Source organism: Hevea brasiliensis, chromosome 14 (genome assembly GCF_030052815.1).
Source record: "Hevea brasiliensis isolate MT/VB/25A 57/8 chromosome 14, ASM3005281v1, whole genome shotgun sequence".
NCBI classification, from domain to species: Eukaryota; Viridiplantae; Streptophyta; class Magnoliopsida; order Malpighiales; family Euphorbiaceae; genus Hevea; species Hevea brasiliensis.
In genome coordinates this window covers 5,988,690-6,058,962 of record NC_079506.1, presented here as the reverse complement: position 1 = coordinate 6,058,962, position 70,273 = coordinate 5,988,690, and the positions used below count along the sequence as shown (strand labels likewise).

General features: G+C 32.9%; 7 protein-coding genes across 36 annotated transcripts; 4 read left to right on the top strand and 3 right to left on the bottom strand.

Annotated features, from left to right (window-relative positions):
• Window positions 1-6,203: 6,203 nt before the first annotated feature.
• LOC110656814 (putative disease resistance protein RGA4) lies at window positions 6,204-10,810 on the bottom strand. The gene is made up of 5 exons (XM_021813781.2): window positions 7,173-10,810; window positions 7,000-7,087; window positions 6,744-6,821; window positions 6,592-6,660; window positions 6,204-6,488 (listed from the first exon to the last, which is right to left on the bottom strand). Exon 1 carries the CDS (start codon window positions 10,269-10,271, stop codon window positions 7,173-7,175), a length of 3,099 nt encoding a protein of 1,032 aa, XP_021669473.2. The 5' UTR covers window positions 10,272-10,810; the 3' UTR covers window positions 6,204-6,488; window positions 6,592-6,660; window positions 6,744-6,821; window positions 7,000-7,087.
• Window positions 10,811-11,454: 644 nt separating this feature from the next.
• Window positions 11,455-15,063, bottom strand: LOC110656815 (cation/H(+) antiporter 28). The gene is made up of 4 exons (XM_021813782.2): window positions 14,623-15,063; window positions 13,387-14,382; window positions 12,335-12,925; window positions 11,455-12,207 (listed from the first exon to the last, which is right to left on the bottom strand). Exons 1-4 carry the CDS (start codon window positions 14,821-14,823, stop codon window positions 11,596-11,598), a joined length of 2,400 nt encoding a protein of 799 aa, XP_021669474.2. The 5' UTR covers window positions 14,824-15,063; the 3' UTR covers window positions 11,455-11,595.
• A 2,658-nt stretch (window positions 15,064-17,721) lies between these two features.
• Window positions 17,722-30,420, top strand: LOC110659996 (protein SEMI-ROLLED LEAF 2). Of its 2 annotated transcripts, XM_058135086.1 has the most exons (20): window positions 17,722-17,891; window positions 18,126-18,509; window positions 19,654-19,728; window positions 20,742-20,857; window positions 21,366-21,480; window positions 21,621-21,749; window positions 22,966-23,013; window positions 23,514-23,680; window positions 23,813-24,009; window positions 24,153-24,445; window positions 24,797-24,946; window positions 25,071-25,622; window positions 25,745-25,891; window positions 26,320-26,392; window positions 27,392-27,519; window positions 27,963-28,163; window positions 28,253-28,387; window positions 28,472-28,600; window positions 28,788-29,027; window positions 29,664-30,420. In XM_058135086.1, exons 2-20 carry the CDS (start codon window positions 18,381-18,383, stop codon window positions 29,823-29,825), a joined length of 3,186 nt encoding a protein of 1,061 aa, XP_057991069.1. In that variant the 5' UTR covers window positions 17,722-17,891; window positions 18,126-18,380; the 3' UTR covers window positions 29,826-30,420. The 2 variants fall into 2 exon arrangements, with proteins under 2 accessions (XP_057991069.1, XP_057991068.1); XM_058135085.1 differs by having other exon boundaries at window positions 17,722-18,509.
• Window positions 30,421-33,896: 3,476 nt separating this feature from the next.
• On the top strand, window positions 33,897-38,891 carry LOC110659998 (peptidyl-prolyl cis-trans isomerase FKBP42). 3 transcript variants are annotated; one of them, XM_021818128.2, is made up of 8 exons: window positions 33,897-34,041; window positions 34,430-34,493; window positions 35,269-35,451; window positions 36,378-36,467; window positions 36,957-37,141; window positions 37,268-37,390; window positions 37,500-37,652; window positions 38,320-38,891. In XM_021818128.2, exons 2-8 carry the CDS (start codon window positions 34,457-34,459, stop codon window positions 38,644-38,646), a joined length of 1,098 nt encoding a protein of 365 aa, XP_021673820.2. In that variant the 5' UTR covers window positions 33,897-34,041; window positions 34,430-34,456; the 3' UTR covers window positions 38,647-38,891. The 3 variants fall into 3 exon arrangements, with proteins under 3 accessions (XP_021673820.2, XP_057990845.1, XP_021673819.2); XM_058134862.1 differs by having other exon boundaries at window positions 35,266-35,451; XM_021818127.2 differs by lacking the exon at window positions 33,897-34,041 and adding an exon at window positions 34,161-34,220.
• Window positions 38,892-43,594: 4,703 nt separating this feature from the next.
• LOC131173183 (protein OBERON 4-like) lies at window positions 43,595-47,773 on the top strand. Its single transcript, XM_058135126.1, has one exon. It carries the CDS (start codon window positions 44,296-44,298, stop codon window positions 47,431-47,433), a length of 3,138 nt encoding a protein of 1,045 aa, XP_057991109.1. The 5' UTR covers window positions 43,595-44,295; the 3' UTR covers window positions 47,434-47,773.
• On the bottom strand, window positions 47,750-53,665 carry LOC110656821 (DNA topoisomerase 2). Its single transcript, XM_058133522.1, has 17 exons — window positions 52,824-53,665; window positions 52,090-52,379; window positions 51,935-52,001; window positions 51,575-51,845; window positions 51,297-51,493; window positions 51,006-51,224; window positions 50,808-50,921; window positions 50,614-50,721; window positions 50,340-50,504; window positions 49,873-50,214; window positions 49,624-49,757; window positions 49,151-49,523; window positions 48,888-49,074; window positions 48,755-48,804; window positions 48,225-48,656; window positions 47,949-48,126; window positions 47,750-47,862 (listed from the first exon to the last, which is right to left on the bottom strand). Exons 1-17 carry the CDS (start codon window positions 53,376-53,378, stop codon window positions 47,750-47,752), a joined length of 3,795 nt encoding a protein of 1,264 aa, XP_057989505.1. The 5' UTR covers window positions 53,379-53,665.
• A 1,440-nt stretch (window positions 53,666-55,105) lies between these two features.
• On the top strand, window positions 55,106-61,859 carry LOC110656822 (uncharacterized). 27 transcript variants are annotated; one of them, XR_009143419.1, is made up of 9 exons: window positions 55,106-55,978; window positions 56,062-56,169; window positions 56,411-56,508; window positions 57,372-57,526; window positions 58,882-58,979; window positions 59,095-60,277; window positions 60,850-60,880; window positions 60,993-61,332; window positions 61,424-61,859. XR_009143419.1 is itself a non-coding variant. In XM_058135123.1 (8 exons), exons 4-8 carry the CDS (start codon window positions 60,221-60,223, stop codon window positions 61,523-61,525), a joined length of 447 nt encoding a protein of 148 aa, XP_057991106.1. In that variant the 5' UTR covers window positions 55,111-55,978; window positions 56,062-56,169; window positions 56,411-56,508; window positions 60,117-60,220; the 3' UTR covers window positions 61,526-61,859. The 27 variants fall into 27 exon arrangements, 4 of the variants coding, with proteins under 4 accessions (XP_057991106.1, XP_057991107.1, XP_057991105.1 ...); XR_009143415.1 differs by having other exon boundaries at window positions 55,107-55,978; window positions 58,882-58,982; XR_009143412.1 differs by having other exon boundaries at window positions 55,112-55,978; window positions 57,372-58,800.
• The last annotated feature ends 8,414 nt before the right edge of the window (window positions 61,860-70,273 follow it).

Here is a 70,273-nt window from a genome sequence, read left to right as displayed (position 1 = left end):
TATTTAAAACTATAATTATATTAGAATTATAACTATAATTATAGTTATGAAATTATAATTTTTTAATATAATTTTTAATTGCAAATCAATTTGAGCAAACAAACATAATAATAATTATTATGAATAATTAATATTAAATAACATATAAATAAAATAATAATCATTATGAATAATCAAATAAATTTTATAATAATTAACAATATAAAGAATTTTAATTAGAGTTTGTTAAAATGCTAATTTATAAAACAATCATTTGTTAGTAAAAAGAAAATGATATATAGTAAATTAGAGTTTAATATTTTATATGTTTATTTATATGCCTGTTGTAAATAGAATTTGAATACTCAATTTTTTAATTATAATTATATATATATTTATTATAATTTAAAATTATAATTGTATTAGAATTAGAATTATTGAAAAATATTAATAAAAAATTATAATAAACAATTAAATTTGATCATTCATTGCAATAATATTAAATTGTTAGGGGTATTTTAGCCAATTCCAATGTTCTCCTACATCATACATTTATATATTATATAGATTAATTGATACAAAAAACTTAACAAGACATGCAAAAGCACCATGTTAAATTTAGTTTAATCAGTTCAACTTTTTGACCCATTCGGTTTAGTTCAGTTTTAAATTTTAATTAATTTCGATTTTTTGTTCAATTCAACTTTTTTAATAAAAAAAAAAATTAAACTGACTAATCTCTATATCTATCTATATATATAAAGCAAGCAGGTATTTCCAAGAAAATACTATATAACACTTTATTTAAAAGGTTTATCATGTGTCACTTTTCATTAGTAATTATTTTTTATATTATTTTATAATAATAATTATTTAATTCTTTTTATTTCTCTTTTAACTATTAATATTATTTACTATTTTACTTTAATATTTATTATTTAAATAATTATTTTCTTTAAAATTTGATTTTTAAAAATTAAAATATTTTATGATTAAATGTAATATTTAAAAATTATTTATATTATTTTTTTATAAATTTATTTATGTAAAAATATTATTTATCACATGTCACCCATCATCATCATCATCATCATAATAACAATGGTTTAAAATTAAAAATAATTTAACAATAATAATAATAATAATAATAATAATAATAATAATAATAAAAATAAAAAGTCAGTGACGGTCATTAATTTATGATCTCGTAATCAATTGTCATATAATTTAATTAATATTAAATTATTTCATATTTTTAATAAATATTTTTATTATTTTATTATATTTTATATTATTTTTATTATGAAATATTTGTTAAAAAATTTAAGAGACAAAAAGTATAGTCTATATAAAAAATTATAAAAATAAAATATAGATATTTGACTTATTTATAATTAGTATATATTAATTTTTATATTAATAATTTAATATTCTTTTAATTTCAATTTTTTAAAATTAATTAATACTTATTATTATTATTATCATTATGGCTAATTTATGACTATTGAATTGAAATGACCAAATAAATGAGAAATATTTTACTACTATAAAAATTGAATTTAAATGATTTTATTACCGTTTTTCAATTAAATAATATTTAATTATAAAATTAAACTTTTATTTAAGTATTTTTCATTTATTTGTCCATATATAATATATTATAAGAGATATTTAATGCATATTAATCACTCTCCTTTCAGCAAATATTTTCATTTCACTTAGCCGCTCTCAAATCTTTTTTTAATTTACTCTTTTTTTTATTTCTTTTAAAAGTTATTAGTTATTATTTTCAAAATTTATTTATTTAATTATATTTAATTACTTTTTTTATAAATTTTTTTACCTAATAATTTTTAAACTTTTTAATATTTTATTTCATTATATTATGTATCGAATACAATTATAACTAATATTTTAATTATCTATATTTTATTATTATTGTTAATTTTCAATAGAAATATTTTTAAATTTTAATTAAATATCTAAATTTTTATATATAAATAATTTCTCAACTATATTTTTATATAAAAATAAAATTTAAAAAATAAAATGCAAATCTGATTATATCGAAGATTTAACTATAAGTAAGATGATTAAAAAAATAAAGTTATAATATTAAAATTATAAAATATATCTTTTAAAAAATGATATGTATTTTTAATATTTATTTTATTAATAAAAAAATAATGATATTTTAAAATTTTGATTTTTATGAACTATATTTATCTTATATAATAAATTTATATAGAACGAAAATATTTTTTAAAAGAATTATTTTATAAAAATATAGTAAATTAATAAAAAAATTTAAACTTTATAAAAATTTTAAAAGTATAATATTTTTTAAAAAATATAATAAAATGTTTTTTTATTTAATAATAATGTTATATATTTTTATTATTATTAAAATTAAATAATTTAATTTATTATTAATAATTTAATATATTTTTTTATTTTATTAATAATAAAAAATTATATTTATATATTTTTAAATAATATTATTTTTTTATTAATCTAATATATTTTTTGAAATCTAAAAAAATTAATTCAAATAAATTATGAAATAAAATATAAAAATTTTATGAAATTTAAATTATGTTTTGAATAAAGTAATTTTATTATATTTTAATAAAATAATTATAAAAATTACTATTAATATATATATAATTAAATAAATATTTTAATTATTTATATTATAAATTAATTAAAAATTTATTATTATAATAAATAAAAATTTATTTAAATTAAATGAAATAAATAAATTTTAATTAAAAGTTAATTTAATAATAATAATTTATTTTATTTAAAATATAATTAAAAATTAAACTAAAAAATAAAAATTATAAATTTTCCATGTATTGCATAATGCATTATGTTAATATGTACATAAATGGCTAAATTAGACCAGTGAATCCGCCACCTTTCTTCTTTCTCAAAACGTGACCTAGACGCTTCTTCGTTCTTCCTCAGCGCTCCTTTCTCTTCCTCTCAGTGCCACTCATCAATCGTCCCTTTGGCCTTCTCTCCATCCCTTCTCTTGAATCCTTCTCCCTCTCGACACTTACCTCTTGTCTCGAATCTCACCTCCCTTCCCATTGTGCACTCCGGTATATCATGGGTCCCCATCCCTCATTGTTCCGAACTCGATTCCTTCTCTCGATCTCTGGCTGTGGTGGTTTACTTCAGGTCATGGGTCTCCATCCCTCGATGCTTAATGTCTGGTTATGGCAGAACGCTTGCGTGTTGTCTTAGATGCATGTTGAATCTGTGGTGGTTTTTGTTTGCCGAAGACTAGCGACTCCATTCCTAGCAATCGATGGGTCAGTAACTGTAAATACTCTTTATTTCATTGTGGATTTTGTCATTTTGTGTATATTTTTTGGTTTTTAGTTGTTGAAATTTCTTGGGTTCAATTGTTACTTGATGACTGTATAATTTGTAATCCCTATTGGAGATATCAATTTGATAAAATTAACTGAAATTTTTTTGCTTATGGTTACTGATTTCTGGTAATCTTGTTTGTATGTTTGGGTATTGCATTTGGGTATTGTTATTGATCTTGCATGCTGAAGCTTTGCACTCTTGAATGCTGGGTATTGGGCATTGTTTACATATGTTCCAAATATATTGAATTATTTTGGTTTGATTCAGTTATTTTTATAATTTAGTTTGATTCGATTTTAATTTTTATCGAAATTTAGTTTTCAATACGATTTGATTCAGAATCGAACTGACTTTTTGCACACTCCTAATTCCAATAGCTTCCCTTGTATTATTGCATAAAGCATAAGTATCGGTTAAATTTGAGTAAAATATGAAATTAGAAAAATTAAGAGGAGAAGATGATAACAAGTATAATAATGAGTTAACTCATCCAACTCAAAAGCCATAAATTAAAAGTGGTTGAATGGAAATATGGAATTCTAATACTGAGTTAACAATTCAATTTCCTATTATTGATTTATGTGGTAGAATGGAAATATGGAATTCATCTAATGGGAACCAAAAAAAAGCCTTTAAAGAAGAAGAAAATAATTTATGTGGCTGCAAGAGATTTAACAGATTTTGCTTTGTGAGGTACTGATATTGTTAATGAAATCAATGAATATGTTTTCCTTGAATATATATTTCACTCCTGAGCTCCAAAATTGTTCTTCTGATAATCGACCTCTTCAAGTCGGTTAAAGCTGAACCTCTCTCTCTAGAGTCAAGTCAGTTGTGATGGGTGAAGCATTCTCCCAACTTGAGTTCAAAGAATACCAAATTGCATTCTTTTTATACAAATAATTAAGTCACTCGGCTTATTTGTGTTTTTCTTGATCAAATGAGGCATGATTTCTTTATCAAGTGGTTAGTTTTAATTTGTCAATGTTTTTATATCATTTAAATATTTTTTTTTGGTACAATTGGCTTCAACGGAACTCAAATTTGAGGCATCAAATGCTAAAGATGACTCTAGAATCATTGAATTAAAGTTTGCTGATTATATTATTTAAATATTAGTTGAATGGTTTTATCTTTCATCATTTAATAAATATTGAAATGTAATTAACTTCCTTTAATATATTAATGAAATCTTAAATTTTAGATTTTAATATATCAAGTTTCAATTTTGCCGCGGCCAACCTTACCTATGTTTATACATGAACCAATGGATTAATTCACTAGCTATATATTCCATAATTACAAGAAATTATCCATTTACCTCCAACTTTCTTGTAAAAGACTATAGTACTTATATTAACTAATTGATGCTAAAACCCTAACAAGACAACTAATGAGCTTTAGCAGTCGTACTGGAGTCATCTTGTGAAGTTCCGAGTTCGAGTTCCAATCATAGCCAATTGTTTAAAAAAAAAATCCAAAATCACTAATGTTTATTGAAGCCACATTTTCCTCAGCTTTCTTTTTTTTTTTTTTTAATTATATACAATTGTTAGGTTTTCTCTAGAGGACTCTAACTAATTTAAAATTAAGGTTTAGTTAAATTATAAACAATTGTTGCCTTCCAGGAAGCTCCATGAACACCCAACAAACCCAGTAGCACTCCCAAGGAGCCAGGCTAGAAATAGACTCCATTTTCTTGACAATTGAAGGTCCCATTTCAAAATTGACAGAGAGAGAGAACGTATAGGGATAAAACAACAAACACATGAAGGGATTAATAGTTGCAAAGAATCAACTCCTTGAGAAAGTCCCCGGAGATGAGTAGGAGCAGGGACCAATAAAACAGCAGTAGCTTAGGAGTGTTTTAAGGATGTATGATTCTTGGGAGAATAAATACAGTCACCGCTCTCAGTCTGCTAGCAAAGCTGTCGTTTCTAACACTTGGAATGAGATAATAGAGGTTCTGAGTTTTAAGAAAAAAGAAAATTGTTAAAAGCAAGGGATTAAGTATAAATACCCAATGAGCTGAGTTTTGAAATTTTGAGGATGAATTATTTTTAAGAAGAGAAAATATAATATTTCAAAATTTTTATAAGAATTTCATGAAAATGAAGTTTGAAATTCTCTGTATTTGAATAGCTTTAACACATACATAGTAACTAAATTACTTGTCTTAAAACACTTACTTTTTAAAGATGAAAACATTTTAGTGATGGAATTTGCAACGGATTAAATTTCGTCACTAATAATATTGTTAACAATGAATTGGTGACGAATATGTATGGACGGTAGCTAATACTTTTGCGACGGTTTTTTAGCGATGTATTAAATGCTATCGCTGAAAGTCATTTTTTTAGTTAGTTATGGAATAGTGATGGAATACTTACGTTGCTAAAAAGTTTTGCCCACTAATTGGCACGGATCCATCGCTAATTTGTATTATAGCAACCGATTTAGTGACAAATCTGTGAATCCCTTGCTAAAGGCCTATTTTATTGCAAAAAAGTTCAGAAAATATTTTAAAAAATCACATATTAGAATGAATATATAGTATCTATGATGCTTAAGGATTTTATTCTCAACTTGGAGATGGGCGTTTTAGAAAAGTTACAAATGAATTTCTGCTTGGTGCTTAAAAGGAATCATATCAGGATGTTTGCTTTATTTTGATTTTGGATTGTCCTGTTTTGTTATGCTACTTTCTGTTGTAACCTTTGGTTGTTGGGATTATTCTTCTTCCTCCCTGCCAGGCTTTTTATGGTTTTTTCTAACAATTTTTTATTGCTTATCAGAAAAAAAAATCACAAGAAAATGAAATCAACCACAAGAACACCAAATTTACGTGGAAAACCCTCTTATGTAGAGGGAAAAACCACGGGCCAGTCTCTGAAAAATAATCCACTATATCAAGAGATCATACACAATATTTCTTACATTTCAATCCACAATTTAGATCCTAAAAAATTGGAGAAAATAAAAAGAAATACCTTTCTAGTAAATACTAAAATGTCTTGAGTCACCTTGCAGCACCCAACACCATTAGAACTCTCCTTCAGCACTCAAATCAGCAGAGGAAAAAATCTCCGTCCCCTTCGTTCTCACTCTCAAAGAATTGCTGAGACCTGTTGCCAGCTCAAACAAATTTGGTACTTACAAAAATTTCAAGATGCTGTCAATAGTTGAAAGTTTTGCTCTAGAACTTATAAACGTTTTTCCAAGAAGTACCTTTATATGAATCTTTTTATAAAAATAATCCAATCTTGTTTTGGTTTCTGAATAGTTCTCTAATAACTTCTGCAGAAGGAATAAAAAATAATCCTTTATATCCATGAATAGAAAGTGAAGACGGAATTACGTAAGATAGATAAAAGAATGACCTGCCCATGCATTCCGAGTACCCTTTGCACTTGTTGTTAATGGTGATGTAAACAACTGTAATCCTATGATCCTTCATTCTTGATGAGCCAGTGTATGTATGCAGAAAGTGAAAGACCAGTCAAAATTATTCAGAATTCATATCCATTATAATATCTAGAAATGAAACTGCCTTTCAGGTTTCCTTAGCATTATTGCCAGATATCAATTTATTAATTAGAATTTTCAGAAATGTACACAAGTGAAATTGGTACTTACAACTTAATTGTATTGCTTGTTGTTGAAGAGGGATTTGAAGTAGAGTGCATACACTATGTCTAATCTTCATAACTTGTCATTTGATTTCCTGAGCGTAAAGAATCATAGTATAAAATTTCTGATAAAAAAAAATAAATAGAATTTGACAATTGAAGAAAAAAGCACCAACTTACTCAAGAGGTAGAAGATTTTTCTTGGTTCTGTAGTAGATAGCGGCCCTCCCATTGAACTCTTCTCCAATCAACTTCAATATTCGGGATGTGAGAAATGAAATGCCAATTTTCACCTTTTTTATTTGCACATCTTTCGTTTAACAGGGGACAACCAACAATTTTCAATTCTTGTAGAGAGGTGAGGGAACGCATCTCCTGAGGAAAAGACGTTAATCTTGGGCAATCAAACATCTGTAATTGCTGAAGGGAAGTGAGATTCTGCAGACCATCTGGCGGTAGAGATTCAAGTTCCTCAACGGTGTTAATGGAGAGATTCTTCAATTTAGACAGAGGAGGAACGATTGACGAAGAAGAAGAAGAGATTGATGTTGTGAATATTTGTTGCACAAGTTGCGCACTTACATAAAACAATTCTAATTCTTCATCGAGAGATGGAAGCTGAGGGATCCAACTCAAATTAGGGCAATCATGACAATGAAACTGGGAAAGACAAGGAAATTGAAGTAGCTCTTGTGATGATACGGCGGTAGGGTCATCTCTATAATCTTCAAAACTCTTCCGCCATCCTTTTAGCTCACGACAGTGCGTGAGCTGGAGATGCTTGAGAGATGGAAAGAATGTAGTTCCTTGTCCCTCAGTTTCTATGTATTCTAAATTACTTAAACTATTAATCTCTAAATATTGAAGAGAAGGGAGTTGATGCAATGGTGGGAGATGCTGACATTTGCTGCAATGAAATATCCTGATAATGACAGCATTTGTGAGGGAAGAGACCCAACTTGGGAAACTGAAGCCTCTGTATGCCCACACTTCTAACTCTTTAAGATTAGAATGAGGTTGGAGGCAAGATGCCATTTCTTCCCTATGAACATATAAATTATCATCAAAATGTAAAATCAATGATTGAAGAAGAGGCTTCTCTTTCAAATTGGGATTTATTGTCCCATGTCCCAGTTTTCTGATTTCAAGACTTCCTCTCAAATTATTCAGTGTATCCATTTCATCTAATCCTCCAGCATACTTTGACACTGAATCATCTGTGGCTGCCATAAACATTGACAGAGTTTGAAGTGAAGTCAATTGCCCAATCCCGCGTGGCATATAGTGCAAACGGAGACAGCCAGCACAATACAGATGCCTAAGACTGATCAATTTTTTAATATCTTTAGGAAGTTTCTGTAGCCTATGACACTCAGAGACATTTAACACTTGCAAATTCAGCAGGTTTGTAATAAAATTGGGAAGTTCTTTAATTTTCTTATTGCGAGAAACATTAAGATACCTTAGATGTCTTAGGCTTTTTATGAAACTGGGCACTTTTTCAATTCCACAACTATCCATATCAAAGACACGCAACTTCTTGAAGTTTGGCAAAATAACCTTGTCTAGTGATATTGTACCATCATCATCATCATCATCATCATCATCATCATCATAAAGTTCTTGATGAGGCAAAAGAAACGTCCTTAACTTTTTTGCAGCACACAATCCAGCAGGAATTTGGTGGGACTTACGTAAATACCAGATGTCAAAAGAAACATGACGAGCTCTTTCATCTACATGAGTATCATTAGAATTTATCTTGCTAATCTGTTTCCCAGCAACTAAAGTTGCCAGGTCATGCATTAAATCATGCATTTTGCAACTTTCTACATTGCCAAATATATCCCTCTCCGCTTCATGAAAAAATGACCTCCAAAATAAATCCATAAAATACTCTCGCCCTCTGTCTTCAACAGATAGACTTGAATTTGGAGACTCAATGAACCCTTGCGCAGCCCAAAGATGAATCAATGTTGTCACATTGATCAAATGATCTTTAGGAAATAATGCACAATATGTAAAACAATGCTTCAAATGTGACGAGAGATTATCATAACTCAACTTGAGGGTTGGCAATATATCATTCTCATTTTGTTCTACCTTTGAGAGTTCATTATCTAAGAAAGTTGCCCATTCATTTTTTGGATCTTTAAAGCATAAAAGACTTGCAATTGTCTTTATTGCAAGAGGAACTCCAACACATTTGTTTACAATCTTCTCTCCAATTACTTTTATATTTGAATCTTTTGGTTCTTGTCCCTTAAGCGCTACTTGAAGGAACAAAGACCAAGATTCAGAGGGGGATAAGGCTTTCAGAACATATGGTTTCACAGTGCTAGATATTTGTGCTACTCTTTCAGAGCGAGTAGTTACTAGTATCTTAGTTCCACTAGAGCCACCCTCTAATAATTTCTTTAGATTATCCCATTTCTCCCTATTTTCATTCCACACATCATCCAACACTAATAGATACCTTTTAGAATACATAATATTTCCTAGTTGAGATTTCAATGCCTCTAGCTCAAGATCTTCTGACTTAGCACCTGTTGCAGACTCCAAGATTTTTCTAACAATCATTTTCACATCAAAAGGATCTGAAACACACACCCATATTTTTAACTCAAAATAATTCTTAATGCGTTCATCATTGAAGATGAGTTGTGCAAGTGAAGTCTTCCCTAATCCCCCAATTCCAACAATTGAGAGAACTGAAACATTCTCTTCACTGTTGGAAGCCACTAGAAGTTCTACAATTGCCTTTTTGTCGCTGTCTCTCCCAATGACAACTCTAGGTACAGAGGACTCAGTTTGATCCCTGACCATAGTTGTATAACCCCTCACCCCAGTTTGAACCTCTAATGTAAATTGTTTATCAGCTTCAATATCAGCTAGTCTCTCCCTAATAGCCTTTATTTTATGGCCCATCTTAAAACCATAAACAAGCCGATTCGAAGACGAAAAGAACAGGCTTACCTCCTTTGTCAGTCTATTTCCAGTCATCACTTGGTGCTGCAAAGCTTCAGTGGCGAAGTCATCTAGCAAGTCATCAGCATCATAAACAACTTCTTGAAGCTTTCCAAGCCAATCTTTGACTTGCTCGTCTAGCGCCTGCTTCTTCTCAGCATCAAGGAGCACAGCCTGAATTCTGGAGACTGTGCGTTTGAGTTTCTGAAGCTCATCGTTGACACCCCAACACACTCCAATCTCGTCAAGGGCTAGAGAACCCAGCTTCATAATGATCTCCCCAGCAATATCAAAGAGAATTGCTTCGGCCATTTTGGGTACTTTTGTTTGGTGCTTTTGAGGTTGTAAAAGGATGAAATGTTGTTGTGAAGATGGTGGCAAAGCAATTCTCAATATTTATAGGACCCTCACTCACTGTTATTGCCTTGAAGGTGATGTCTATACCAATATACCACGCGTAAAGAAAGTAATCACGGGGACTACCGTGTACTTTTCAGCTCCAAATTCCTTAATTCTCACGCACTCAAACCCGAAATTCCTTGCTTTGCATGCTCTTAAAAGAAGCCAGAACATTCTAAATCTACTCTGCCAAGTTATGAACATCTTGAAGCAAATATTTGAATTGTACTTAATTTGTACAATCGAATCTTCAAGCAACCCTAAACCCACTAAATGAAGAATGAGATCGGCATCAAGCAATGTATAATTTTGATGTGTTGATTGTTATATGCCTTTCCCTCTATCATGGTGGAGGGTATCAATTATGCCCAAAGAACAAACTTTTACCCTTTATTCTTTATTTTATCATCGAAAGGGCAAAATAACAGTGAAAATAAACCTCCATGGCAAGCTAAAGGGATGTGGCTTCTTACTTTGCTCACGAAGAAGTCACCACTTTAATAAAATTTGTATAAAATTAATTGCATGTATACTCATGTAAATAAATCATTTAAAATATCTTGTAATATATTCGATTTTGATTAGAAAAATGTGAAATTAGGAGAGATGTGAATAGCAAAAATTTTTCTTTTATTTGTATTAACCTATAAACCAGTAATTATAGATAATAAAAAAAAAAACCTTATTAAAGTTGAATGAGTGCGAGTGAAAATTTAGCTCAAGTTAATCCGGAAAACCTGCAATATTTGGTTATGGTTACTTTAACAGTACTCAAATCAAAATTGAATGAGTTTCAAAAAAAAAGAAAATTGAGTGAATTTTATGAAATAACTTATAAAGTTAAATGACCTTGAGTGATAATTAGCCATTTATCGTGTGAGTGTGTTGTATTTGAGCTTCATATTGCTTACATTTGGAATCTATGCATTGAGTAAACAAAGTCGTCAAATGATACCTTTCCCTTTGGCAGGATGGAAGTATTTAATTATGGCAAGAAACAATCTTTTACACTTTATTCTTTATATATCATTGAAAGCAATATAAAGAATTAAAAAAACTAACAAATTCTGCATGACACAAAGGAATAGAGCAAACATATTGAAATCTATCCTTTTTCCTTGTGATTCAATTCAATACATAATTATGGAAATTTTTTGCCCATTCTATCAACTCTATTCTACAAATACTCTCTGGCTCTTTTCTACCTAAAAGTTTTTGAGCTATCTCACTAGAAAATTTACATGATGGAGAATTCATCATCCAAACCATCTAGTTCTCCTTTTAGATGGTGTTGTTGGATGATCAAAACAGAGGTCTTGAGTGAGAAACTAGACCCTGAAAGCACATCCCCTATTGGACCTAATTCTGGACATTGCTGCCAATCATTCATCCCAACTGTTAGTATTGAATTCACCCTCCCTCCTCGCCCTACGATGATTAGTGCATACTGCCCTTCCAATGATGTCAGAGTTGCATAGGTCTCAGCTGAATTGGCCAGGTGCTTCTCCATATAGGAGACATGCCCTCCTGCGACATATCTTTCATAGAAATGAGCAAAACACTCATCGTCCAGCTTCATTTCTGCTTCTTGTTCTGCAAGATTTACTCTGTAATTTCCAGTTCTTCTGTTATTTTCTGAATTATCATCAAGCAGGAATCTTATCACTGTGAGCTTTACTCCTGGATGTCGCGCAACACGTCCTGCATAGGCTAGTGCTTCTCTGTCATCCTTGCCTCCAATGAAGATGACTGCTACATGGAAGGATCTTGGCGTTGTTGATATATTCTCAGCTAATCCAAGACCTCTATCCACTAGAATACCCACTGAGCATGGGGCATTTCTAAGCATCTGTCATAATCCAGAACCATTAGTAAGTTACAAGTTAGATTTGCAGTTATAATGTTGAACTTGTTCATGCATGAGATAGGAAGATGAAGAATTATGAACATGTTATTGTTAAATTTGTAATGTTTACCTTCCGATTCACATATCGGAACCCAGGATGACCCCCATCTAATGTTCCATCTGCACACTGGTTCTTATGAAATGGCAAGATCATCAGGGAGACCATTAAGTCCTCTGCTAAAGTGCAGATGTCTTGAGTCATGCTATTAAAACTTGAAAGAGCAAGCATTCTTCTCAAAGTGATTCCATCTCCATTTTCATCCACGTAAGCTTGTATTGTTTGGGTGATTTGATCTCTCATGTCTGTGACTTGCTTATCAGTTACTGTCATAGTGTCCATTCCATCACTCTGCACCAATGAGGCAGCTATTTGATCTGTGAGTTCAACCATGTCAGTGACATACACCAAGATTCCAGGATCAGCTGTCCCTCGAGAAATCTCCATGAAGTTGATGGTTGAAGGAACATTATGTGTTCCGTGAACACATAACAAGATTGGAAGCTCCTTTGTGGGATCGAGCCCTTGAAGAGCCCTTCGATGGGTTGGTGCACGTTTCCTTGCTCGTTCAATGATTCGCATCACAATCGATGGGGGGTGTACAATTGTGAAGAAGATCACAATAACCATGATAGTACAGGTTGAAGTAGTTGTAATTTCATACTGCAAGCAATTTGACAGCACAAATTAGAACTTTCATTACTAAATCAGCTAGTTTCCTTGAAAGAAGGCAGCGTATGTTTTGCAATATCCTAATTCTGTTATTGTTAAGCTTCCATGTTTTGCATTACACGAGCCTTCCCAAAATCCTCAACGCAAAAAGGATCAAAATGAGAAGATTTAATATTCTGGCCATGGAATCACTTGGTTTTTTTGTCAGTATATGTCCCCTAAAAGCATCATCTATGCTTAATAGAGTGTCTCCAGGACTATAAGGTCTCGAATCTGAGTTCTTAGAGCCAAATGAAGCAAAAAGAAATGAAAAAATGGAGGAGATTATTGCTAGGTTACCTTAACTATCAAGTATCTGCAAGGGAATTGACAATTGAACTCGTTTTGACCTTTAACTTCCATGGTACTAGGAATCAACTTTTATTGTGAAATTTTAAGAGAACAATACTTACTATGTCCAAAAGAATGGCCAAAAATACATGGAAATGACCCTTTGCAGTCAAGAGCAATCCAAGTTCAGCAGATTCACGCCAATGATAACCCAATATTGCCCCGCAGATGACTGTTCCAACCACTTTTCCAAACAGTGCAATTGTCGTAAGGACAAAGAACCTTGCCCACGTTCCCCATTGGCCAGGTTCAAATTTCTGGAAATTAGCATGATACCCCATCCAGAAGAAAAAAATTGGATAATAAATGGTGCTTAGCAGATAGTTGATTTTACCAACTGCCCATTTTGAGACCCTGCCCTCGCTTGGCAGAAAAATTCCAGCCAAAAATGCACTGAGAATGGGACTGTATCCATAAATTGGAGAGGCAGTGCATACCATGACCATGAAGGCAATGGAAAGCACTAAGTGTGAACCTTTCATAGGTTTCCCTTCTGGATTTTCATTGTTCACCCAGTTCATAAAGATTGGTGAAATTGTCGCTGCGAAAATCGTTTGAAGTAGTAATGCAGAACTCATAGTTAAGACATTTGTAAGATGGGCAGGAAGATTAGAAATTTTTGAGGTCGGATATATGAAAATATATCCAACGGAGATGATAAGCATAGATATCATATCGGAGTGCACTCCTGCTGCAATCACAAGCTTTCCTATATCCGACTTGCCTATTTTAAGATTGGTTATGATCCGGGTGAGTATATGCGAGCCACTGCCGGAGAGGGTGATTGAAAGGGTAAGGGTGAAGCCTATGTCTGCATTTTTAGTATAATGCAGAAATGGGGTTATGCTGCAAGCTAAGATAAATGTGGATATCATCCCTGCATAGGCTATTATAGCAGGTTGAGTTGGTGGTTTAAAGATCACATAAGGATCCATTTCCATTCCTAACACAAACATATAGCAAATCATCCCAAATTCAGCTACAAAATTGAGTGTTGTTATAAATTTTTCGTCGAAAGAATCTCGAATCCATGGTATGTTGCCAATAAGAATCCCTATCTGCACAGAAAAAAGATTTGACAGAAATAATATTAATTTGTCTCAGTAAGCAATTTTCAGGACACATAACCATGTCAAATGGGATATGCATGTTTCTATACATGTTAAAATAAACAGGAATCTTTAGTTGAATGATAATGGAGTCGTCGAAGAGGTTGCATGTTCAAGCCTTAGTCGGAATCAAATGAACCAAGGAAAAAAAAGAAAAAAAAAGGAAGAGGAAGTTAGAAAAAGGCTTACAACAATTTCAGAGGTTATGCGAGGTTGAGAGAGAGGCCTTAGCAGATGGTGCAGAAGATGGCTTAGAACAAATGTCAAGATGATTCCAATAATCTTTCCAGGCCCATGTTTAACAGTGTTGGTTATAAAATTCTGACAAGTTTGATCCTGTGTTGATCCCTGAGCGACAGTAGCCTTCTTGACATTGGAATTATCGGCCATTTTCTTTCTCTTTTATTCAGCTTCTGAGCAGCAGAACTTTTCTGGCTATGAAATTTCTCTATTTTTGATTGCAAACAAACCAAGATCACCATTTTTTCCCCCCTTGGGTTGTTTACCAGATGAACTTAGTGGTTGTAATTTGATTGCGTCCCATTAGGAGAAATTGGAGCAGTAAGTTGAGGAGATCAAGCCATGTAAGTGCCTCTAGAGGCTTGTAGGATTATAACAAAAAACAGAATTTATACACTCAAATCAATCAGAATTTAAGAAATTATATTCTTTAATATGAGGCCTATTATATTCTGTGTTAAGATCCATCATAATTTTTAATAATATATCAATTATGAACTACGACGAATATATAACCCAGTTATAGGAAAAAAGTTTCCAAGAAAAAAAGACAAATGAAAATGAGAAATTTCACTTTCAAATTTTACCAGTGGTAATATTTTGACGTAACAAGACTTCCAAACTTTTTTTTTTTATTGCGTTTTGCATTTCAAGGCCTTAAACTGACATTTTATTTGGAAGGGCTCGAACCCGGGGCATTGCTCAGGGTGAGCGATGTCTTGACCACTAGGCGAAGCCTGGGCGGACAAGACTTCCAAACTTGAATAATTATCATCCAGTCGTTATGTATACAATAAATATGTTGTTATAGTATGTGAGATTTATTAATCAGCCTGATTGATCTTTCTTCACCTTTAAAGTAGAGAGAGTGAGAAGGTCTCCAACTCTTATTGTGTAGCAAAGAAATTATTATCCGATCAATCATACCTTCATTGAATAAAAAAAAATATGAAATTCACTATAATTAATAATAATAATAAAATTATTGTACATATACCAATGATTTATGAATAAAAACTAGTAGATTGAATTAAGAAAGAAAATTTTCATATCAACCATATTAATTTTACAGAGTTTATTCATCGAAGTATGTATACTCATTTATCCACAAAATTATATGCATAAGCTATTGAGAGAGTTATTTTCATTGCTTAATCAGCATTGCTTGGTTATGAGGGTGTCTGTTTGTGAGCTCTATTTGTTTTTCTAGCCAGAGTCTTTGCCTTCTCTTTGTTATATCTCTTCTTGATGGGGTTTAGTGGTTTAAACTCTTTTACAGATCATAAGATAGCAAGTTTCTCAACATAAAATTATTGGAAAAAATTTCTTTTATTATCCAAAATGAAAAAGTTACTATTTGTAATATTATTTTTCTCCGCTTAGATTATTTTTGAAAAAAATTGTTAGGCTGGGAAGAGGATGAGAAATGATGAAAAAAAAAAACTATGATTAGAGCATAGCTATGCTGATAACTGCAACTTGGAATTTTGTTTTTTTGGATGTTTCCAAATTATCAAGAAAACTTTCAAAATGTTTAGCTGTTGTTTCATTATTTCATTGCTTGAATTGATTCTTTACAGCTAATGATAATCATTTCAAACTGGTTTGTCTGTCCACACCAATTGCTTATTTTGTTATGCAAATTGAAATTTTAAACTATTTTTTAAAATAAATTGTTGATTTTTTTTAAAAAAAATACTATTATAATATAATTAACTTTGCCAGAATATTAAAAATATGCCCCTTGTTATCGTATTATATTGACTGTGGTGGGTCTCATTAAGATCACTTTTGTTTATTTCAATATTTTGATTTCTAAAATAGGGTAGCTGATCGCGCACTCAACAGGAAATATTATACTTCTTATACCCACATATTTTAGAAAGTACCCTACAACACCTATATTAGGACCAAGCCACACATAAGGCTGAGCAGAATTCGGTTTAAATCGAAAAATTGAATTGAATTGAGTCAATTCAATTCGATCGGTTCAATTTTAAAATTCAATCAGTTCGATTCGATTTTACATTATAAAAATTTTGGTTATTTCGGTTCTATTTTGAAGAGAAAAAAAATGAGTTAAATCGAACCGAACCGAATAGTAATTTATATATTCAAATCAAACCAAATTAAACTGAATCAACTTTTGAATCGATTTATTTTTATGGAAAATTTATGAATTATATTTAATTTTATATATAGTAATTGTTTAATTTTATTGATTAATGGTTATTAGGTTCAAACCAAAGTCAAAATTAGATCAAATAATATGAAAAACAAGTCTAAATTAAAAAATCAATAAAAAATAAAACCGATTGGTTTAAATCGAACCGAACCGAGTTCGATTAGATTCAGTTTTTCACCCATTTTGATTCGGTTAGATTTCTAAAATTTAAAATTTAGTTTTTATAATTTAATTTGGTTCAGTTCTGTTCGATTCGATTCAGTTCGAACCGAATGCTTACCCCTAGCCATACACATCACCAGAGAATCACAATTTCCAATTCAAAAGAACATTAAGGATCATTTGCTGATTTCGATTTTAATATAGATCATTCAATTTCGATTTGATTTATATTCTAACCTATAATAGCTTGAGCGCGGTCCAATTTCAGGCTAAAATTGAAGGTTTTAGTTCCAAGGGCTAAGAATCTGGAGGTTGAAACTAGATTGAAGGGTATCTCTTAGTTTTAGTCTCGAGTTTAATTCGATTTTGATTTAATTTTAGTTCAATTTATTTGATTCAATTAATTTCAATCAATTTGATAAATCTGATAATCAAACTATTTATGTTTTTAAATTTTAAGAAATAAAAAATTTTAGTTTTGACCTAAAATCAGACTAACGATTTAGGTCCAAATCAAGCCAATTCCAGTCTGATTTCGATCCAAACCCCAATCGGGCCGTGTTTATCCCACACAATGGCGGGGTCTAATTCAAAATTTAATTTGGCGTTCAAAAAAAAAAAAAAAAAAAATCCAAATATGGTCCCACAGTTTTGAGCCCACTTCCCTTCCCTCCCGCTGGCTGCTATTTGCTGCTGTTGCTGCTGCATATTTTTTTCTTCTCCATCTATCTCCCTAGCCGACGCCATAGCTGCTAAAAATAGCTGTTGAAAATTGAAATTAAAATTAAAAAAAGGCTCTATCTTAATCCAATCCAATCCGTTTCTTTGGTGCACACAATCGAAGAGTATATAATTAGACAACAAAAATTCAGTGAGAGAGAAGCTATAATTGCCATTTTTCAATTCAATTCAGTTATTGTCAATTGTCATTTGGATTTTTTTTCCTCTCCCTTTTCCCTTGTGGAGAAACCTCGGTGATCAATTCTTCGCCATTTTCCCGAGGCAATCCACAACCCACGTTTTTTTTTCCTGTTCTTTTCAACCTTCCATTTGAGTTTTGTTTATCTTATTTTGGATATCTGAATACACCCATTCATCTATACAGGTTTTCAAGGGAGATTTTGGGTTTTTTTCCCTTTGATTTTCTGGGGAAGTGCATAAATTTTTAAGGGACAAATTCCGAGTATATACGTATTAGTTTTGAAGGGAGATAAATCGATTTTGTTGAAGGAAATGCGAGTTAAAGAATCGATTTTGAGGAAATGCGAGTTAAAGAATCGATTTTGAGGTTATAGAGACAAATTTTTATGTGGGTATTCTTATATTTGAAGGGAAATTCTGAGGGATTACAATAGATGAGATGGTTTCAAGGCAAGTGATGCCTGCTTGTGATACGTTATGTTTCTTTTGTCCTGCATTGCGCACGAGATCGAGGCAGCCCATCAAGCGCTACAAGAAATTGCTGGCCGATATATACCCTCGAGCTCCGGTCAGAGCTTTTTCCTCACTTTTTTATTGAAAAGGAAATAGAATTTTGAGGTTATGTTGCATTCTTATATTTTATACGATGTCCTCTCTGGTTTCCAATGAAATGTAAGAAAAGGAAACGAAAAGGAAATGGAAATTTTACATTATTAAGTTTTGAATAGTATGCATCGTTTTGTTTAGGATAGGTAATAGAATTTTATTTTAAAGTTTTTGGTGTTTTGGATGATTAGTTTTTCATTCAAAGACTTCATTTTGTTTTATCTTTTGTTATGTGCTGTTTGATTGCTGAGTAAATATGTAAAAAAATAAAAACAAAGTAGGAAAAATACACCAAACTACTGTTCACGCATGGGAGATTTAGAATATTGGTTGTTTTCTGGTTGGTTGCTGAGAGAATGTGGTGAAAAGGGAAATGGAATGCAACTTAATAGAGCTAGATAGCTTGGAAGTTTTTGGTGAGCTAGGTTGGGGGTGGTTTTTTCATCTTTTTGGATTTTTAGTAATGACAAAATGATTGCTGTGTGGATTTGTGCATACGAATGCGCGTATGTGTATTATTTTGGCTGCTAATGAAAATTTGGGAAAATTGATTATAGAGGTAGGAATTTTTTGCTTTTATGATGTTTTCTTTCTTGGTTCAGGCTTCCTGTTTGCCTTTTGCACTAAATATTTAAAGAAGGAAAAAATTAATCTGCTTCCAAATGTTTTCCTTCTGTTTTCATGCCCTAGAGATGGAAAAACCAATTCTAAGCAAACTTGGTTGCAGTATGTGAGATAGTTTCAATAGAGGCTTCCAATAAACTTTTGCTTCTCTTTATCATTGTGAGACCATCAAAAAATGTTATTAAACCTCTTAAAATTACTAATAACAATTATACTGAGTTGAATTATTTATCTGGTACCCAATTTGGTAGCCTTGCTAATTTGACGTGTTAGACTCCACTCAAAGTGGGGTTTTAGTTATCTGCCTCCAACATGAAATTTTCCAGTTGTTATTTGATGTTAGTAATTAATTACCCCATATATTAGCATATATTGATTTTGAGGGTTTTTTTTTTTATTTGTTTTATATTTCACTTAGTTCCTCTTAGCTTTTTCCTTTTTATTGGCTTCATCTCTGAAGTTTCTTTCATTTGTTATGGCAGGATGAACAACCAAATGATCGAAAGATTGGTAAACTCTGTGAATATGCTTCTAAAAACCCTCTCCGTATTCCAAAGGTGCAAGCTTCATTCACAGAATATTTGTTTACCTAATTATACACGCATTTTAACTGTGTAATTCTTGGGTGCATTTATTGTGTCAACGGAGCTAAAGGAAGCTGATTGGACCATTCATTACCATTGAAATTATTCTGTTTGATTAATTAGTTAATTTTGTAAATTATGAAGCGTTGTCAGAAAGTATGACTGCAGAAATATTGAAAAAAAAAAACAAAAAATTGATTCCTATATGAGAGTTTTATGTGTTAGAAGATGGAAAGACAACCTCAATCATATGAACGCTTCTGTCCCTGTGTAATCCATTTATTCATAATGTATGCTAAAAGGATTGAATAGGATGGGAAGGGATTTCACGGAAGTTATTGACATACTGTATTTGATCAAATTGATGTTCTAGGCTAACACTAATGATATTGATTCAACTCACTTCATTGTTATTCTTATGAAAATAAATGGGGAGATGCAAGTGGCAAAAGATGTTTTTGGTGGAAGAGTGGCATTGATGGCAGTTCCTATTAAGCATGTCATCAAATTGCTTATAAAAGTCTTCTTCTCATAGAAGTGTGAAGTTAGATAGGATAAGGGTAGAAAGTTAAACTGCACAATTGTTTGATTAATTCAAATTTTACATGAAGAGAGGAAGAGAGGCAGGGATATCAGATGTCTGTGCACTGGAAAGAGGAAAAATGGGACAGAAGAAAACTAGGGAGCATCTATAAAGTAGCATGTGCAAAACAAGAGAGTTAGAAAACATACTGAAGAAGAAAAAGAAGTCTGTGTGTAATGAAATCTAATATGCATGGTATCTGCTGGAGGACTGACTATTGTAATAAGTTGATATAACTAAAGAAGTTTGATCTAGTTTGGCAGCAACTTCTTGATTTGGTAGTAATCATTTTTGAAACAATTGTAGAAATTTGCTCATCTTCTAGCATGCTGCTCAAATTTTAGCATTCATTCTCTTTGGATCCTTTTCATGTGTTGATAAAAGTTTCCAATGTATTAAACAGATCACAAGTTCTCTTGAGCAAAGGTGTTACAAGGATTTGAGGACCGAGCAGTTTCAATCTGTAAAAGTTGTTATGAGCATCTACAGGAAGTTGTTGATTTCTTGTAAGGAGCAAATGTAAGTTATATTCCATAATTTATTGGGAATACATATTGAAGTAATTGCTTCAGGCAATTTTCTTCTTTCACTGTAAAAGTTGCGTGAAAACTGCATCTAGTGGGGTGCTGAGCTGTCAAGTTGCTAATGGATGCTAAAGTCATTAGGTCATTTGAGTTGTCACGCTACAACATTTAAAAACTAGATCCTTCAGAAGACAATCAGTAGCAAGCATGGGTAGCCTAAATGGCATGATTTTGTTCATATAATGAATTCATATATATATATATATATATATATATATATATATATATATATATATATATTCATTTAATAATTTTTTTTTGTTTACTTTTCTTTGAAGAAAATTTGACAATGCTCTCAGTCAAATCAAATGGAGTCTCAGAAAAAGAAAATGATTAACATGCCCAGTTTCTTCCACAGGATTTTTGAGAATTTAAAAAATGTGAACAAATTTCTTTTTGATCTATTTTATGTACAAGTCCTGATTAGTGCTAACGTGTGGCAGGCCATTGTTTGCGAGTAGCTTGCTTAGCATCATACACATTCTACTAGATCAAACACGGCATGATGATGTACGCATATTAGGATGCCAAGCTCTTTTTGATTTTGTGAATAATCAGGTGGGAGCTGTCAGTAGTTTTTTTTTTTTTTTTCCCATGTTTATTTAAAAAAGTTCATTATTGGATATAAGTCATCTCTAAGCTTTCACATAATTCCTACAGAAAGCCCCTTGCTAATTGAACATCTTCTGATTGTGCAGAGAGATGGTACTTATGTGTTCAATTTAGATGGCTTGATTCCAAAACTTTGTCATTTAGTTCAGGAAATAGGAGAGGAGGGAAAGATAGAACATATTCGCACTGCTGGGCTTCAGGCCCTTTCATCAATGGTAATTTATCTTATGCCAATCAAGTTGAATTTTCATTTCATTTTTTGTCAACCTTTTATTCATGTTATCATGTCCATTTTCTTAAAATAGTTCTTAGACATTTGAATTTTGAATGCTTTACTTTTAAGTGAAAATTTTCAGTAAAATATGCCATATTTAGACTCACTAGTGTTTTCCAAGTATGATCAAGAATATCCTCTCTAAGATGTTTTTTTTTTTTTTTTTAACTTTTGTCTTCAATGTCACATGCAGATATTGTCTGCTTGGTATGAAGTCATAGTTTGAAATCCATGGGCCACTCTTCCATTGCAGTTTAAGGCCTTGAGCTTTAGCAAGATTTTGACACAGAATATGTCGTGCAGTGTTTATACTATTTCTTATCATATATGATACACATTTACTAAATAAATAATATTTGAGAAGGCAGAGCAGATGTGCATGAGAAATGCTGATAGTCATGTATGCGAGATTTTGTGAATCTGATAGTGATACGAATATGATGCATTTTTTTTTTTTTTTTTGTGAATTGGGGTTTATAACTTGAAACTTTATTGCAAATGTGAATTTTGATGTCACCCTGTCAAATTGAGACTGTAAAAACATGCTTTCAGAAAAAGGACTATCATTTGTATTATCATGTGAACATTTATATAAATGCCTGTGAGCATTGGGTGCAAATTGAAAAATGAAAACTATTTTATGACAGATTCAATTTCCATGATTCATTTTAGGCTCCATTTGGTTAGGTCGCTTTTTTTTTTTTCCTTTTTTATGTTATGAAAAAGGAGGGGAAAAAAAAAGGCACAAAGCAATGTTTGTAAGGCAGCTAAAGGCAAACATTAATTTCTTAGTGCAATGGACCTTTTCTTTTCTCATCTGATGCAAAATTCATATTCTTATTAACTGTGTTGTCAATAGCATTTGCTTTCTAACAAAACCTAAATTTGCAGAAAATAAATTATAGGAGGAAAAATCAAAACATAAAAAACCAAATGGAGCCTTAGTGATGCATTATTTGTGATTTCCCTTTATTGGCTAAATAAGTAAATAAGTAAATCTTTTCTCCTCTTCTTAGATTAAGTATATTGGGATGGAATGGGTTGCAGTGGGAAGGCATTCCTTTGAGTCCTTTAAAATCTTAATTTTACTAACTTTTATCCTGCATAGTAGAGTTCTCTTTTATTGTTTTGTTCTCCACTAACTGGTTTCCTCACAGGTTTGGTTCATGGGTGAATTCTCTCATATTTCAGCAGATTTTGATACTGTAAGTTAATCTGAGATCATTTATTTACGCATTCTTTCTCAAAGTCTTATTTTTGTGTTTTGCCCTGCCTTTTTCATGGTTGCTTGTACATTTAAACCTTGCATGACTACATTCATTGTATGACCTGCTTTCTTTGACTGGGAGCTAATTACTAGTGACATTTGGATAGATGTCAAGGAACTGTGCAGAGAATCTTTTGGAAAATTCTATTTTAACAACTTGGTTTTCACTCATTGTGTTTCTTCTGATGTGTGTGTCTCTGCATGTACTTGCCTGGCTGGATGTTAGTCAACTCATCATCAGGGCACATCCTCTGAGATATTTTTATTACTTTCCTATATCAGATATAAGAATTTATTATAAATGGGTATTTCTGTTTATGAACGTGGCATTTACCATTCTAATGTTTCTTGAAAAAATTTTGGATTCTCACTCTAGTATATTGAGCGAGATTTTTTGGTTATCTTCTAACACGGTTTTATTGTTTCTCTATAAATTAGGTGGTTTCGGTTGTCTTGGACAATTATGAATGTCAGAAGAGTAATTCAGAGGCAGATGGTTTCCAGAGTGAATGTGTTGAAGAAGATTCTCCTTCACCAGATGCCCTGACAAGGATTCCTTCTTGGAGGAGGATTGTTAGTGAGCAAGGCGAAGTTAACATATCTCTGTAATTTGTTTTTTTCACTATTGAAGTCTTGCTGTTATTTAGCCTCACTTGAGGAAATGATATTGTCACTGATAGCTACTTCCTCTTTTATAATTCTCTCTAATTTGCTTTTCTTTCTTTTTCTTTATGAAGGGAGGATTCCAAGAACCCTACATTTTGGTCAAGGGTTTGCCTGCTTAACATGGCACAGTTGGCCAAGGAAGCTACAACTGTGCGACGTGTCCTTGAATCATTGTTCCGCTATTTTGATGATGGTGACCTCTGGTCTCCACAATATGGTCTTGCTCTTTCTGTCTTGCTGGATATGCAGCTAATAATAGAGAAATCTGGTATTTAATTGATCACTTTTTCAAAGCAATGGTCGCTTTGGGAGCTTGATCTGTCTTTATTTCCATCAAGTCATTTATGCCTTTTGAATTTGTTTTTTAGGACTCTTTTTATGTATTAAGTTTTTTCCCTCCTCAATTTGCAGGACAAAAGACGCACTTCGTGTTGTCCATCTTAATAAAGCACCTTGATCACAAGAATGTTCTTAAAAAGCCCAATATGCAACTAGACATTGTTAATGTTGCCACCTGCCTTGTCCGACAAACAAAGGTTCAGCCATCTGTTGCTATAATAGGTGCACTAAGTGATATGATGAGACACCTGCGGAAAAGCATACACTGCTCACTAGATGATGCAGATCTAGGGACTGAAGTAATTGAATGGAACCGTAGATTTCGAGCAGCAGTGGATGAGTGTCTTGTGCAGATAGCGTACAAGGTAAGTCTGAAATTTACAGGACGAGTGACTGGACATCTAAGGCTATGTCTTTTAGAAATTTGATTGAATGTTTGGTCAGACTTGATGCATTTTTGTGATACAGTTTCAAATCATACAATAATGTGAACAACTAGTCTTTTAAGATAGATTTACCGTAGTGATGCTATGATTATCCCTGTGTGTGTTTGCATAGTTCTGAATAGGGCAGAGTAGAGGAAAATATTCATATAGCCGGCCTCAGTTGTTATGGAGTAAGGCTCATATTGAGTTGAATATATATGGGTGTGTGTGTGTTTGCGCTCAAATGTGTGTATAGTAAATGTCTGCCAAATTGAGTCATTCAAATTACAGGTTGGAGATGCTGATCCTATCCTTGATGTGATGGCTGTAATGTTGGAGAACATGCCAAGTATTACTGTTATGGCCAGAACCCTAATTAATACTGTTTATCGTACTGCTCAGATAGTGGCATCCCTGCCAAATTTGTCCTATCAGAACAAGGCAAGAGTGCATTTAAATCCTTTAGCATCTTCTAGATTCTAATCTTGTTACACTATTTGTCCAATTTTTCTTTTATTTTCTAGATTTGTTGACTTGTTTATCTTTTCTGCTTGAAAATCTGTAGGGTTTTCCTGAGGCACTATTTCATCAGTTACTTCTGGCTATGGTCTGTGAAGACCATGAAACGAGGGCGGGGGCACACCGCATATTTTCTGTTGTTCTTGTCCCATCTTCTTTTTGCCCCCGTCCTACTGCCACTTCCATCCCCAATAAGGCAACCAATATGCAAAGGATGCTCTCAAGGAATGTATCTGTGTTTTCTTCTTCAGCTGCTCTCTTTGAGAAACTGAAAAAGGAAGAGCATTCTTCACAAGAAAATATTTCTGAAGACACAAAGAACAAAATTGTAGCCAATGAGGGTTCAACATTAAATAATCCTTCCATGCTAAGTAGATTGAAGTCAAGTTACAGCCGAGCTTATAGTGTGAAAAGGAACCCACCACCAATAACAGCAGATGAGATGACCACAGAAACCAGAGGTTCAACATTAAATAATCCTTCCATGCTAAATAGATTGAAGTCAAGTTACAGCCGAGCTTATAGTGTGAAAAAGACCCCACCACCTATAACAGCAGATGAGATGACCACAGAAACCAGCACCTCAAGCAAAGAACAGGTATTTTATCTTCCTATCATTTGAGAATTCCCCGTAGAGATCAGTGCCTTGTGTAATGTATACTTATTACCTTCCATCTGAAATGACCAATTTTTTCCTTTGGGTAAAAAAAATTATGGCAGATAATGTCCCTTAGGTTGAGCAGTCGCCAGATTACCCTTCTGCTTTCGTCAATTTGGGCACAATCCTTTTCTCCTTTAAATGCTCCTCAAAACTATGAAGCAATTGCTCATACTTACAGCCTGGTGTTGCTATTTGCCCGGACCAAGGTATTGCTTGAATTCTTGTTAGATTAATTTTATCAAGAAATGACCATACTTTCCAAACTGGTGACAGGTCTCCCTCTCTCTCTCTCTCTCTCTCTCTCTCTCTCTTTTCAGTGCATTTTCTTGCATTTGTAGGGATCAACTTATATATTCATTGTTACTGTTACTTTCTTTTTCCTAGTGGTCTTATAAGTGATGAAGTTAATCATTTTCTTCTACTCTTTTGAATGGATTAGGTCATTAGTATTCACAGTCTTTGCTTATTTGAAATATTTGACTAAGTCCCAAATTCCTAATTAGCTACATATAAAAGACAATTCAATGTCTGTATGAGTTGGAGGATATTCTTTTGGAAGAAGGTTTGGCCTTGTGGTAGGATTTCCTTTTCTTCATGTTATTTTTTTCTTATTAACTTTATTTTTGTAATCTAGAACTCCAGCAATGAGACTTTGATTCGAAGTTTTCAGTTAGCGTTTTCATTAAGGAGCTTTGCTCTTGGAGGAGGTAGGTCCTTATATCTTAAATTACTTGCAAATTATTGTTTTGCCGTTGCAATGTACTAAATTGTAATTTGGCCACATATGCTCATAATAAGTCAATGATATTCATCAAAATTTAATATGCTTCACAAAGTTTATCAAAGTTATGGTTAACTTCAAGTGGATAATATTACTCATTGCTTGCATTCAATTTGTAATCAGATCAAAATTGCAACCAGTTGGGCAGGAGGGGTGAGGGGCGGGTGAGGGGGAGGCTTGGATGCATGATGATTTCGTCTTTTTCTGCATCCAATGTTTTCAATTGAACCTACTGTTAACTATGTAGTCTATCTAATTGTCTGAACCTTTTAAACTCTATTGCTCCATGAAAATGGTAATGCAGTAGAGAGTTGACGATTGAGTACCTTCAAACTGTACACCTACCAGTAAACAATCACTAGTGTATAGTGAATAGAAAATGATCAGGTAAACTTTTTATTGTAGTAACAACTTAAAGGATCAAGTTGAATAATCATATTGATGGTGAAGTAGCTGTGTGAATTGCTTTTACCTCCAAGTTGTAATACTAGTGGTAAATTAGATCACTACAATGCAAGGAAAATGTTTGAGATGCTTTAATGGGCAAGGGTGATCATATAAAATAAGCGTGAGAACTCTTGACTCGTGAGGTAGTATTTGCGCTGAAAGATCAAGTTGGAGAATCATAATGCAGGTGAGTTGTTATAATAGTTGTAAACTAGAGATCATCAGGAGAAACAAATCGCTTGACATGCTTTTGATGGGCCACAGCTGACAGATTGCTTGTTATCCTTTTTGGTCATCAGAGGATTTAATTATGTCCCAACTTGATAGGTTATTTTACTATTTATCAAGGGGATCTATGACAAGGATGATCTTAAAATTCATTTTTTTTTCTTAGCCTGTGTTTTGTATATTCACCAATTCTATTACACTATAATGAACCTGATTGCAACCTGTTTTTTTCTTTATCTGTATTTTGCAGGGCCACTACAACCATCGCGTCGACGATCACTCTTTACCTTGGCAACATCTATGATTATCTTTTCATCAAAAGCCTTCAACATTCGGCCTGTTGTTTCTTGTGCCAAAGCTACACTTACAGATAAAACAGTAGGTGTACTAGTCTTTAGAGGGTATTTGGCTTAGCTTATGAAAAATTAGCTTATAAGTTAATTTAAGCTTATAAGCATTTTAAATTTTAAGCAATTGCATGTTTGGTTAAAATGCACATAAGTGGCTGATCTTGTAAGTACATTTATTATTAAAATTACTAAAAAGGCTATTAAATGAGATATGTGGTGAAGTTTTAAAATTAAACGAGGATAACATGATAAAATACTTAGTCAAACTAGCTTATAAGCACCAAAATGAATTTTTAAGCTTATATCCCCAGCTTAGAATCCCAAAAAATATTATAAACAAATAGTTAAACTTATTTTTAGAGCTTATAAGCTTGTTAAGACAAATACTCTCTTAGTAGGGCTTGTTTTATTCTATCACTTGAGTGGGATTATCTTCACTCTGCTAACAATGCTATTACCAATTCTTATCAGGTTGATCCATTTCTACAATTGGTTAATGAAAGCAAGTTACAGGCTGTTAACAACCAAATGGAGCACCCAAGGAAAGTTTATGGATCTAAAGAAGATAATGAGGATGCTCAAAAGTCACTTTCGGCCATAAAAATAACAGAGAGCCAAACAAAAGAATCATTTGCTACCATGATAGCCAAGTTTCTAGGAACATCATCAAACGTAACCTTCATTTGCATTCTCTTAATTTGGAGCATTAGTGATTTAACATTTATATGACTACAGTACTGACATTATAGATTTTTAAACAGCAAGATTCTGCGATAAGAGTAGAGTTGCTTAAAGATTTTGTGCCAGATGATGTATGTCCATTGGGAGCTGATTTATTCTTGGAGATGTCAGAACAAATGTCCGAGTTTGTAGTGGAAGACAAATGTTCTGAGAAGGTAACTACATTCTTTAAATTTTATCTCATTTTTTTACTCTTTTCATTGAACTTAACACATATGCACATGATGGCATGAATGCAGGTGGAGCCTCCACTATTCACAGTAGATGACAGCCCTCTACCTAATACATCTGAAGGTCAAAATGATCCCGGTTTGCTGCTGACCCTAGAATCTCCCACGCTTCTGAGTGTTGGTGAACTTTTAAATGCAGTAAGTTGTACTTAGTTGTTCATATTTATAGTGATAAATATGCAGATATGTGCATGCAAGTGATATAATTGCTAACTTCCGTTAACAGAATTTGCATAAGGTTGCTTAGTTGATAGCATTGTTGATGTAATTGTTAGCTTCCCTCAAACTTAAATCTATTTCTGATTCAGATGTGACACATACACAGGTTTCAGAAACAACAAATCAAGTTGGAAGATTTTCTGTCTCAACCCCACCTGACTTGCCTTATATGGAAATGGCTGGCCATTGTGAAGCCCTTTCAGCAGGAAAGCAGAAAAAGATGTCTGCTTTAATGAGTTCTCAGCAAAGCGTGATTAGAATATCTGCTTATGACCAAATCCAACCAATGCAGGCTTATGAACATAACCAAGCAATGCAAATGCCATCCAATTTTCACTTTCTGCAGGTTTTCCTTATATAGTCACACATTTATCATTTAAGTGTCTTGTTTTTCATTGAAACAACTGAAAAACGTTTTGAAAGAGTTTGAATCCTAAAGAGGTGAAAATTATGAACTAATTGAAAATTCAGCCCCAAATGTTGATATTGACTTTGACAATGCACAAGAAAGCTTGAAAGATAGTCACTGGAGATTTTATTAGCACTGAATATAGAATACACTCAGCTGGTAGAGCTTCCTAACTTTTTAGTGAATTTTTTATCCTTCAATTTTGCAACAGTATTTAACCTTCTTTTTTTTTTTTTTTGATTTAGCAGTAGCCATTGTCAATTCCACATTCTCTCTTAAATTTATTATTTGTACATCCATGTCCATGAACACCCTTCAAAAACTGTTATAATCCGCTGTAAAATATTGTTTAACTTGTGTAGCTGTAGTTTGCTCAACTGTTAAATTCACAAACATCTGCTTACAAAAATATCATTGAATCTTTAGTCTTATCAAAGCCCCTTGGGCTAGAATTTCCTATGCAAATCATTTTTTTTCCTTTTGATATTCCATTCTTTTTCTGCTGCATTCGTAGTCCTAATTTAGGTGTGATTTCCTAAAGTAATCTGATTTTGTAACATTCTGGAAATGCAGTGTGGAAACCCATTCCTTGACCAAAATTTTGGTCCTAATTCACTCAACCCATCTACTCCTGCTGGTCTTTTGCTTTGCGCAACAGAGTATCAGCATCTTCAGCACTTCAAGTTGCCAGCTTCTAGTCCCTATGATAATTTTCTCAAGGCTGCTGGATGTTGATGCTGTAACTACTATAGCAGCTCTCAACAAGGCTCAGACTCTATATCAGAGTTAGGAAATCTTGAGTGGTACACTGAGGGTAACGAAGGCTTTAGTCCTCCATGTTGCTACTGTTTTTTGGAATCATATCAGGTAGGGACCAGCTACCGATGGATCAGCAATTCATCATTGCCATTTTGTTTTGATATCAGTTTAGGAATGAAGATCAAATTCAATGGGGGAGTTAAGAATGAAGCTCCAGTAGCACATTGGAGACAAAATTTGGCGTTCTTGTTCCTGCTGTGTTGAAATTTTATCATTCAGGTACTAGCAACTATTGATGGATCAGTGATTTTTTCCTGTCGATTTCAGTTTGAACATTTGATGTCTTCATTCATTTATTCTTTTATCTTCATTCTTTGAAGGGGAGGGCTTTTTCCTCTCCCTTCTTTTCTCCCCTTAAATTGACTTGTATATATAATGAATTTTTTGAGAATTCATACTGCTCCTTCAGATACTGCAACTCTGCAAGGAGCTTTTATGGTAATATATTTTTGGTAGAAGTGAAAGTTTGTATAGTTTGGATTGTATATGAATGGGATTACTTTATGTTAAACTTTGAATTTATTTGGACTAAACACTTGACTTGTTAGATTTTCATATCATGAAATTCACGAGTTTTAATTTAATGATACACGAGTTATCTCTAGAGATATGATATCGACTAAAGTTAAATTAATAAAAAAAAAATGAAAACTCTTTAATACATATACATACATGCACTATTGAATTATCAGATTATCATCCCATTTAAGATTCCTACATGGAATAACTACTTCATTTTATAATTACTCTTTTAGAACATTGTTTGAAGATTACCTAATAATTCTCTCATACACTTTGATAAAGATGGAATATTGGAATTCCTTCCACTTGTGGAAATGAATTTTGTTTTTATTTTTTTATTAGCTTTCGTAAATAAATGAAAAATTCAAAAAATAAAAGTGCACCAATTGGAAAAAAGAAAAAAAAAAGGGTGAAGCAATTCCAACGTGACACACAACTGACGTGTTTCCCTTATTGTTGCTCCCATGTTTCCTATAGAAACTCAATCAATTAATCGCATGCAATTAACTAATAATATTGAGAGAAGTAGGGTGAGCATTCAGTTCAAACCGAATTAAATTAACAAAATTAAATTATTATATTTTATAATTAAACCGAATCGAAATAAATGAAAAATCGAATTGAACTGAATCACTTTATTTTGGTTCAGTTCAAATCGATTGGTTCCGAAATTTGTTTATTTTTTAATTTAGACTCGATTTTCAAATTATTTGGTTTGATTTTAATCTTAGTTTGAACCTAATAACCATTAATCAATGAAATTAAGCAATATATATATATATATATATATATATATATATATATATAATTACACATAATTCATAAATTTTCTATAAAAATAAATTAATTCAAAAATTAAAAAATACTATTTAGTTCGGTTCGATTCAAATCATTTTTTTAAAACCGAATCGAACAAAAATAACCAAAATTTTTAAAATACAAAAACGAACCGAATTATATCAAAAATCAAACCGAATTATAAAATTAAAACTGTGCGGTTCAATTTTTCAATTTAAACCAAATAGTACTCATCCCTAAAGAGAAGTTTCAAGTTGAAATAGAAAGAGAAATGGTTACCTTAAATTAATTCAAAAATAAAAAGTACTATTTGGTTCGATTCGATTTAAATCATTTTTTTAACCGAACCAAACTGAAGTAACTAAAATTTTTAAAATACAAAATCAAACCGAATTGTATTAAAAATCAAACCGATATAAAATTAAAACTGTTCAATTCAATTTTTCAATTTAAATCAAATAATACTTATCCCTAAAGAGAAGTTTCAAGTTGGAGTGGAAAGAGAAATGATTACCTTTTACCGTGTAGCTTATTGATTATTATTTAATTTATTATATCTTGATTAAATAAAAAAGAATAAATATTATGCAGTTAACTATATTAGTTAATACTCAAGGAAGAAAGATGAATTTTAAATAATAGCTGAAAGAAAAATTAGTCCGCTAAATTGAGTGTAAATTTTAATTATTAATTAAGACTATTTAATAAACATAATTTTTGAATAATTTAAAAAAAAATAATAACCAATTAATTGTCAATAACTAAATTAAAATGGTACTAGATTGAATATTTTTAGAATATTTGATATGACCAAGCTTATTGACAAATTTTGGTAATTTGGATTTTATAGGGTAAGTACTCGTTTATAAATTTTATAATAATATTTATTAATTTTAAATATTATATTTAAATAATAAATTTTAAATGTTTTTTTAAAATATTTAAAATATAAAATAATGAATTTAAATAATATTCAAATTTAAAACACTATAGATAATTTAAAATTAATTTTATTTAGATTTCAAACCAATTTAAATATCAAAATTGTTAATTAAATTCAAATTTGTATATGATAATTTTTGCTGATTTTATAAATTACATCACTAAAACAAGTCCTTAAATTTTTCTAAAATACCTTTCAGCTCTTAATTAAATGCTTTTATTTGGGATTAAATTATTCCAACCTCCAAATCTTTGAAAAAAAATTGACTTCATACAAACAAATTATAAGGATAAATTACTATTTAATTCATATATTTTAATAAAATTAACTATTTAATTTTTATATTTTAAAAAATAAGTTATTTATTTTATATATTTTACTTTTATTAAAATACTTAATCTATAGTCGATATTGGTTAAACTATTATTTAATTTTTTTACTTTAATAAATTAATTATTTAGTCTATATATTTTAAAAAAATACAATAGTTAATTTCGATAATTTGACTCTGTTTATTATTTAGTTTTATAATTATTTTTTATACTTAAATTAACTTAATCCTCTCGCTTTATATTTCTCTTTTTTTTTATATATATCTCTATATTTCTTTTCCTCTATGCCCACACCTGTCACCTCTTTTCTCTTATTTATATATAAAAAAATAATCAATTTCTTTAAATTTAGAAGTAATAAGAAAAATTATTTTCTAAAAAAATACAAAAATAATGTTCAAAAATTGAAAATTAAAAAAAATATATATAAATTCAGATTTTGTTCTACATAATAAAATTTATATTTTTTCCAATAATATAATTTTCAAAATATATTTTTCAAAATATATGGCACCTAATTAATTTAACTAAAATAAAAGAACTAAATAGTATAGTTTTTAAATCTAAATCAAATTAACTAGTTCAATGGATTTAAATTTGTAATTGAACCAGATAAAAAAGTGACCCAGTATGACCTAGTTAATTCAACTGTTAAATTGGTGAATCGGTATGATCTAATTCATAAGGCCAGTTCAACAATTCAATAAAATATCTTTTTTTTATTTTTTTTATTTTTAATATGAAGAATTAAACTCCAAATATCATAAAAGATTTTTAAAATAAAAAACAATCGAGAGATGGTAGTTACGTATTTTTTATTTCAATATATTTATTTTTTAATATATATTTAATATTTTATAAATATTAAAAAAATTATATATTTATAAAAATTTTTATATATTATGTTACTTAAATATTTTTATATAAGATTTAGAAATACTATTAAAATTTATTAATGTAACTTAAAAATGTTAAAGTTTTATTTTAACTGATTAAAGTTTAATTAATTATATATATTTATATTAATAAGGGTTATATTTAATTAATTTTAACTAATTTATATATTTAATTAATTTTTAATGACTGAATCATTTACCCATTGATTAAATTATGATTACTTGACTTAGTGTAAATAATAGTATTTTTGAAAATATAAAAAATTGATTTTGTTAAAATAAAGAAATTAAATAATAATTTAAATAGTATAAATTATAAAAAATTTGATGAAGGGGTTAAATAATTTAATAAAAATAAAATAAAAGGATAAATTATATATTTTAAAATATAAAATTTGAATAATTAATTTATTAAAATATAAAAAAATTAAATATTAATTTTTCTCAAAATATGTTATATATAAAAAAAAAATTGTATTATTATACTTTTCTTATCAAAATTATAAAAAAAAAAAAAATAATAATCCCTCCTCTCGTTCTCTCTCCAGAATCTTCTTCGATCGTTACAAAACAAACACATTCGTTTGCTGTCTCTCTCTCTACGGCTAACCTGTCTCTCCTAGAAGCTCTCCAGATCCTAAGTAAGTAACTCAATGATGCCTCTTTTCTCTTTCTGTTTGTTTACCGAGAAAATTTTTGATGAAGAAAATTTCGTGCTTTCATTTTTCTATGCTTTTTTGGCTTCGTTGAGGTGTCAAGGAGTGAGAGTCAACTCTTCTAAGTAGTGAAATTATCGCTTTCTCTCGTGGTGTCAGTTTAAGTAGGTTCAATTCTTTTCTTCTTTTTTTTTTTTTTTGTCGGCAACCAAAATGAGTGCTTGAATTTTCAAGATTGTGCTGTGATGTTTATTGTAGTTGTTTCATTTCGACCTCTTTTGACCTCTGACATGGCGGTTATATATAGTAATTTAGTACCGATTGATTTATTTATGTAGTAATTGAAGTTTCAATTGTTTGGATCTTTCTGCAGAATTCTAGTGGAAGGTTTTTCTGAGTAATGGAGGTTGTTCAAGAGCAGCAAAGTGAACCGATCGGTAATATATTTTGTTTTTATTATGAACTTCTTAATAAACTATATGCATATGTGTGCAAGCAGTAATTGAATTTATTTAGCAATCATCAGCATGAATAAGGATTCATAGCTTTTTGTGTATTGCGTTTAATGTGATTTATCAATTTGATGAGACAGTTTGACTGGGGGACAAATTGGAATGTTTTAGGGAGCTGTATTTTTATCAGTATGCAGAAATTTTGATAGGCGTTAATGATTTAAGGCATAGCAAAATGTAGCAGTAGAAGTGACGATTGGCTTCCTAAACCTAATTAGACCTTCTTTTTAGGAATGTGTATATAAAACTTGGAGAAGTTTTGACGTAACTTTCATGTTGAATTCTCTTGCAAATATTGTCCTCATGGTCAATTCTGAAGCCAATTTACTGTTGTATAATGTTTCTTTTCTTATGTACTTTCATATGCATGAATCTTCATCTAGTGATCCAATGGCTAAGGTTCACAAGCAGACAATAGCTTGTGTGTGCTGAATTATTTCCTTTTGCTATCTGAACTGAATTGGATGGTGAATTTTATGTTAATTTTCTCTCCACAAAAGTTGGCTACTTCCCTAAAAATAAGGTGAATGACTTACCTCTAAATGAAATTGAAATGAGATACATAACCTTCTTAATTTTTTTTTTCTTTGGTTTTTCGCTGTAATCATTTTATGGGGGTAGAAGCAACATTTGCGTTGGTCCCTCTTTAGTTGAAACACCATGAAACTCAATAGTTGTTCATATCCTGTACTCTTAGCAGGCCAAGAAGATGAAAATGAAATAGTTACTGAAAACGCTGCTTTTGTGCATAGTGATCCTCCTCAAGTTGGTGATGGTCCCCCAACAGTTGATTCTGAGGTTGAAATCCTACATGAGAAAGTCACTAAACAAATCATTAAGGAAGGACATGGCCAGAAGCCAACCAAATATTCAACATGCTTCTGTGAGTACCAAACAGCATTTATTGATGCTTTGAAGCATTAAGATATTGCTATTTACTTGTTGGTGACAACTTGTCTGCATGACTGACAAACTAGGAATTCTTGTATCCACAGCTAATGGGTAGTAAAGGCATAGAATCATACCATTGTATTGAAGACTTGATCTACAAACTTTTTTGCTATGTTTTTAAGGTGCTACATTTTCATGTATTGATGATGGTTTCAAGTCATGTTATCAAGATTATTTTTTGAATCTTAACCAGATTCCCTTGATAAATTATTCTGTGTCTAAGGGCTTACTGAAGATTTCTTTTTTAATTTCCTGCATGATTATGAAGGTGTTGCTATCGCATATCTTTCATAATGTTGAAATTTTGTAGAAATTTCATTGAGAGGGTTTTATTCCTTGAGCAAAATAGCCATCTGATTTTTTAGATGTCGATGTTGGATGGGCATGAAAAGTTCTTGTTGTTGGTTATTTCTGCATATAGGATGCTCCTACTTTGTCAATATGTACACTTACTTTGGTATGTGCAACATTCATGCCCTTGTCAAATATAGGATGTTAGTACTGCAAGGTGAAGGGTCCAGACTCCAGATTGTTAAAGCAGTTATGTATTTCTAGGGGGTACTAGTGTGATTTTAATTAGTTGGTCATAATATGAATTAGAGTGCTAGCAGTTCTTCGTGGTTGACTTCTTCTCTTACACATCTATTAACTTCAGAACATGTTAATTTTGTGTTACTTTCTTTTGTGAAGTACAGTGTACTGTCTATGGTATAGTGACCCATCCACCTACTTGCTATTATTATGCATGCCTTTTGTGTTGCATACATGCACATTCTGTTTCTGGGAAATTATTTTATGAATGTGGATTCTTCAATGTATTCTGGAACCTAAAAATCTGTAACTACATGAGCACAATAGTGCACTACAGAGCATGGACTGAAAGCACCCAGCACAAATTTGATGATACATGGCATGAACTGCGACCAGTTGAAATGATTATAGGAAAAGGTATATACCTATTTCATTCTTATTTTCATTTGTAGTCTTTCAATAAATTGTATTTCTTCTTTCTTCAGAAAGCTGGCATGAAAATTTTGATCTTTATTTGCTTTTGGTTTAATTATGCTCTTTTTGTACTGTAATTGCCATCCATGATCTTCTTGCGCCCTATGACATCAAGTAACTCTCTTTAGTGTTATTTACTTTGTCAGTGATCAATATGAATGAATGGGGTCCAAACTCACAAACTAGACCATTTGCCTTTATATTTGTGTGGTTTTGATTGCGTTAATTGACTCAAGCACGGAAGGGTTTCACAATACCTGGAAAATATTATCTTACAGGAATCTAATGAAAGAATGTGGTTATATGGTTTTACATTGTTATAGATACATTATACTTGTTATATCCTTGTTAAATTTGTAATCATACTGTTTTGTAGATGCTTTCCTGTTGTTTTATGTATAACTAAACATTGGTGAGTTATGAATGTGACAGAGAAGAAAGAAATGGCGGGTTTAGCTATTGGTGTGTCCAATATGAAGGCTGGTGAACGTGCCCTTCTACAAGTGGGCTGGGAATTAGGATATGGGAAAGAAGGGAGCTTTTCTTTCCCAAATGTTCCACCAATGGCAGATATAATATATGAAGTTGAGCTTATTGGTTTTGATGAAACCAAAGAAGTAAGTTGCAACCTAAATAATTCCATTTGAAAACAGTTATAGATCTTCAGTACTTTCAGTTCAAATCATATTGGCTTTATTCATGTGCTTGCCAATGAAATAATCTATGGATGTGATGTGCTTAAGGGGAAAGCTCGTGGTGACATGACTGCGGAAGAGAGGATTGGAGCAGCAGATCGAAGAAAAATGGATGGAAATGCTTTATTTAAAGAGGAGAAACTTGAGGAGGCCATGCAACAATATGAAATGGTTAAAACTTAAGCCATTGAAAAATAACTTTGCTTTTGAGGTTATTTTTATTCTCTTTTATTCTTTCTGTTTTGTTCTTGATGAATTCTAGTGGTTGTCTTCATATTAGGCCATTGCTTATTTGGGTGATGACTTCATGTTCCAATTGTTTGGCAAATATCGGGACATGGCATTGGCAGTTAAGAATCCTTGCCACCTTAACATGGCAGCATGTCTGATAAAGCTTAAACGCTATGAAGAAGCCATTGGGCAATGCAGTATTGTAAGTATAGTGGATCATTTGTCCTTTGCTGTCTGCAGTGTTGACGGATTTGCCAATTTTGGAATTCTCTGTGATAATGATACAAACTACAGAAACACCTTCAAACATTAACTATTATTCCCTTCAATAAAACCATCAAAACTAATCCCAATCATGGAAGATATGTAGTGGCCCTAAAATATTTGGGGTATAGTTTTAACTGGTCTCAAGTTCTAGTATTGTTCTGCGGCCTGCAGGAGGCCTTTTTAGGTCCTAGAGATTGAAATCATGGGTATTCCCACAATTTTTAGCTGGCTCAGTTGCCAAGAGAAATCTGTAACATCATAACCTTTGGAGTTAAACCCATTCTTTTGAAGAATTATGAAGCATAAAAAAACTATGATACCCAAATTACATTAGTTTTTTCACCATCAACCTGATTCTGCAGACATATAGAAGTTTCCTCTTGAGCCAAATGGATGTTTACACTTTCTTGTCCATCAGCTGCCATGGATCATGATACATACTTAAAAAACAGTTTTCATTCTTAAAAGTGGAAGAATGAAATGTTTTAAGAGTTATATGGGGTTTGCATTGTGCTGGATTGTTTATGCTACTGTTGTTCTTCTGCTTTGGTGTTAAGTCCAGTAATGGTTAGCCATTTACCCATTGGTTAATGGATTCTCAGGTATTAGGAGAGGATGAAAACAATGTAAAAGCACTGTTCAGAAGGGGAAAGGCCAGAGCAGAACTTGGGCAAACAGATGCTGCCCGTGAAGATTTTCAAAAGGCACGTAAATTTGCACCTGAAGACAAGGCAATTGCGAGGGAGATGCGTTTGATAGCTCAACATGAAAAGGCTGTATATCAAAAACAAAAGGAGATATACAAGGGAATTTTCGGACCACCACCACAGCCAAAACCTAAGCACACAAATTTGGTAATCCGCATTTGGCAATGGTTGCTGTCAATATTCTACTGCCTCTTTAAGCGTCAAAGGCACAAATCGGACTAGTTAAAGAATTCTGAATTCACAGAAGAATGATAACAATGAAGCAAGATGTACTATAAAGTAACAAATGACCTAAATGCCAAAGGGGTCAATGACATTATTCTTCGTGTCCCATTGAATTTATTCACCTCTCTACCTGGATGTGTATGAACTTTCAAGATTGTGAAAAAGATGGTTCTAATTGTTAGATTCAACAATAAACTAATCAGTTTGTGAATTGAATCCTTATAAAGAGTTCTTACCATTCATTGCTCTTGGCAGTTGGTTTTGTTTGCTTTTTTAGGTACAATTTGCATATTTCAAGTGTTTTTCTCTAGATGGACAATATCTACAAAATATGAACATTACAGAGGAAAAGAACTAGCCAAAGTTCAGTCCAAGAAAATTCCAAAAAAAAAAAAAAAGAACAAAAATTCAATCAGCTTAATAACATCATTTCAGGAGATATCTTTAGTCATCCGTAACCCAGATGCAAAAGTTATCATGCTCCCAGCTATCTACCATGGTTGCTCGAGCATGGAAGTCCAAACACAATAAGCACAAACAATTTGTTGAGATATATATACATAAACAGCAAATGACAAGCTCATCAACAACACATCTTTCCAGTCACCCTTTTGCTTAGGGCTCAAAGTATCCTTCAATCCCCTTCCAAATTTCTCTGCACTGCAAAAGAGTTGTCCCAGCGTCAGCTGCTTTTCTTGCTTCATTTCTTTCTTTCCTTTTGTGTTGGTAATGTCTATTTGTTCTCCTCTTTGGCAAGACAGAAGAATGAGAATTCTTGGGCAGTTTCTGGGTTTCAGTCCTTGAATTAAACTGCTGTTGTTGTAGAGAGAATGGCCCAATGAGAGAGATGCCATGGAAGGAAAGAAAAGCTAGAAAAATGAAATGAAGAAAAGATGGTCTTTGAATTGATCACTTATGAGGATTATAGGCGGGAGGTGTTTATGTTTGACCATGATAAAGGAAGAGGATAAGTAATTGTTGTCAATACAAGGACAAGAAAAATATCTTGCAGAGGAAAGCAAATTTTTGCCTTTGATTTTTCGGAGGAAATGGATAAGATCCCAAAAATTTCGTAAGTTCATCGTGGATTTGGTCTAACCAAGGCCCAAACCCATTAGAAAGGTTGTGTTTTCATATTTGAGAAGGTAACAGTAAATAATGAGTGTAATTCATTAGCTTTTTCTACAATTTTTGTAACTTTATAGCTATGATCACAAGAATTTGATAACCACACCCCAAAAAGCTCGCTATTAAGACAGGAGAGTCCAAGTTTATATATGTCCCACATTAAAATCTCATATTTTTAATGTGAGATATAAATTTTTCTTGAAATGTATTATAATAATACTCTAGGTTTGGAGAATCAACGTCTTCGTTAATCACATCACATCCTACACATTAGATCACTTGTCTTTAGAGTGTCGGGTCTAGCAAAATAAAGTGGCTCTAAGATCATTGATACGAACTCAAGAAAGTCATACCTCAAAAACTAGCTATTTGAAGTAGAAGAGTTCAAACTCATATACCTCACATCCAAATCTCACACTTTCAATATAGAACACAAGTTTTTCTCGCAATGAATCGTAATAGAATTTGAGTAAATGATTACATTCAAGTTGAAGTTGGTTTCTCTCAAAGTTGACAAGCTTCCTTTCAGGCCATAAATGGTTAATTTACTATTGATTGCATACAAGAAGGCTGATTAGATAGATATAAAAAGCATCTTGGGTTGTGCCGCTGAAAGATGAATAGCATGTACTCGTGGCAAAATGGCTAGCTGTTCACTCCTACTACTCACAACCGCACACAGTTCAAGTGGTGATTTTTAAAAACTATCCATGGGTTTACGCACCGTCATAGAATTGGAAAATTCTTCTTAGTCCTGAGTTTTGCTTTGGCATGTGGCATACAAATTCTGGCCAAATATTCTGCTCATTAAAGGTGAAAATGGATGTGAAAGAGCATCTCTTACAAGTGACAGAAAGGTGATATCTAGGCACGGCTACATGCCGGTTTCATTTGATTCTGGTACTGGTAGTTCCAGTCAGCAAAATTGAGGGCTCAGACCCGGACTGCAGGGCAGCTCCTATTTCAATTTGGTTTGATTTAATTCGATTCAACTTAAGTTAATTTTATTTAGTGGGTATTAAGCAAAAGTGCTTATATAATTTGGCAATATAATTTGTAAAATGAAAGCAATCAAACCATTGTTCTGTGCTTGGAAACTTCTTGGTATCTTCTTCTTATAACGTCTACTTCAGGACTTGCTATTTATTATCAGTGAGTACAAAAATGAAGGCTTGTTAGGTATGTATGGTTGATGAACTAGCGATTTGAAAACGTATATGTTTCAAGGGATTTGAAAATGTATTGCAGAGTCCTCCAATTTCAGTTTCTATACGATCTCGATTTGGTTTGATTTCAACCTAATTCAATAATTGAATTTTTCTTTTTTTAAGAAGAATTTTGACTTGGAAACGATAAATCATTTTTATATAAAAAATAATATAAAAAATAGAAAATATTACATTATTTTTATATATTATAATTAAAAAAAATATATAAATTAAAATTATTAATAGTCACGTGCAGTAATATGACTAATTTTCTAATTCAATGCATATAATATTATCTTCAATTAATAAATTATTATAATAATTTTGAAAATATTTATTTGGTTGAGTAAATAATATAAAAATCACAATAAAAAAAATTTAGGAACAAAAATTATTAGAGTTTAAATCTTGGGTTTATGCACAAAGAATTTTTTGCAATAGACTCTCAAATTCTTTTACACTGTGTTTGGAAAGGGGGGAAGGAAAATAAAAGAGGGAAGGAAAATAAAAATGAAAAAGTAAAGAATGAAAATAAAAGTTATTTTTCTTACTCTTGTTTGGATTGAGAGAGGAAAATATAAGAGGAAAAGTTGTTTTATAAACAGTAAAATTATAACTTTACCCTTAAATTAAAAAAAAAACTATTAAGTATAGGGATATTTTTATATTTTTAAACATTTTTCTCTTACTTTCTTTCCATTTTGAAGAGAAAGAAGAAAAAGACAAAATAATTTTATTTTTCCTCTAATATTTTTCCTCCCCCTTTATTTTCTACCCAATCCAAATAAAAGAATAGAAAATAAATTTATTTTTTTTTTATATTTTTTTTTCCCTCTTACTTTTCTCCCTTTCCAAACATAGTCTTACAGTCTGTCTAGAAGGGTGGAAAATAAGGAAGAAAAGAGAATGAGAGTGGAAAGTAAAAGAAAATTTCACTCCTCACTTGTTTAGAAGTTAAGAAAATAGGAAAAGAAAAGGAAATATTGAAGAAAAATGTTATGTGGGACCTGCAAATAACTTTCTCTCCAATTTAGAGTGATTTGATGGAAAAATAAATGAAATTACATTGATGTCCTTATAATTATTTATTTTAATTATAAATATAGAAAAATTAAATATTTTAATATATAAAATCACTTTTCTCTATTATTTTTTTTAAATATCCAAATAAGTGTCATTATTTTTTCTTAAATGTTAATATTAAAGTTTACATTAATAATTACTTTCTTTAGAAATTAAAATTTATAAGGGTATTATTTAACTTTTAATTTTTTAATTTTGCTTTTAAACACATCCTAAGTATAATAAAACTTATAAATTAGTACATTATCTATTTTTAATAAAAATGTGGTCATTAAATTTCAATTTAATTAATCAATTAATTATTATCATTAATTGTACTTAATTTGAAATAATTTAATTTTTAAAATTTTATTTTATTAAGAAAATTATTCTTACACATAAAATTTTATATTTAAATGATTATTTATTTTATATTTAAAAAACAGTTAACAGAATTAACAATAAATTTAAACAATAAAAATTAATTTATTAATAGAATTAAAATTTACAAATTAAATTTTTATTAGAATCATATTTATTAATTTGTGAGTTTTACTTTAACTTAAGGACTTAATTGTAAATTGACTTTAAGAGTAATTACGTCTTTGAAGACCACAAATCAAAAATCAATCATTCTTATCTTCTTCTCCAGGCCAATTAGCCTCCTCATGTCCGCTTGACTTTCCTGTGTATCTCACCTCTACAAAGACAGCTTACACGTCTGGTCTTCACTTTTGAATAATCTACCCCACCTTGTGGGCCCCATTCTCAATCGAACGGCTCTGACCATATCACTGCCACACATAATCAATCATCGATTTAATTTTCAAAATAGATTGCAAGAGTCAAAAAGTTAAGATTTTTATGACGTCAAAAGTCTCTACAAGAGTCAAAACCGTCCCTGCATTGTCCTTTTACTTTTCATATACACGCGCAGGGTTAAGTAATGAAAGGCACGCGCCATTTGAAGCGTCAACGTGGAAATAATTACGATCCGTGACGTGTTGTACGGCTCAGATTCGTTGTGGTTTTGATTTTTTGCAGGTTACAGAGTGGGAGTGGGAGGCGGGGTTTGGGTTATTTTTGGGAATGTGTAAACGCTGCTGCCACTCAATATCTGGCCAATAGGGGAACCCTATTTGAATTTTTTAATATTTAAAAAAAAAGTCATGCTGTCCAATTATGTTATGACACGTCTGCAAAATTGGCTTTGGCGATTGTGTCGAATTTGAAACCACACTTTGTTTTAGAATGTGTATATAGAAAATTTATATTAAATTAAATTTTTTTAAAAAATATTAATTTAAATTGAATAAAATTAATTTTATTTTAATTTAATTTAAAAAAAATAATTTAATTTTAATTTAAATCTATAAAATTTTAGACCAATAGTGGAATTTGCTCCACTGTTTTTTTTTTTTTTTTTTTTTTTTTAACTTTCTAATTTTCAAAATGATTAAAAAGCCACATGCAAACGCAATGCAGCTTTGCGTAGACAACATTCCAACCACAGTAGTAAAGTAGATAAAACTGCGTTGACACGCATAAAAACAAAATCAAAATACTCTTCTCCACTCACGCCCCCAATTTTTTTCATTTTCCCTATTATGACCTCACCTTCTCTTCTACTCTTCGCTTCTTTCCATACCTACCCTACCTCTCTCTCTTCTCGCCGGTTTCCTCCTCCGACCACCTTTCTCCGCCTTTATCTCCTCCCTCTTGTCACCGTATAAATCATCCTCTCGTGTCATTTTCGTAAATATTACTAGATTTTAGAACCAGTGAAAGAGATAGAGAGGAACTCCAGGTTCCCAAGCCTGAATTTTCTGGGATTCTGTTTGATTTTCGTTTCTTATTTTCTTGTTTGTTATTTGTATGTTAGCTTCTCTTACTAGAACTTTTTTGTTTCTCTCTCTCTCTCTGTCTTTCTCTGAGGGTCTTTTTTTGGGGTTCAATCTGTAAATTTGACGTAGCTTTTCAGAACCCTAATATGTTGCTTTTTTTTGTTCTGGTTCAAATCTTCTTCTGCAAATCTTAAGCTGAAGGTGCCATGTGAATCCTAGCTTTTGAGTTATTTTTTGCTTTTGTAAAGTATTAGACATGCAATTGTTTACCCCACAAGATAAAAAATTTAGGGTTTCTAAGCTCAATCTTGCTTTTCAAGATTTAGCTGTTTAGCTGCTGTTCTTATTGTTGTTATTGTTTTATTCTTAGCTTTGAAAAGTAAAATTTGTGAAGGAATTTCGAAATGAAGAGATTGAGATCGAGTGATGATCTCGATTCCTATAATGAGAAGGGCTCTGCTAAAGATTCGAATCCCAGTCGATCGTCTCGAAGCTTTTACTACAAATCTGATAATGTACGGAAGGGATTGATGTCCACTTCATCTTCGTCGAGCAGGTACGATCGGGATCGATCCATGGATGATGATAGTCGGGAGAGCTCCAGGATGGTTCGGAAGAGGTCCGATCATGATTTCGATAGCTTTGATCGGAGAAAAGGGGTTGGCGTAGGGTTTGATAGGTATAGTAGTAGAGAAGGGTATGGTGGAGGTGGAGTTGGTGGTGGCAGTGATAGAAATATTCATCGATCTGAGAGCTTTTGTGGGTCGCGGAGGGAGTTTCCGAAAGGGTTTAGATCTGAGAGGGACAGGTCCAGAAGAGAAGGCAGTGTTTCATCTTGGAGGAGATTTGGTAGTGGGAATAAGGAGTTTGAAGAGATTAGAGGTGGTAGAGGTGGAAATGAGGAGAGAATGAGTGCTGCTTCTAGGTCTTCTCCTAAGGGATTGAGGGATGTGAAGTCGCCCACATGGTCCAGGGATTCGGGGAGTGAGCAAACCAGGGTGGTGAGAGGCGGTGGGAGGGATGAGGGGAAGGGGAAATCATCAACTTCAAAGTCGAGGTCATCACCCACATGGTCAAAGGATTCAGGAAGTGAGCAATCAAAAAGCGTGGAGGTAGGAAAGAAGGGTGAAGTGGAGGCTAAGAGCATTGAAATGGAGGTGAAGAGTGTTGCTAGTGGGAGTAAGAGCATTGAAATGGAGGTAAAGAGTGTCTCTAGTGGAAGTAGTAGTGAAATGGAAGAAGGGGAGCTCGAGCCAGAACCTGAATCAGTTCATCAAGTTGTCAAGAAAGATAAAAATGATAATGAAAAAGGAGGGCAAGAGAATGTTTTGTCTGATGCTGATCACAGAGAGGTTGAGCCTGAAAGAGAGGCAAAGGATCAAGTAAATAAGGTAGAAAGGGAACCTGATAAAGCAAGTATTTCTGAGGGAAAAGATGGGAAAGAAGTTGATGAGATGCAAAATTGTGAGAAGAATTCAAATGATAATAGTGTTACCGAAGACAAAGCTGGCAATGTGGATGATGATGAAAGCGGTAAGGAGGCTGAGAGTTTGAAGGAAGCAAGCGGGTGCAAGGAGGATGAAAGTCGGGAAATGGTGATTGAGAAGCCTATATTTTTGGAAGGTAAAAGTAGGCAAGAAAAGGATATCGATCTTGAGGCAAAGGTGGAGGAAGTTGAAGTGCCGGAGTCAAATAAAGAACTTGAAGAGGAGAATGGAGGGGCTGAAGTGGATACTGGTCTGATTACAGAGGGTCCATGCCAAAGTTTGAAGGATAAAGGCAAAAGTGTGGCCATTTCACCAACCCTTGGTGCTGATTCTGCTGAAGATGGTGCATGTATTGGGAGAGAATCTAGAAAACTCGCAACTTGCAGGGATGAAGATGATGTGGAAGGACCAAGTACTAGGGGATTTGAGTTGTTCACTAGCTCTCCTGTTAGAAGGGCACAAAAAGCAGAGCAATCAGGTGTTAGTAAGCCAAAAGATGAAAAGCTGGTGTTGGAGCCGCTTGATCTTTCTCTTAGCTTACCCAATGTTTTGTTACCCATTGGGGCTGCTAAAGATGCACCACAGGCTCCTGGTTCCCCTAGCAACGGGAGAAGTGTACAGTCTTTTAGCACATTTCGTACAAATTCTGATGGGTTTACTGCGTCTATGTCTTTTTCAGGTTCTCAGTCATTTTTTCACAACCCAAGCTGTTCTTTAACACAGAATTCATTGGACATGGACAACTATGAACAATCTGTTCACAGTCGTCCTATATTTCAGGGAGTTGATCAAGCTATTTGGCAGGGCCAGGCCCAAAATGATTCTAAGCTTAAAGATGTTCCCTTATATCAAAGAGTTTTGATGAATGGAAATGGCTCTTTTCATCAGGCTCAAGCATTACAAGGTATGTCAAATGGTCAAACATCGCAAGGAAGCTCTAAAATGGCCAATGGACTGGAAAGGCAGTTGAGTTTTCATAAGCATATGTCGGGAGGACAGTCAAGGAATCCTGATGAAACTAGATCTCCTTCACACAGTGTTGGGTCTCATGATATTGGTTCAAATTATAGCCTCGAGAAGAAACGAGCCATGAGAGAGAAACATGGTGGCAGCCTATATAGGAGTAATAGCCAGAAGGAACAAGAACAGCTTTTGATAGGCGGGGCAGATTTTGTTGAGACTATCATCAGCAGAATAGTGTCTGATCCTATTCATGCAATGGCTAAGAAATTCCATGAAATGACAGGACATTCTGCATCTCTAGTGAAGGAGAGTATCCGTGAGATCATGTTAAACGTTGATAAGCAAGGACAACTATATGCATTTCAGAATGCTCTGCAAAACAGGTCTGACTTAACCTTGGATATGCTACTGAAATCCCATCGGTTTCAATTAGAAATCTTGGTTGCCTTAAAAACTGGTCTTCGGGAATATCTTCAAGTAGACAATAATGTTTCATCTTCTGATTTGGCGGAGGTTTTCCTGAACTTAAGATGTAGAAATCTAGCTTGTCGGAGTCCTTTGCCTGTGGATGAATGTGATTGCAAAGTTTGTGCAAGGAAGAATGGTTTTTGTAGTGCATGTATGTGCCTTGTGTGTTCAAAGTTTGACATGGCATATCAAACGTGTAGTTGGGTTGGGTGTGATGTTTGTCTTCATTGGTGCCATGCTGATTGTGCATTGCGGAAGTCATACATTAGAAATGGTAGGAGTGCTACTGGGGCTCAAGGAACTGGTGAGGTACAGTTTCATTGTGTTGCTTGTGATCACCCCTCTGAGATGTTTGGGTTTGTCAAGGAGGTTTTTCAGAACTTTGCAAAGACGTGGACAGCAGAAACATTTTGCAAGGAACTTGAGTATGTGAAGAGAATTTTTAGTGCTAGCAAGGATTTTAGGGGGAGGCAGCTGCATGAAATTGCTAATCGGATGCTAGAAAAATTGGCAAATAAGCATAATCTTTCTGAGGTTTATAGTAATATCATGGGCTTCTTGACCGGTAAGTACTCTTTATTTTTCAGTTTTTGTGTTTGTAAATCTATGCCTTATCCATTTTAGCATTTTTGTTGCTATCTTTTTGATATAGGTGAAGGTGATGTGTTTTGATAGTTCCAAGTGAATCTGAACACATCCTAATATCACTAAGCTTCCATTACTAAAGTCTCTCTGCATGTTGAATAAGTTGTGTTGAGAAATCTATGTATGCCTCATGAACAGATATTGAATAGGTGTCTAGAGATTGGACGTCACAATTTTTTAATTTTGTGGAAAACTCTCTTTAATCCTTGCATGTGATATGAGGTGCCATCCTGTAGAATGGCATGTTGTTTCAATTTTGTGGCTTGATTTATATGTCTAGCCTCGTGAGTTCAATTTAAGTTGTTTGAGATCTAATTATGATCATATAAGAAGCAAGACATACCTTTTTAGCAGGAGCATTCCTTGAACCTGCTTTTCCTCTTGGTTTTACTACCTCAGGAGCGGTTTCTAGTGAAGCAAATAGAGGAAACATAACTTTAATTCATTGATATATATCAAACACGAGGAAAAAACTACTAAATATACCTACCCACCTGTTTCCATTGAAGCACTGGTTGATTTTCCCATGGTTTCTGCAGCTACTGCATTTTTGCCTGTCTTATTATACTTTCTTGGATTTTTTGGTGCTTGTCTTGAAACCCTAAAACCACCTTGACCATTTACTTCACTTGTTGACTTCTGCCTTTCCTCCCTTTCTTCAGCTTCAAATTTCTGAATTTATGTCCAAACATCAACGGAAATGAATTATAAAATGGCAAAATAAGTCAGATAACCAAAACAAGTAAATAAGGTTGATTTGTTGTCCATACTTCAAGTTGGCTCTCAAAAGCATCAAGGTCTCTCATCCATAAATCCTTTGGAGTTGTGTTTCTCAAAATTATAACTTCTTCATTGATTTTATCCTTGTCATCGCACAACTTTTGAACCTTCTCAAGGGTCAAGGTTCCAATAGGCATGGAAAGCAGATACTCGTAGTCACTAGCCTGTACATTCTTGGGGTTTGCTTCCGTTTCATCTATGCTCTCTTCTGGTTCTTCTGTATCATCAGCTGCCCCAGCAACCACTGCTTCGGCAGATATATTCTTTGGGAAAGGAGTGAAACCTTTCTGTTGTAGCTCCCGGAGCAGATCAGCTCTCTTCCTATTGCTCACTACAATTTCCCCCTTCACAACTCCAAGGATAAACCTCACTTTGTTTTCCAATTTCAGCAACTCCTTTTCCAAATCAGCAAGTTTTAATGTCTGCAAGCATTAGAATAACTAGTTAAAAACTGTTCTATGGAAAATAGCATAAACAACTGAAAACTGCTGGTAATTTCTGTAATCTAAAATGAACCTACCTTCCTTTTTTCATAATAAGCAAACCTGTAGTGAAAAAATTCCTCAAGAACTGCAAATAAAAAAATATAAGTACTGTAACAACGCATGTGCTGTACAAAAAGCCGAACTGATTCCACAGCATCAAACTCTTACTTTCTTCTGGGCTGCCATATTTCTTAATCATGCCTTTTTGATCGAAGAGGTGCATATTATTTGTGCTGATTGAAGTAGTTAGTTTAAATTTCTTAAGTAAACCCTCGTCCTTGGCTTCCTTCATCTTCTCCTCTGACAAGAGCACTTCAAAACATACAGTTTCATCATCTCCATATTTCTTGAAATCCTGCAATCAGACATTGTATAGATGAGATACAAGTAGAATTACTAACAAAAACACCATGGTAGACGTTGGTATTTACCTTGATAAACGCATCCTTGGGTAAGTTGCCCTTCTCATCTCTAGTACCTTCTACCATGGAATTCAGAAATTCCTTGTAATCATCAGTCCACCTACGGATTGGCAATTCTGTGATCCTAAGTGTTGTTTCATTCACTTCCTCCATGAGTCCATTGACTGTATAGGTAACCCCGCTTTCCCTTGATGCACCTTTTTCAATTGTTCCTTTAAACCCCCTATACCAAGGATGCATAGGTTCCATTGATTCACCATTCAACAAGCGCCTCACATTTGCAACAATATCTCTTGGGTTATAATTGGGAACGGAAGTGCTCCAGCCAGTGCCAATTCCTTCACAACCATTCACAAGAACAAGGGGTATAATTGGGACATACCTAAAGAGCAAAATTTGTTAGGCAACCTTTCTAACATGCACTTCCTGAATTCACATCAAGTTGATTCTTGGCAACATTTAAAAAGAAAAAAAAAATTTACCATGTGGGTTCAATAGAAAGACCATCTTCTTCTAAGTAGTCAAGAAATTTGTCATCATCCTTGGGGAATAGGAACCTTGTAATAGGAGAAAGACAAGTGAAAATATACCTTGGACTTGCATGATCTTTGCCTCCCTGTGAAATATTTAAAATACAAATCATCGAACATCATCATTGTTGTCATCATCATCATAATAATACGAGGGAGTGTACCCGATTGAATTTTAATAATGAACACGGTTTATCTTACCATGCAACGAGTGCCAAATTGCCCTTTTGGTGCAAGAAGGTTGATGTTATTACTGCCAATAAAATTCTGTGCCATGCCAATGATTGTACCATTAAGACTTTGATCACCATGGTGGTAAGCAGCCTTCTCGGATACATAACCTTGAAACTGGGAAACTTTTATGTCTTTGACCAAATTCCTCTTGAAACAACTGAAAAGGATCTTCCTTTGAGCTGGCTTCAGACCATCAATCATAGATGGAATAGATCTTTGGACATCAGCCACAGAAAACAAAATAAGCTCCTTGTTAATGAAGTCGCTGTATTTTATGAGCTTCATTTTCTGATCAAGGTGAGTGCCAGGCTGCAAAAATCAAGATGATGATAAGATTCTGTTAAACTTAGCAGTTTCATAGAACAGTTAGTCAAGGAGAAGAAAAGGAGAAAAATAAAAGGGAAAAAACTACACTTTTATAGGACTTCTATAACCTGATATTGTCGAAGCCAATTCTTCCTTTCTTCGATCTTCTTCTTACTGAATGCAAGCTCTATTGCATTCCCATCTTGGTCATCTGCCCAAATAAAATCTTTCTTGTGCTTCTCAATATCTCTAAAATATTCCTTCCCTTCTCTTTTATCATTTGTTCCTAACCCCTGTCAGATCAGCAAATCCGTTACTAAAGCACAAATTAACAATGAACACTGATTGGTAGCAGAGAATATGAATACAAAACCTTTTGCTTCCATCCCAATGAAAACAAACCTTATAGTACTTGATAGTCCAGCCACTTGCATTCCCCAAACTTTCCTTCCATGAATAGTACTCAGGCATGGTATAAAAGGATAAAACATTTCCATTGCTATGAGTTGCCTGTACAAGAGCATTAATACAAGTTACATGTTATTTTTTAAAGCAAATTTTCTCACTGCACAAACTGATTAATGAAATTGACCAACCTTCACAATAGGAGTTATAAACTCAAGCAAGAAAGATGGAACTTTCAGTAATGATGGCCAGAAATAATAAATGAAGTTGATCAACAGGCCCTTAATGTGAGAGCCATCATAATCCTGCAGAGATTGAATTCTCGAATTCTTGTTAGCAGGCATCAGCAGTAAAAATTGTCAAACCACGGGCAGTGGAGAAAACATAACCTGGTCTGTCATTATCATCAGATGACCGTATCTCAAAGGCTTGACACCATCGTAATGCTTATTTTGCTGTAACCCTAGAATCTTCTTGATACTTTCAATTTCCTTATTCTCATTAAGCTGTTTAGAGGTGGCTTCCCGTACATTGAGTAATTTACCTCTCAAAGGGAACACACCATACAGGTCCCGAATCTCTTGGGGCAGCGCACCTAAACCAGATATCTGTATAAGCCAAGTGCTGTTAGAAAAAGTTCATAGCTATTCAAATGGAATATGTTGTAGGTCACAACTTACAGCAAGAGCCTTTGCAGAGTCTCCTTCTGTCAAAATCAATGTACATTTATGAGAGTTTTTTGTTCCAGCCTCATTGGCATCCTCCAGCTTTGGAATATTAACCCTCCCTCTCTTTGTTCCATCAGATTTCTTAAGCTCTTTGTCCTGCTTGAATTTCGCCCATGACAGTAGGTTATCCACAATATCAGACTTCGCTACTGCAATACAATTAGCATAGAAACATTCAGTTCACCATCTCATGAATGAAAATTTAGGGCTAATATGAAATTAAATTATACCTTTCTTCAAAAAGTCTTCAGGAAGTTCACATTTGGACCCAAAATTGCTCTGACGAAGAGTCAGAGTTTCCTTGGTTTGAGAATCAAAAGCAGGATTATCAATGAGAGCATTGACAAAAACCCACAAATAGTTCTTCACATTGTGCCCTTTGATGTTGGCATTCTTGTGCTTTTTATTTACAACGCCCACCACATAATTAGTAATCTGGTTAGTGATGTAATCCACATGAGTTCCACCCTTGATTGTTGCAATCCCATTAACAAAGCTAACCTGTTGTAAGAGCAAAGCACTGTGATATAAGGACACGCACTGGTGTAAATGCAAATAGTGTAAAATAAGGTTCCAGTAGTATCAATTACCTGTTGGAACTGCCCCTCAGTAATACTCACGCATATCTCCCACCTTTCACTTACCTTTTGATAGAAGCTGACCAAAATTAGAAAATCAAATGAGCACATTACGGTTGAAACTATAAAAACTTAACATGGTTAACTAAATGGTTCCCAGAATTAACCTTTTAGGAGCATCCTTGGATTCTGAGTCAGACTCCAGGTACAATTTAACATAATCCTGGAATGATTTAATAGGAACCCGCTTCCCATTTAGCTCAACCTTCACAGTGTTTCCAAGACAACCGGCCAAGTCGACAACTCGCTTTTTCATCAAAGCGACCACATCCTCTTCAAGCGTAGTCATGTTAAATTTTGCTAAATCAGGCTTAAATGAGACCTTTGTCCAATTCTCACCCTCCTTGCATTTTTTAATGCAAGGCTCAGATTTCTTCCCCATGTTGTTTGAGAAAACCTTCAAATCAGCAGAAACAATTTAAATGTGACTGAAATATTATATGCTGAACAAAAATGTATAACAGTAAATGGAATTAAATGATTGAAATTATACAATTTAAACGTACAACAGTAATTTGAATCCATTTTTAATGGAGCATCCAAACAAAAGAAGATAAATTTAACTTCAATTCTATGTTTTTTTTCCTTCCCTCTTTTCTCCTTTTCTCCCCTCATATAATTTCTTTTCCATTCCTTCATATCTTCAGATACTAAATAAAGGGTTAAAAATTCCTTACCAAATTAATATTCTTTCAAGATATATAATCATAAATAAGAAACAAAATTCTTCAGAACCACATTTAAGAACGATAGCTAAATCCTATAAGCATGAAACTAAGTGATATTTTAACCAGGAAACTGCAAGAAATATATATATATAAACGTAAAGAACCCCAATTACCTGCTTATATTTCTTTTGCCGCTTCCCATCAGCAGTCTCAATAACAAACTCTGTGGAGAAAATATTTGTAAGCTTGGCTCCATACCCATTTCTCCCTCCGGTGGTCTTCTTCATCGTGTCATCATAGTTACTGCTGGTTAACAAGTGCCCAAAAATCAACTCCGGCACATGCACGCCCTCCTCCTTATGAATCTCCACTGGAACCCCATCGCCATTGTTATAAACGCTGATCAAATTGTTTTCCACATCAATCACCACCTTCACGGAATCCATGGTGGGATCCCTCTGCTTGTTATCAGCAGCATTGACCAAGATTTCATCGAAGATCTTGTAAAGGCCTGGAACATAGGTCACCTGGCGGTGCACCATTTTCTCATCCTCGTAGACCCAGAGGTTTTGGGTGTGCTTCTCGATCGATCCGATGTAGGTATCGGGTCGGAGCAGGATGTGCTCCAGTTGGCTCTTCTTCTGGTAGGTTTCTTCTATGGTCTTCTGCGGGACCCCGATGTTCGCATTGTTGCTAGTCATTAACGGCATCGTTTTGATCTCTGCCATTTTTTATCTTGAGAGGAAGAAGATAAGAATCGGCGACTTTTAGACAGATAAGAGTAAGAGTTACTGGAAATGGACCTACAGGAAGAAAAATTGAAGGTTTCTTGTACGGATTTCGAATGAAACAAGAGTGCGGGTTTCTTTGACTGATTATGGAAAAAAGTTAGGGTTTTTTTCTGGGTTTTTAGAAAGAGAAAGTTAAGGTTTCCGTAGAGCGAGAAAGACACAAGGATGGTGTCTACAGGGTTGCAGAGATGGTCTCCAACGAGTGAGTAAAAGAAATGGGGCAGAGAAGGGAACAAAGAGGGAATATAAAACCAAGCAAAGCAAGAAGGGTTGGGAGCTAACGGTCAGAAATTTGAATTTGAATTTTTTGGGGGGAAAGGAGCGGGATTTGAAATTTGACGGTGAGGATTGGGGTTTGAATTTCGGACGGTGGCGATTTGCTTCAGGTGGTCGCATGCTCACATGAGCCGCCTTTTCGATTGCTTTGCTTGGCCTTTGGTGGGTTTGGGCTAAAACTGTACTGAATCCGGAAAATGGTTCAACAGGCTTGAAACCGGCCCGAATATTTTTAGGAATGGTCCAAGTTTAAGAAATAATATTTTATCAAATTTAAATTTTATGTTTTAGATATTTATCATCTACTTTTACTTATATGAATAATTAATTAAATATAAAAATATATTTTTATAATAATATTTATATATTTTTAATAATATATATTAAATAAATAAGATTTATATATTTTATAGAATTATTAAATTTTAAAATATACAGTATTGATAAATTTATATTTTAATATAAATTATTAATTAAAATATATAAAATTAAATAAAATCAGGATTTAAGTAGTATTTAAGTAATTATTATGAATTTAAGTTAGCAAAGATAATTTAGTGTGAATTTAAATGTATTTGAGTAAATTAAGGAGAAGTAGGAAAGGAAAAGTGATAAAGATGAAATCTTTAATTATTGAGCAAGGAAAATATTTATTTAGGTTCGATTTATATGTATAATATGTGATGAATTCTACTTATTTTCTAAATGAATAATATATAATTATATTTTAAATATATAATAAATCGAATTTACAAAAAAAAATCCTTACCTGTATACGGTGACTTAATATTTTTTTTAATGCGAGAGTTTTAAAAATATTTATCAATATATAGTGGGCTTTTCTTATGTTAGGTGAAATTTAATTAAGATATTAAATCATCAATTAAAATAATAATATTCAAATAAAATACATGTTTAAAGAAAAGATCGACACTTATTAATATTGAGTAATAAATAGCGTTTATCTTTATTTTTATAAAAATAAATATTTAATTAATAGAAAATCAAAGTAACATAACTTTTGTGGCGACCTAACTTATGGGTCAGATCGGCATTAGGATTTGGGCCAACCTAAAGCTCCCAAAGTACGTAGTAAGTCTAACTATTACTCAACTCAAATTTAAGCCTAATTTCAAGAATTTAACCGAACAGAGTCTGATTATAAAATGAACCTTTCAATGAGAAGTTTTTGACTCATTCAATTTGTAAACACAATATATAACCAATTGAGACTCACCCTTCACATACTTATAATAAAGAATAAAAGCAAACCCTCTCATCCAGTCCAACATACATACATATAATAAATTTATAGATCTAATATATAAATTATATTATGGATCCAAATTAAATAAATATATCAAACACATGCGCCGCTTCTTCAATCATTGGTCCTAGTATCGAGTCAATATGCTGATGTAAGGGGTGATGTGAATGGTGATAGTGAAGAAATGGCATTGCTAAGTCTCCAACCAAATTCTAGTCTTAAAGAGTTAAAGTTGTTTCAGTATGGAGGCAGGAGTTTCCCAAGTTGGCTTCCTTCCCTCACTAATCTTGTCGATATCCTGTTAGTGCGTTGTATAAGTTGCAAGCATCTCCCAGCAATGGATAAAATCCATTCTCTTCGAAAGTTAGATATTTGTATTCTAGATGATTTAGAATACATAAAAATTGAGGGACACGGAACATCATTATTTCCATCTCTGAAGTATCTCATTATAAAGTATTGTCCCAAGCTAAAAGCAAGGCAGAAGAAAATGCATGATTCAACAGCTGAGCTACCCCAATTTCCGTGTCTTTCCCAGTTCATTTGTCATAATTGCCCTAAATTGAGTTGGATCCCTCAGTTTCCATCTCTTGAAGAAGGATTAGAACTGAACAATGTAAGCTTGCAACTTGTACAGAAAATATTCACAACATCAATCTCTTCTTCCTCAACCGTTCCTCCTTTCTCTCAATTGAAGACGCTTACGTTTTCTCAATTAGCAGTTGAATCTCTACAGCCATATGGACTGCAGAATCTCACTTCTCTTCAGCAAATAAGAATAACTGATTGTCCAGGATTAAAGTCTCTACCTCAGGAGATGCATTCCCTCACCTCTTTACGAGAATTGCAAATTCATGGATGTCCCATATTGAGGAAAAGATGTGGAAATAAAAATGGTGAGGATTGGCCTTCAGTTGCTCACATCTCAAATATTCGTGTCCAAGACAGAGATATTCAATTGGAGGGCCACTATCAACTAGAGGACGAAGCATCTGTAAGTTGTTGCTTTGGTCTTCAATTGGCAAATTCTATTTAATTTTTTTTATCTGAAATTTTGTACTGATTCTTTACACACAGGACATACAGGAAAGTGATGAAGATAGAAACGCAGGATTACAGTATGTATTGTGAAATTCTAATAGATGGGAAAGTGGTGAACAATTACAAAGGATGCTGAATCCATTGGTAGGTCATGTTTCTATCCTTCTTGTTCTTTTTGTCATGTAATTCATTCTTCATTTTTTTTTCATGGATATTAAAGTTTAATTTTGACTCATGTGGAGAAGTTACTAGAGTGCATTTTAAAACCAAACCAAGATGTCATGGCAGCAATTGCGCATAACCTTTCTATGTCTTTCTATGCAAAATATTGTAACAAAAAGTATGTGTGGTGTTTTCTTACAAACACAATTAATTTGATTTTCAGGAAATGAAGATTTTAGAATATCCCAAGAAGCCCATGAAGACTCCAGCATGATCTTTATGCTTGTGCTAGCCTTATTTTTTTATTTATGAAATAATAAGGTAATATAATCTTTGGACTCTTTTTAAAAAGATTTTAAAGCATGCAATTTTCTTTATGTCCATTGTTTAGTTTCTTCAAAATTGCAAACAAAAGAAATCTGCTGTTATGTAATTATATGTATTCAGGAAGAAACATTTGGTTCACATCTTGAGGCAGGTATAAGGTCATAGATTGTAGCTGTGACCTCACCATTATTCCCATCTTCCTCTTCTGCAGAATTCTAACTATATGTGACCTGCAATCACTTATAGACACTAGAAATGGGAGATCGCTTGGCAGACTACATTCCCAGAGTTTCTTGGACAAAAAATATAAGCGATTCGAGAATGTTTTCATTAAAAAATGAAATCGTTGCACATATTTGGTCTTTGTGGACCTCAAGGCTTCCTGCCCCTAGTATCATTTCATTGATAAATGGAATTCCTCTTCCTCCATCTTACTGTGGAGTTTTTAGATTCGACCCCATACCAAATTCAACCACCATCATGCATATTAGGGATGTACTTATGTGGAACACTTACTTATATGGAAATCTCTTTTTCTAAAGTTTATTTTTTTACAAACCATAGCTATATTTTGACATGCACAGATCACAGCCCAAACCAGCCCACTGCCATAATTTCAAGTCAATTCTAGAGGAAATTCAACTAGTAAAAAATCCCTTCTAAGCTTTAACATAATAATTCTGGGTACCCACTTTTCTTAATCATTCAGAAATTACTTGATTGGCTATACATTATCCTGCTCCATGTATATATGGAAATTTTTGGATTAAATTGACTATAAAACCTCAAAAAATTGTGGAATTCTTTAGCATGTTTACATATTATTACTGCTGATTTTAATTCTCAGATGCTGGCAGGTAGGATGGTTTTCATGGACAAAGTATTGCCTCAGACTGCTTGATTCTTTTGTCCATCAAAATTTTACAAGTCGAATATGAGAATCAAGCACAAGGACAATGCAGACATAACATCCATCCAAATATGGAACAGAAACAGAAGAATTATATATGCAGTAATTGTTAGCTTTTGTCATTTTATTTTACAAAGTTAATTCCTCATATTATCCTTTTTCAGGAAATTTTTTTGTGGCTTGTGTTCTTCATAAGTACAATAATTATGAATATGAATTTTGAATGATTTTGACTGGAATTTCAGGTCCCCCATACACTGGTTCATTGAGTTTCAGAAATCACAGGGTTACTGTTGTTACATATTTCTGAAATTCTAATAAATTGGGAAGTGGTGAACAAATGCAACTCAACTCAACTCAACTAAGCCTTTATCCCAAAAATTTGGGGTCGGCTATATGGATTCGCTTTTTCCATTCTGAACGATTTTGGGTTAAATCCTCAGAAATGTGTAATGCTTCTAAGTCATGTTGTACTACTCTCCTCCAAGTTAATTTAGGTCTACCCATTTTTTTCTTTCTATCCTCTAACCTAATGTGCTCTACTTGTCTAACTGGAGCCTCCGTATGTCTACACTTCACATGACCAAACCACCTCAATCTCCCTTCTCTCAACTTATCTTCAATTGGCACCACTCCTACCTTTTCTCTGATACTCTCATTACGGACTTTATCTAGTCTAGTATGGCCACTCATCCACCTTAACATTCTCATCTCTGCAACTCTTATCTTAGATGCATACGACTCTTTCAAAGGCCCAACACTCACTACCATATAACATAGCCGGTCGTATGGCTACGGTAAAATTTTCCTTTTAATTTATTGGGAATCTTACGATCACATAAAACTCCCGTGGCACGTCTCCACTTCAACCATCCGGCTTTAATCCTATGACTAACATCCTCCTCACATCCCCCATCTACTTGAAGGACTGAGCCTAGATATTTAAAGTGATTACTTTGGGACAGTACCACCCCATTCAAACTAACTCCTTCCCTATCACCAGTTTGGCCTTCACTGAACTTGCAATGCATGTATTCTGTCTTCGTTCTACTTAACTTAAAACCCTTTGACTCTAGAGTACTTCTCCAAAGTTCTAGCTTCCTATTGACTCCTTCTCGTGTCTCATCTATCAGAACAATATCATCCGCAAACATCATGCACCAAGGAATACTCTCTTGTATATGTTTCGTCAGTTCATCTAAAACTAATGTAAAAAGGTAAGGGCTTATGGCTGATCCTTGGTGTAATCCAATTGAGATCGGAAAATCACTTGTGTCCCCTCCCACTGTGCGCACAATAGTAGTTGCTCCTTCATACATATCTTTCAATACTTGTATGTACCTAACAAATGCAAAGGCTGCTAAATGAATTGGCCAGTAATGCTTCTATCCAGAGTATTCTTTTTCATTCATTTTCTTTAATGCATTTAAAAAGTTTGATGTTGATTCCATTTGCAGAAGTCAATAGGGCAGTTATTAAGAAACCAAGGCAAGATGCCATGGGAGCAATTACTTGTAACTACATCTTCTTATATGCTAAGTGTTGCAAGAAATTGGTAGTATGCTATTTTCTTTAGTTTTATGTCTCTTTTTTTCCTGCAGGTGAAATTTTTTCATACACATAAGTAACTTGAATTTCTCATACAACCACGATTAATTTGATATTTTCAGGATGTTATGAGAATTTAGAATTTCCCAACTCGTAGAGAAGTGAGCACAATGATCCAATATCTTTTGTGTTTGCCTTATATGTCGAGATACATCCAACATCTCACCTTCCTTGAAAGTTGAGCAGCAAGTGGTTCTATGATCCAGCATGATGGAATGATGAAGAAGGCTTGTGATGGCAAGCCCTTAAAGGCTGTACTGGAGATGTGGAACCATATGTTACTTTTCAGTGCTCAAAATGATTAGATGCCTTCATGATGGATGCAATGCTTTTGCCCAACTTGAGGCAAACGGACATCATTTATTACAAAGAAGTTAGGCATGTTCTTATCCTTCAAATTCAAAGGAGTTTAGAAGGTTATTTTTTTTAAGGATAAATTTCAACAACTGTCTCTGAACTTGTATAGTTGTAACACTACAGTCCTTTAACCTTAAAATATAACAGTAAAATCTATCTGACTTTCAATTACTGATTTTTTAGTTAGAAACTGATTTAAATAGCTCCCGCATGACACTTAGTCAACATTTCTTTCTCCTCTCTTATGCAAAGTGTAAAATTATTCTCTTTACGCTTGAAAAATTATTCTGTCTATAGAGAGAAAAAATGATTCAATTTATATATGGCTTGAGAGAGAAAAAAGAAATATTGATTAAGTTCCATGCTGTAACTGTCCAGGTTAGCGTATAACTGAAAAATTGATAATTGGAAATTAGGGAGATTTTACTGTGCAAAATTTGAAAGTTGATGGGGTTTTATATTGCATTTTTTAAGTTGAAAGACTGTAATGTTACAACTAGATAAGTTCAGGGACAATTGTCAAAATTTATCATTTTTTTTAACCATGTATAATATATATGTTCTGTGATTCTGTCAACTGCCCTGCATATGATATCACTTAACAAGTAATAAAAACTATTCAAGTCCCTTTTTTTTTCCTTCCTCTCTTTGCTAATGATGTCATTAGATATTGAATTATGCTAAAAGGTTTATGCATTTGGTCGTCTTTTCGACTGCTTGTGTACAGAATCTACGCTACTTGCTGTCTTTGCTTTGGTGTGAAATACTGGTGGAGAATCAAATTTCGCTGTTGAGTTTTCTTCTTAATCAAGATATACTGCAAGATGTTTTATGCAGGTTTCTGTGGGCAGAGTGGACTTCTTATCCCTATGGATTAGCTTTTGCCAGGTATTAATTTTGTTATTAGTTTTTGTGCATATCATCAGATGAGTAATTGAGTTACTATGTACCATAGCTTATCATGGTTCATGTTATCTGTTATACGTATATGTAGTTTGGTTGTTGTTTTGCACTAAGTAGCATAGCATGTGTTGGCTATTTTTAATCTAATTATGCATCTGTATAGATTCTTACATAGAATGAGTTTAACAAGCATCATTTGAGAACCATTATTAGATTCAGGTTGATATTTTGTTACCATATTTTAATATTCATTGCTGACTCCATGTGTTACTACAAACTGTTAAAAGAGTTCCAATCCCACATTTAAAGTATACAACAAATTCAATGGGCTTATAAGGGCAAAGGCTAACTAAGCTATTTGGTTAGGTCTAACCTTTTAATAACGATTGATTCAAGTCCAAGTAAGTCCATCTCATGCTTGGAAACTATACAATTATCCTAATCTAGAAATCCCTTGATTTTAGGGATTTAATATCAGCTATAATATTTACATTCCTATCTTAAACCATGGAAAGAAGTGCATCTAGTAATCTCTACTTGCATTCTCTTTTGTGTAGGCACAAAGCAAATGTGTAGTTTACATCAAATGTAAGTACCATATGTTTTTATTTATTTTCTCAATTTATTTTTTCAAAATGCTTGGTTTTGTAATTATGTCACCATCTTACTGGGTTCCTTTCCTTGACCATCCAAGCATTAGGTTATAGAGGGAGTGTTAGAATAGTAGTGCAGAGAATACAAGAAAACAGAGAATTTTGGAGTGGAAGCTTTGAAATCATCTCACTTACAATGCTTACAAAATGTTTAAATACAACAAAAAGTAAAAATCTATCAACTACTCCAACAGAAAAGGAGGTGCCTTCTGCTACCAAAATGATGAGATCATCAGGATGCTGGGAAGTCATGAGCATTTTCTCAATGTAACAAAGACTTCATCAGATTGCAGATATATGGTTTCTTGTCTGATGTATTAACAATGGTCAAATTCTCTCTGTAATGATGTATGCAGGAAGAAACAATTGGTTCACATGCTGAAGCAGGTATAAGGTCATAGACTGCAGATGTGACCTCACCATCATTCCCATCTGCCTCTTATGCAGAATGCTAACTATGTATGTTCACTGGACACAGGATATTCCCGGAGTTTCTTGGACCAACAATGCGAGTTATTTGAGAATGTTTTCCTCAAAATACAGAGCTCAATTCCACATTCAAACACCATTCTGCCTATGAGAGATTTACACGGATGGAAAATTTCTAATCAAAGTTTCTTGTTGCCTCAAAGACCTATACAGGAGCCTCTCAAATAGCGGGCATTTCTCATCAAGCAAATCTAATTTAACAAAGTGGTCCACACCCCCCGAAGGTCAACACTTAAATAGTTGTCCACCACGTTCTTAGGTGGATGTTCTTGTTGATGCCCAATCTTCAAGTTTGTCAAGCTTTTTGTGTTGTAATCATAACGATTTGATTATGTTTTTAATGTAGTTGTTGAGATTGTGGTCATAAATATTATCCCTTCATATGTTTTCTATAATAATCAATCACAAACGATTTTTACTCCTAATTTTTATCAATTAAATTTGAATTAATTTAGAAGCTTATATGAGCGTCCCACCATTATCCCAATGTTTTCAAGCTTATTTGCCTTTGAATCCTTGAAAACAAGTACATGGCTTGGAGTGGATGTTGAATCCTGATCAAATTAAATAATTATTGATAATGGTTTTTTTGAATATAAGATTAATTATTGGAAACTTAAAATGATAAATTTTAAAAATTGTCTTCAAATTTGTATAGTTATAATATTACAGTCTCTCAATTAAAAATGTAACATAAAATTATCTCAATTCTCAAATTTTAAATAATAAAATTCTTATAAATACTGTCATAAAATTATTAATTGAAAGTTGTTATTTAACTGAAAAATTATTAATTTAAAGTTAAAAAAATTTTAATATATAAAATTATTTTATATTATATTTTATAATTAAAAAATTATAATATTATAATTATATAAATTTAGAAACAATTATTAAAATTTATCTAAATTTTAAAGGACTTTTTGCTTTTAAAAAATTTACTTCAAAAATTAGGCCTAAAATAATTTTTTAATCCCATCAGTCAATAATTTTAATTAAGATTAAATTTTTATCTTTTAATAATAAAATATTAATTTTATATTTTAATGTGAAAACCCATATACATTTATTATTTATTATTATTTTATTTTAATTAGCTAACAATAGTTTAATATATTTATAAAAAAATATATATATTTTATTAGATGATCTGCTTATTTATTTTTAAATATATATATATTATTTTTGAAATTAAATATATATCTGCAATCTGAACAACCCAGTTCAATAATAACTCTATTTCCATTCTACATCTAATAGAACTCTTGAAATATATATATACCCTAATAATCTCTTCTGCTAAACTTTGCTCTCAAAACCTGTTTGTCACCTCTTTTTTTTCTATCAAATACTCTCAATAGAGAATCCCTAAATTTTTCCTTCTCTATTCATCACATTCGATTATGTTTTTAAGGTAAGAATTCTCATTCCTTATTTAATAATTGGTGAATCTAATTTTATTTTATTTTCTTGATCTGTTACAACTACTCTAGAAAATTATTTTTGATCCTTGATATTAAATTGTGTTGATTATAATTATTATTGGATAATAGTCGATATATATATATATATATATATATATATATAAAACTATAACTGTTCGTTCCGTCATCGTCCGTCCCATTCATCTCGTCATCGTCCGTCCCATTCATCATATATATATATATATATAAAAGTAAAACCATTCCTCCCACGTTTTATATATATATATATATATATATAAACAAGAGTTATTATATTTTATTATTATTTGATATTTTTCTTTAATATTTTGGGTGTATAGGAGATTCGAATATTCAATCAGCCAATTGAAATTGTCTCTCTTTCATTGAAAATAGCTATTACTTTGGAGGTTCCAGGTGAGTGGTAATTATAGTACATGGCACCGTTTTTGTCCCTTTTAAAATTTCTTAGCATTAAGTTTGTTATTAAATGAAATTTTAAATCAATATTTTAACAATGATTTTATATGTGATTTTCTAGAGTTTTATTTTATTATTGAATTTTATTTCGATTTTGATTAAATAATTGATTTTGCCAACTATCTCTGCATTAGACCCATTAGGATTCCGGGAACAGGCTTTTAATGTATTTATATTGATTGATATTTGACTATAAAATTTACTGATGTGTTGTTGAATTGATTTGAGATTGATTTGATTTTATTGAATTGATTTGAGATTGATTTTATTTTATTGACTCTTTGAAACTATTGAAATACACTATTGGAATTGCACTATCAGATATTATTTGCTATCTGAAATTTTTTTATTGATTTTGATTGATTTGTACAAATTGATTTTCTGTTTTGAATTGGTATCTGTGCCCAGTATCTGTTTCTGTTATCTGGCTCGCCGTGTGGACTATCACGGTATTAGGTTGCATTGTCGAGTCATGCATCATTGCAGTTTATGGTTTGCATTAGTATCATATGCATTGATATCTGTGAAGGAGGAGGAAGGTATCTGATATCTGGTAGCGCGCTTACCATCTGGCCTTTGGTGATGTGGGGTATCATCACCCTGGTGCACTGTACCATAAAAATTTTTATTGAATGAATTTATTTTATATATATGTTTTATGAAATTATTTTATTAATGATTTTGACAGCATGAGCATGATTTTATTGAATAGAAAATTTATTGTGAAATTAATCAAGCGTCACTGTTCCTATTCCGTTGTGTGCTATAATTATCATTCATCGAGCATCTAGCTCAAACCACGTTTTCTCTGCATTTATCTGCTTTGGATCGGTAGAATTCTGCGGTGATTCAATTATTCACCCATTTTTACGGAGGGACAACTTTGATTTGTTCTCATGGTATGCCCGAATTCATGTTTTCTCGGGCTAATAATTAGTTTAGTTTATTGAATAGTTTAAGTTTTTATTTGAAATCTGTAGAGACTCCGCAGTTTACTTATGGGATATTTATGATGTTATTCAGCATTTTGTTTATTTGGATTTTGTCTATTTTTAGGATTAGTAAGTAACAATATATTCATTCAAGATACTCTGATAAGGCTTGCATGATTTAAAATACTTAAATTATGCGCCGGTCACGATTCAGAATTTTGGGTCGTGACAAAGTTGGTATCAGAGCTCGGTTGAGGTCTAGTAAACTTGCGGAGTATAGGATCCTTAACGTCTTTTCAGTTTATCATTGCTTTAGATGTCTGCATCCTTCGTACCTTCTCACCTGTCTTAATTTGGCTCACATTTTCAAATTTAATGCTTGTTTATTAAAATGAATAAGTGCCTGGGTCTGTTAGACGTAAGAGGAGAACTAGGGCCAAGGGTCTTAATGGTGCAAACCTTGATCTAACAAGGGAGGTACCACCTCAAACTATTAATCAGACATCTGAACAGATGCCTATGGCTAAGACTGGGGCACAACCATTCTTTTGTTTTCCCATAATTTTCCATGATATTTAGTACACCACCTAATTTGTTAGAGTATCCTTTATCTGTATCAACACCTATGAGGAACGCAATCGACACTAATATGGTGTATAGGGGATGTATAGTTCACATTGGAGATAGGGAATTAGCTACAAATCTTGTTTCTCTAGATATATTTGAGTTTGATGTGATTTTAGGCATGGATTGGTTAGCCACTTATCACGTTTCATTGGATTGTCATAATAAAGTTGTACTCTTTAAAATTCCTGGGGAGGCAGAATTTCAATTTTAGGGAGATCGCAGTATAACCTCTAGTAATCTTATCTCCGTAGTGAGTGCTAGACGATTATTGCGAAAGAGGTGTAAAGGGTATCTAGCTTATGTTAGAGATGTTCAGGTAGAAGGTGCAGGTTTGGAGAATGTTGCAGTGGTTAAGGAGTTTCCTGATGTGTTTCCAGAAGATTTATCAGGTTTACCCCCGGAGCGAGAGGTAGAGTTTGGCATAGACTTAGTTCCTGGAACTGAACCCATATCTATGCCACCTTATCGTATGGCACCCACAGAACTTAAAGAGTTGAAGGAGCAACTACAGGACCTACTAGATAAGGGGTTTATTCGCCTTAGTGTTTCTCCATGGGGTGCTCCTGTGTTATTTGTGCGGAAGAAGGATGGGTATTTGAGAATGTGCATTGATTATAGGCAATTGAATAAGGTGACTGTGCGTAATAAGTATCCTCTCCCACGCATAAATGACCTGTTTGACCAACTTCAAGGTGCAAAGTATTTTTCCAAGATTGATCTTCGATCTGGGTATCATCAATTGAGGGTTAAGAAAGAAGACATACTCAAGACGGCCTTTAGGACTAGGTATGGACACTATGAATTTCTTGTAATGTCTTTTGGTCTTACCAATGCTCCGGCCGCTTTTATGGATCTCATGAATAGAGTTTTCAAGCCTTTCTTAGATCAATTTGTTATAGTGTTCATCGATGACATTCTAGTGTACTCAAAGAATAAGGAGGAGCATGAGCAGCATTTGAGAATTGTCCTTCAGACCTTACGAGAACACAAGCTATATGCCAAGTTCTCAAAATGTGAGTTTTGGTTAGATAGTGTGGCTTTCCTAGGCCATACAGTATCTAAGGATGGGGTGTGCGTTGATAAGAAAAAAGTTGAAGCAGTGCTTCATTGGCCTAGACCCACAACTGTGTCAGAGATTCGTAGTTTCTTGGGTTTAGCAGGGTATTATAGACGGTTTATTCAAGACTTCTCTCGTATTATAGCATCTTTAACTAAGTTGACACAGAAGAATGTGAAATTTCAGTGGTCTGAGGCTTGTGGAAAGAGTTTTTAGGAGCTTAAGACTCGTTTAACTACAGCACCAGTGTTAGCCCTTCCATCCGGATCAGGGGGTTATGTAGTATATTGTGATGCTTCTAGGATTGGTTTAGGATGTGTTTTGATGCAACATGGACGGGTTATTGCATATGCTTCTCGTCAGTCGAAAAGGCACGAGCAGAATTATCCAACTCATGATTTGGAAATGGCTGCAGTAATTTTTGCTTTGAAAATCTGGAGGCACTATCTGTATGGTGAGACTTGTGAAATCTTCACTGACCACAAAAGTCTCAAATACATCTTTGACTAACGTGATCTTAATCTTAGGCAAAGAAGATGGATAGAATTGCTGAAGGATTATGATTGCACCATACAGTATCACCCTAGAAAAGCTAATGTAGTGGCTGATGCTCTAAGCAGGAAGTCTTCTGGTAGTTTAGCCCAAATATCTACCAAGATGAGGCCTTTGATTGGTGAATTACATGAGTTGCTAGATCAGGGAATAGAGTTTGAAATCATAGCTGGATCATTCTTAGCACATTTTCGAGTTAGGCCTATCTTGATTGATCGAATTAAGGCTGCTCAAAAGAGGGATTCTCAGCTGTGTGAGATTATAGATAGTATTCATCAGGACCAAGCTCAAGGATTCATGTTAAATGATGATGGAGTTCTTCGTTATGGCACTAGACTTTGTGTCACCAATGTTGATGAGTTGAGCAGAGAAATCATGGAGGAGGCACACCATTCTGCTTACACAGTACACCCAGGTTCAACTAAGATGTACCGTGATTTAAGGGAGCATTATTGGTGGGGTGGCATGAAGAGGGATGTTGCAGACTTTATTGCTAAATGTTTGACTTGTCAGCAGGTTAAGGCAGAACATCATGGACCATCTGGGTTACTTCAGCCATTGCCTATTCCCGAGTGGAAGTGGGAGCATATTGCTATGGACTTTGTTGTGGGTTTACCTAGTACACGAGGTGGTTACAATGCAATCTGGGTGATAGTGGACAGATTGACAAAATTTGCTCATTTCCTTCCTACTACATATGACTTTGCTAAACTTGCATAGTCGTATATAAACAAGATTGTTAGTCTTCATGGAGTTCCAGTTTCCATTGTCTCTGATCGTGGTACTCAGTTTACTTCTCGATTTTGGAAGAAATTCCAAGAAGCTTTAGGAACACGAGTAGACTTTAGTACTGCTTTTCACCCTCAGACGGATGGACAGTCAGAAAGGACCATACAGATATTAGAGGACATGCTTCGTGCATGCGTTATGGATTTTGGTGGCGGTTGGGATCATCATTTGCCTTTAGTGGAGTTTGCTTATAATAACAGTTATCAGGCAAGTATAGAGATGGCTCCATATGAGGCATTATATGGTCGAAAGTGTAGGTCACCGGTTTGTTGGGATGAAGTTGGAGAAAGAAGGCTTACTAGACCAGAGTTGATACAATTAACTTCAGAGAAGGTTCGACTAATTCGTGATCGAATTTTGACTGCTCAAAGTCGACAGAGAAGTTATGCTGACCCTAAGCGTAAAGATGTAGAATTTATGATTGGTGATTATGTATTTCTGAGAGTTTCCCCTATGAAAGGAATCATGAGGTTTGGGAAGAAAGGGAAGCTTAGCCCTCGTTTTGTTGGTCCATTTGAAATTTTGGAGAGAATTGGAGCAGTTGCTTACCGTTTAGCCCTTGCACCTAGTTTTGCACATGTACATCCAGTTTTTCATATTTCTATGCTTAGGAAGTATATACCAGATCCATCTCATGTTTTATAACCTCAAACCATGCAAATTAGGGATGATATGTCATATGAGGAACAACCAGTAAATATTTTAGATTGACAAATTAGGAAACTCCGGTCTAAGGAAGTAGCTTTGATCAAAGTCTTGTGGCATAATCACTCAAGTAGTGAGATCACATGGGAGGCAGAATCTGAAATGCGAGCCAAATATCCTCACTTATTTGATTCTTCAGGTTAAAATTTTGTCTATTCAAATTCGGGGACCGAATTTTTTTTAGGGGGGAAGTATGTGAAAACCCATATACATTTATTATTTATTATTATTTTATTTTAATTAGCTAACAATAGTTTAATATATTTATAAAAAAAATATATATTTTATTAGATGATCTGCTTATTTATTTTTAAATATATATATATTATTTTTGAAATTAAATATATATCTGCAATCTGAACAACCCAGTTCAATAATAACTCTATTTCCATTCTACACCTAATAGAACTCTTGAAATATATATATACCCTAATAATCTCTTCTGCTAAACTTTGCTCTCAAAACCTGTTTGTCACCTCTTTTTTTTCTATCAAATACTCTCAACAGAGAATCCCTAAATTTTTCCTTCTCTATTCATCACATTCGATTATGTTTTTAAGGTAAGAATTCTCATTCCTTATTTAATAATTGGTGAATCTAATTTTATTTTATTTTCTTGATCTGTTACAACTACTCTAGAAAATTATTTTTGATCCTTGATATTAAATTGTGTTGATTATAATTATTATTGGATAATAGTCGATATATATATATATATATATATATATATATATAAAACTATAACTGTTCGTTCCGTCATCGTCCGTCCCATTCATCTCGTCATCGTCCGTCCCATTCATCATATATATATATATATATAAAAGTAAAACCATTCCTCCCACGTTTTATATATATATATATATATATATATATATATATATATATATATATATATATATATATAAACAAGAGTTATTATATTTTATTATTATTTGATATTTTTCTTTAATATTTTGGGTGTATAGGAGATTCGAATATTCAATCAGCCAATTGAAATTGTCTCTCTTTCATTGAAAATAGCTATTACTTTGGAGGTTCCAGGTGAGTGGTAATTATAGTACATGGCACCGTTTTTGTCCCTTTTAAAATTTCTTAGCATTAAGTTTGTTATTAAATGAAATTTTAAATCAATATTTTAACAATGATTTTATATGTGATTTTCTAGAGTTTTATTTTATTATTGAATTTTATTTCGATTTTGATTAAATAATTGATTTTGCCAACTATCTCTGCATTAGACCCATTAGGATTTCGGGAACAGGCTTTTAATGTATTTATATTGATTGATATTTGACTATAAAATTTACTGATGTGTTGCTGAATTGATTTGAGATTGATTTGATTTTATTGAATTGATTTGAGATTGATTTTATTTTATTGACTCTTTGAAACTATTGAAATACACTATTGGAATTGCACTATCAGATATTATTTGCTATCTGAAATTTTTTTATTGATTTTGATTGATTTGTACAAATTGATTTTCTGTTTTGAATTGGTATCTGTGCCCAGTATCTGTTTCTGTTATCTGGCCCGCCGTGTGGACTATCACGGTATTAGGTTGCATTGTCGAGTCATGCATCATTGCAGTTTATGGTTTGCATTAGTATCATATGCATTGATATCTGTGAAGGAGGAGGAAGGTATCTGATATCTGGTAGCGCGCTTACCATCTGGCCTTTGGTGATGTGGGGTATCATCACCCTGGTGCACTGTACCATAAAAATTTTTATTGAATGAATTTATTTTATATATATGTTTTATGAAATTATTTTATTAATGATTTTGACAGCATGAGCATGATTTTATTGAATAGAAAATTTATTGTGAAATTAATCAAGCGTCTGCCTGTTCCTATTCCGTTGTGTGCTATAATTATCATTCACTGAGCATCTAGCTCAAACCACGTTTTCTCTGCATGCATTTATCATTTGAATCGGTGAATTCTGCGGTGATTCAATTATTCAGTCCATTTTCTGGAGAGGGACAACTTTGATTTGTTCTCATGGTATGCCCGAATTCATGTTTTCTCGGGCTAATAATTAGTTTAGTTTATTGAATAGTTTAAGTTTTTATTTGAAATCTGTAGAGACTCCGCAGTTTACTTATGGGATATTTATGATGTTATTCAGCATTTTGTTTATTTGGATTTTGTCTATTTTTAGGATTAGTAAGTAACAATATATTCATTCAAGATACTCTGATAAGGCTTGCATGATTTAAAATACTTAAATTATGCGCCGGTCACGATTCAG

Excerpts from the sequence above, each read along its gene's own strand:
- LOC110659998 (XM_058134862.1), top strand. The coding sequence starts at position 34,457 with ATGGAGGTTGTTCAAGAGCAGCAAAGTGAACCGATCG. Across the intron at positions 34,494-35,265 it reads GCAGCAAAGTGAACCGATCG|CAGGCCAAGAAGATGAAAAT; the intron begins GTAATATATTTT and ends CTGTACTCTTAG. Across the intron at positions 35,452-36,377 it reads CAAATATTCAACATGCTTCT|TGCACTACAGAGCATGGACT; the intron begins GTGAGTACCAAA and ends TGAGCACAATAG.
- LOC110656821 (XM_058133522.1), bottom strand. The coding sequence starts at position 53,378 with ATGGCAGAGATCAAAACGATGCCGTTAATGACTAGCAACAATGCGAAC. Across the intron at positions 50,215-50,339 it reads ATTGGCTTCGACAATATCAG|CCTGGCACTCACCTTGATCA; the intron begins GTTATAGAAGTC and ends TGATTTTTGCAG. Across the intron at positions 48,127-48,224 it reads CTTTTGAGAGCCAACTTGAA|AAATTTGAAGCTGAAGAAAG; the intron begins GTATGGACAACA and ends ACATAAATTCAG.
- LOC131173183 (XM_058135126.1), top strand. The coding sequence starts at position 44,296 with ATGAAGAGATTGAGATCGAGTGATGATCTCGATTCCTATAATGAGAAG.
- LOC110656815 (XM_021813782.2), bottom strand. The coding sequence starts at position 14,823 with ATGGCCGATAATTCCAATGTCAAGAAGGCTACTGTCGCTCAGGGATCA. Across the intron at positions 14,383-14,622 it reads GCATAACCTCTGAAATTGTT|ATAGGGATTCTTATTGGCAA; the intron begins GTAAGCCTTTTT and ends TTTTCTGTGCAG. Across the intron at positions 12,926-13,386 it reads TGGCCATTCTTTTGGACATA|TATGAAATTACAACTACTTC; the intron begins GTAAGTATTGTT and ends AATTGCTTGCAG.
- LOC110656814 (XM_021813781.2), bottom strand. The coding sequence starts at position 10,271 with ATGGCCGAAGCAATTCTCTTTGATATTGCTGGGGAGATCATTATGAAG.
- LOC110656822 (XM_058135123.1), top strand. The coding sequence starts at position 60,221 with ATGCAGGTTTCTGTGGGCAGAGTGGACTTCTTATCCCTATGGATTAGC. Across the intron at positions 61,213-61,301 it reads GTCATGAGCATTTTCTCAAT|GAAGAAACAATTGGTTCACA; the intron begins GTAACAAAGACT and ends TGATGTATGCAG. Across the intron at positions 61,333-61,423 it reads TGGTTCACATGCTGAAGCAG|GATATTCCCGGAGTTTCTTG; the intron begins GTATAAGGTCAT and ends CACTGGACACAG.
- LOC110659996 (XM_058135086.1), top strand. The coding sequence starts at position 18,381 with ATGGTTTCAAGGCAAGTGATGCCTGCTTGTGATACGTTATGTTTCTTT. Across the intron at positions 21,750-22,965 it reads TTCAGGCCCTTTCATCAATG|GTTTGGTTCATGGGTGAATT; the intron begins GTAATTTATCTT and ends GTTTCCTCACAG. Across the intron at positions 25,623-25,744 it reads GCACCTCAAGCAAAGAACAG|ATAATGTCCCTTAGGTTGAG; the intron begins GTATTTTATCTT and ends AAATTATGGCAG.